At 49.3% G+C, this 60,948-nt stretch overlaps 3 protein-coding genes and 1 pseudogene across 11 annotated transcripts; 2 read left to right on the plus strand and 2 right to left on the minus strand.

Moving 5' to 3' along the window:
• Window positions 1–15,013: 15,013 nt before the first annotated feature.
• On the minus strand, window positions 15,014–49,914 carry Bcl7c (BAF chromatin remodeling complex subunit BCL7C). Of its 6 annotated transcripts, none has more exons than XR_012910615.1 (9): window positions 49,593–49,914; window positions 49,054–49,132; window positions 48,608–48,716; window positions 48,364–48,525; window positions 46,806–46,891; window positions 21,872–22,065; window positions 21,742–21,787; window positions 21,469–21,653; window positions 15,015–20,897 (listed from the first exon to the last, which is right to left on the minus strand). XR_012910615.1 is itself a non-coding variant. In XM_075972368.1 (8 exons), exons 1-8 carry the CDS (start codon window positions 49,682–49,684, stop codon window positions 21,609–21,611), a joined length of 813 nt encoding a protein of 270 aa, XP_075828483.1. In that variant the 5' UTR covers window positions 49,685–49,914; the 3' UTR covers window positions 15,014–21,608. The 6 variants fall into 6 exon arrangements, 4 of the variants coding, with proteins under 4 accessions (XP_075828483.1, XP_075828484.1, XP_075828485.1 ...); XR_012910616.1 differs by having other exon boundaries at window positions 15,598–17,043; XM_075972368.1 differs by having other exon boundaries at window positions 15,014–21,653.
• LOC142850656 (proteasome subunit alpha type-3 pseudogene) lies at window positions 27,299–28,426 on the plus strand (annotated as a pseudogene).
• A 172-nt stretch (window positions 49,915–50,086) lies between the features above and the next one.
• Ctf1 (cardiotrophin 1) lies at window positions 50,087–59,161 on the plus strand. Of its 4 annotated transcripts, XM_075972373.1 has the most exons (4): window positions 50,087–50,322; window positions 50,434–50,574; window positions 54,140–54,258; window positions 56,367–59,161. In XM_075972373.1, exons 2-4 carry the CDS (start codon window positions 50,550–50,552, stop codon window positions 56,832–56,834), a joined length of 612 nt encoding a protein of 203 aa, XP_075828488.1. In that variant the 5' UTR covers window positions 50,087–50,322; window positions 50,434–50,549; the 3' UTR covers window positions 56,835–59,161. The 4 variants fall into 4 exon arrangements, with proteins under 4 accessions (XP_075828488.1, XP_075828487.1, XP_075828489.1 ...); XM_075972372.1 differs by lacking the exons at window positions 50,087–50,322; window positions 50,434–50,574 and adding an exon at window positions 52,876–52,964; XM_075972374.1 differs by lacking the exons at window positions 50,087–50,322; window positions 50,434–50,574 and adding an exon at window positions 53,138–53,227.
• Window positions 58,170–60,136, minus strand: LOC142851335 (cardiotrophin-2). The gene is made up of 2 exons (XM_075975197.1): window positions 59,975–60,136; window positions 58,170–58,628 (listed from the first exon to the last, which is right to left on the minus strand). The coding sequence occupies exons 1-2, from the start codon at window positions 60,134–60,136 to the stop codon at window positions 58,170–58,172; spliced, it is 621 nt and encodes a 206-aa protein (XP_075831312.1).
• Between the last annotated feature and the right edge of the window lie 812 nt (window positions 60,137–60,948).

The following is a 60,948-nucleotide window of genomic DNA, read 5'->3' on the forward strand; positions in this document are numbered from 1 at the left end:
AGTAGCCTCTAAACATAAGGAAACATGTTTATTTATCAGAGAAACATGAATTAAAACCACAGTGATCCAGGTGTAGTAGCGCACACCTTTATCCCAGCACTGTGGAGTCAGGGGCAACCTGCTCTGAGTTCAAGGCCAGCCTGGTCTACAGAGCGAGGTCCAGGACAACTAGGGATACACAGAGAAACCCTGTCTTAATAAAACAAAACAAAAACAAACAAACAAAAAAATGGGTTTCAACGGCCATCAGACCCTTCTTTATTTCTGTGTTGTGTATGAGTGTGTATATTGTACATGTGTCTGCATGCATGAGTACTGGTGTTTGTCCATTCTGGAACATGCGAAGGCCAAAGGATGACATCATGTGTTCTCCATGGTTGCCTCTCCACATTAGGTTTTTAGTTGCTTTTATTTTTATGTATATGTGTCTGTCATGCGTGTGGAAGCCGGAGGGGGCCAAAAGAGTCACAGGTGGTTATGAGCCAGCGTTCCTCAGTGCTGTGAAATGAACTCAGGTCTTCAAAAAGAGCAGCAAAAGCTCTTAATCGCTGAGCCATCATCTCTCTAGCCCTGTGCTATTTTTATGCCAAGTTTATACAGTCTAGAGTCATCTGTGAGGAGGGAAACTCAGTTGACAAAATGCCTCCAGAAGATGGGGCTGTAAGCAAGCTTGTAAGACATTTTCTTAATGAGTGATTGACGGGGGAGGGCCCAGCCCATTGTGGGTGGTGCTACTCTGTTCCGGTGGTCCTGGGTTCGGTAAGAAAGCAGACTGAGCAAGCTGGGAGGAGCAAGCCAGCAAGCAACACCCTCCACAATCTCTGTCAGCTCCTGCCCTGCGTGAGTTCCTGTCCTGAGTTCCTTCAGTGATGAGCAATGCCGTGGAAGCGTAGACAAACAAACCTTCCCTCCCCAAGCGGCTCTCGGTCACGGTGTTCATGGCAGCGGTAGAAACCCTAACTAAACCAAGCCCTACCTTTCATTTCTAAGACATGACTTTTCACAGAACCTGAAGCTAGTCATCTCCTTGGGTCTGCCTGTCTACTCCAATACGGATGGGGATAAGGAGTGTGTGTTCTAGCTGACCACACTTTATGTGGGTGCCGGGATCTAAACTCAAGTCCTCAAGCCTGTGCAGCAAGCACTGTCCACTCCCAAGCCACCTCTGTAGTCTCCAGATTTGATTTTGTTTATTACATTTATTTATTTATTTATTTATTTATCTATCTAATAAATAGGGTCTCACTGTGTAGCCCTAGCTGACCTGGAACGCACTATGTAGACAGGCTGGCCGCGAACTCACAGAAACCTGCCTGCCTCCCTAATACTGGAATTAAATATGTATGCCACCACACACAGCTCCCTTTTGTGTGTGTGCGTGTGAGTCGGTTCTCTTCTACCGTATGGGTTCCATGGATGGATCTCAAATTGGCAGGCTTGGTAGAAAGCACCTTTACCTGCGGAGACAAATTGCTGCCCTCAGAACTCCATTTATTCATTTATTTATTATGTATACAATATTCTGTCTGTATGCCTGCAGGCCAGAAGAGAGCACCGGACCTCATTACAGATGGTTGTGAGCCACCATGTGGTTGCTGGGAATTGAACTCAGGACCTTTGGAAGAGTAGGCGACACTCTTAACCGCTGAGCCATTTCTCCAGACACCCCCCCCAGTATAAATTCAAATTTATACTTGAATTTATGTTAAAATTGGAAGACTTAGCAAGGCGGTCGGGGCACATGCCTTTAATCCTAGTACTCGAGGGGCAGAAGCAGGCGGATCTCTGTGAGTTTGAGGCCAGCCTGGTCTACAGAGTGAGTTCCAGGACAGCCAGGACTGTTACACAGAGAAACCCTGTCATGAAAAACCAAAAAATAAAATAAAATAAAAATTGGAAGATTTAATTTCAAAACCGAAGCACCCACATTTCCCATTCCCTTGGAGACATCAGCGATGAGAACAGTGGTCTCATGCTTGTGTGCCCAGTGGCTGAGGGCGGCTGCCCACTGTAGACACCTTCATCTGCTTGTCTGTGTCTGCCACTTCCAAGCACTTCGTGGCCTCTCAGCCGAGTGAGAGCTCTGCTTCCACTGATCATTATTATTATTTTTGGAACAGAGTCTCCATACACAGTGTGGGTGCCCATACCCTCTATGTGCTTCTTGGATTCTAGGCTTGCACCATGTCCAGCTCTAGGATTTCATATAAAATATGTTTCTCTGGAACTGTTATCTTAAACAACAGTGCACATCTGGAAGGCAGACCAAGAAGGCCATGTGAGTGAAAGACAAACGGGAGGATGTGTCCTGGTCTCTCTACTTCATTCTCATCCTTCTTGGTACCCGGTGCTGTTTCCCTTGGCCACCTGACATACAACTAGATTAGGTGCCTCACAACACTCCGTGAACCTAAGACCTACATGGCGGCACCATTGCACTGGCTTTCCTAGACAGCAGATTCTCTGCACCAAGTCCAAGGCTACTCTTACTCTCTGAAGACCTTCCTGACAGGCATGGAGGTACCGGGATAGGGCGTCATGACCAAGCCACCGTCACCTTTCCTTCCTCCAGATTCTATGCTTGTGCCTAGGGCAGAGCCTTGCTGCTATTTTTTGTTTGTTTTGTTTTGTTTTGCTTGGTTGAGACTGGGTTTCTCTGTATGACTTTGGAGCCTGTCCCGGAACCCACTCTGGTCAGGCTGGCCTCGAACTCACAGGTTCATTTGCCTTTACCTCCTGAGTGCTGGGAGTAAAGGTGTGCACCACCACCGCCCGGTACTATTTTCTTTTAATGAGATTAGAGGGCGGCTCTGAGAAGCCATGGATGGCGTTTTAATCTCATGATGTGAACCCAGAGCCAAGAAGGCTGCCATGTTGTTTGGCACATGTCCCTTTCCTGTGAGCAGCATTTCTGAGGAGAGCCCTAGAAAACCTCAGGATACTGGCCAGGAGGGCAGAGAGACCTTCCAGTTGTTGGCTGTGTGGAATTCTCCTTCTCTGCTGCTGAGAGGCCTCAGCTCGATTCCGGAGTGAGGGGCTTCTCTCTCTTATTATGTCTCCCCATTTCTTCCCTACCTCCTGTCTCATACACGTCATCTTCTTAAACGTTAAGTGGGTGATGCACCGTGGTCCACTTCACAGTGTTGTGGCCGACCTCAAGTGAACTTTGCCTTCCTTAGCTGTCTTGCTTGTCATCCTCCCTCCACGCCAGCACTGGTGTCCCCCTGTGCAAACTTATTCTGGCCATTTCATAGAACTGACAGCTTTCGCTGGGTCTTTAGATTGCATTTTCCCTACTTAAAACAAGGTTTTATTTTCTGTATATGTGGAGGGTATGCACATGCATCCGGGTGCTAGTTGGGGTTGGAGTTATAGGCTGTTGAGAGCCTCCTGATGTGGGCCCTGGGAACGGAACCTGGATCCTCTAGAAGAGCAGCGAGTACTCTTAACCACTAAGCCACCTCTCCAGCACCTCTTCACTATTTAAAAAAGCATTCACAGCTGGGCGATGGTGGCGCACGCCTTTAATCCCAGCACTTGGGAGGCAGAGGCAGGTGGATCTCTGTGAGTTCGAGACCAGCCTGGTCTACAGAGCTAGTTCCAGGACAGGCTCCAAAGCCACAGAGAAACCCTGTCTCGAGAAACCAAAAAAAAAAAAAAAAGCATTCACATAGGTTTTTATTTTATATATTTTCTGTTCTGGTTTTTCAAGACAGAGTTTCTCTGTGTATCATGTAGCTTTGGAGCCTGTCCTGGAACTCACTCTGTAGACCAGGTTGGCCTTGAACTCACAGAGATCAGCCTGCCTCTGCCTCCCGAGTGCTGGGATTAAAGGTGTGCACCACCACTGCCTGGCTTTTGTTTTATTTTATATTTTACAAACAATTTTAATTTGCCCTTCAAATGTTTATAGCTGGTGATTACTTTCTTTAGTATGTCACATGTCAAAAAAAAAAAAAAAAAAGGAAGACTGTAGCCTTGGTTAAAACACCACCATTAAAGCCACTCCGAAAGGGAGGGGACAGTTGAGCTACAAATACTCCTCCCCTGCTTCATTGTTGCTACAAAGCTTTACCAATGCTTTGTTTGTTTTACTTTTATTTAACGTATCTGTTTGCCTCCATGTACATCCGTGCACCATGTACCTGCTTGGTGCCCTTGGAGGCCAGACGGAGTGTTGGGATCCCATGGAAGTGGTGTTACACAGATGTAAACCTCCACGTGGATCCTGGGAACTGAACCTGAGTTCTCGCCATGAGCAACTAGCGCTCATAACTCCTGAGCCCTCTTTCCAGCCTCCTGGGTGCTACCTTTTGATGGCTACTGTTGTATATTTATATCTCAAAGCAATTGACTCTGTTTCATTCACGGGTTCTCCAAGGCTCCTAAAGCACCGCATACCTCCTGTCATGGTGTTCTGTGGGCGGAGGCTGCCCCCCGGACTTGGTTGGTAGACCATGAAATTGATTCCTGCTTCTAAATCTCCCTCTGCCAACTCTCGTCCTACACCCTCACAGACCACTGGATTTCTGGCCCTGGAGAGAGCTTTAAAAGCTCGTTCACGAGTGTGTGCTGAAACCCCACCTGCTCATTTCAATGTTCAGAACCTGCTTCTCGGAGACTGAGTTTCGAAGCCTTTACAAGGATTCACAGAAGGGTCGCGTTGCACCCTAGTACTGTTTTTTGAATCCTGGGCCAACAGCTTCATTTTCTAGTCAGCCCTGTAGGTTTCGCTGAAGGCGCAGGACCGACTCCCTCCCAGGTCAAGAAGACTGTGAATCCACCCTCCAAGCCGCTGCAATGATGGGCTGAAGGGCGAACCCGTGGGGCTGCTGGGGAAAAGCTGCTTCGGCTCTTTGGTTTTGAAGGCAGGCAGGTGACCAAGCAAATGGCCTGCAAATCAGTTTGGATCATAAAATGGGAGCCCATACCACCGTGCCTGGCTCTGGTTTGCATTTTATTTCTGTTTTCTCTGTAAGTCTCCCAACATGTGGGCAGGATAGGAATCCCAGGTAAATGTACTGCGAAGTAGTTGTTTCCAACTGCCTTGGACCAGTTTTCCTTCCCGGTTTTCACACATTCGCGCCCTCTATCTGCTAAGGTGCCAGACTCCTTTTCCCCTTGACTTAGTCGCCTTCAAGTTCTTTCTCCTGTGCAGAAGCGGTGAAGTACGGTAGCCACTCCCCTGTCCTCACTGGCTCACCGCAAGGGTTGCGGGCTGTCTTTCAGGTGTGCGCTGACACACCCTAACTTAGTTACCAACCTAGACTTTCCCGCCTTCCCTGCAGCTTCTAGGTACTTGAAGTTGGGTGGCTGAGTCGATGCGTGTTGCATTGCTAAGGGGCTGTATTTGCCAGACATTACAAAGAACCTTCACACATCCCATCAAGGATGCTTCACGACAAGGAAGAACTTAAAAGTGCCGTGGAGGACGCCTAGACAAACCCGGCACAGCAAGATAAAGAAACAGGAGGATGTAACTTGGTTATGGCCACAGAGGAGACGAGGGGTCGGGCGCTTCCCTACGCCTGCGGAATTGTTACGCTTCTATGACCATAAACACTCAGACTTAAAGACGTCCACGAAAAATAAGGTCTGTTGTAGGGCACGCTCCTTCGACGGCATCCAGTTAATCGAATTCCTCTATTACCAGGATCCGGAAGATCGTGGTTCCTTGTAATTTGCGGGCCTTGGTTCCCGACCTTGCTCTTCCTATTTAGCCTGAACTAGCTCCCGCCCCCCTCCCCAGACTTGTGGTCGCAGAGGCGTCCGCCCATAGAGGCTCCGCGCTCGCTGCACCAGCTGAGCGCGTCACTGGAGACGAGATTCAGGTGTTCAGACAGTGGAGGTTGCCTCCCAAGCCGGGGACCTCAGCCCTCCCGCGGTCCTCCTCTGTGCCCAGTCCCTGGGAAACAGGCCGTTGCCTGGCTTCCGGGTGTGGTTTAAGGCAGTGTGCCAACCACGGGCCATTCTGTGTTAGGTAGGGGCGGGTCGCCGCCTCCGCACCCCTCCTCCCTAACCTCTGGCAGGCTCCTGCGGTGCATGGTTAAACCTGCCTTCCTAGGCAACTTGGCTGCAACCCACCTCTTGTAGCCCACTATTTCAGAAGCCAAGGTCCATACAGACATAACAGGGCAGTCCTGTAATCTCCCAGGGTGGAGACAGGATTGTCAGTTCAAAGCCTGCTTGGGCGATTTAGCAAATTCAAATCCTGGACTCCGGAACGCCCAGCCCCCAAACAAACAAATGCCAGGTGAAACAAAATAGAAAACAAACAAAGGTAGAGGCAGCTACAGTGAAAGAACAAAACAAAAATTAAAGGAGGGTGTAAGAGCATTCCACAGGGGAAGAGGACGTGACGTTATCCACGAGAAGAGTGGGAGCCTGGCTGCCTTCATTTAACCATAGAAGCCAGTGGGGACCTCAGAGTCTGTTTTCAAGAAGGCGTAATTGCAGGGAGCACTCGGCAGGGTGAGACAGGGGGATCTCTGTGAGTTCTAGGCTGGCCTGGTCTATACAGCAAGTTCCAGAACAGCCAGAATTACATAATAGAGAGACCTTGTGTTGCTGTTGTTGTTTGGAAACAGGGTTTCTCTGTAGCTTTGGAGCCTGTCCTGTCTTGTAGAGCAGAGCAACCTTGAACTTACAGAGATCCGTCTGCCTCTGTCTCCCAAAGGGTTCCTGACCCACTGGTTGAGAACCACTGCTCCAGAGGAAGCCATTTCAAGATATGGACACAGACAGAGATTTTTCGATGGCACAGAAAATAATCCTCAGAACTGACAGGTGGAATTGCAGACATTTCCAGAAGTTTCTGTCTAACAAAAGGAAGCAGACCGAAGAGAAAGCTGCAGAATGGGAGAAGCGGTCTTCCGGCTACATCACACAGTATTAATATTGAAGAAACACGAAAACATAAAAAATTAAACATTAAAGGAGTATATCCTCCAAGTCGGGTGGCGGTGGCGCACACATTCAGTTCCAGCACTCTGGAGACAGAGGCAGGACAATCTCTGGGAGTTCAAGGCCAGCCTGATCTATGGAACAATTTCCAGGACAGTCAAGGCTACACAGAGAAACCCTGTCTTGAAAAACAAAACAAAACAAAAAAGAAGAAAAAGAAAACAAAAACCGGGGCTGGAGAGATGGCTCAGAGGTTAAGAGCATTGCCAGCTCTTCCAAAGGTCCTGAGTTCAATTCCCAGCAACCACATGGTGGCTCACAACCATCTGTAACGGTGTCTGGTGCCCTCTTCTGGCCTGCAGGCACACACACAAACAGAATACTGTATACATAATAAATAAATAAATATTTTAAAAAAACCCAAGAAGCCCAGCAATAATCACTCTTGTGGGTCCTCTGCTCCTTCTGACAGTTCTCCATTCTGAGCACTTTCAGTTGACTATGAAGCATGTTTTTCTGGGATCTTGCACATTTGGTCATCTTTTATTAGCAGGCAGGCATTCATGTGAGCGTGTGTGCACACGTGTGTGCCTGTGCGTGGGGTGAGTGTGGGAGTGCGTGTGTGAGCGTGTGTGCACACATGTGTGCCTGTGCGTGGGGTGAGTGTGGGAGTGCGTGTGTGGATCACTAGAGATCACTCTGGTGTTGTTCCTCAGGAACCATCCACTTTGTTTCTCTTTGAGGCACAGAGGGACTGAACTAGTTGGCAGACAGCCCAGAGATCCACATGTCCCGGCCTCCCCAATACCAGAATTACAAGTGGACGCCGCCATACTCGGATTTTTATTTATTTTTCTGGAAGTTGACTGCCCTTACACTTCTGTGGGAAATACTTCACCAAATGAACCATCTCTCCAGCTCAGGCACTTTTAACTCTACCTCTCTGGATATTGAGGATATCAGTTTTTTCTTTTTCCTGCCTTCCTTCCTTTCTTTCTTTCTTTTCTTTTTCTTTTTCTTTTTCTTTTTTTTGAGACAGGGTTTCTTTGTAGTTTTGGAGCCTGTGCTGTCATAGCTCACACTGTAGTGCAAACTGGTCCCAAATCCTCTGTCCTCAGATTTCAGCTTTCTCAGTACTGGGATTATAGATCCATGCTACCATTATTAATATTGCATTTGTTATTAATATTGCATTTAGTGTGTGTGTGCATGTGTGTGCGTGTGTGCATGTGTGTGCATGCGTGTGCGTGCATGTGTGTGCGTGTGTGTGCATGCATGTGTGTGTGCGCATGTATCTGCATGTGTCTGCATGTGTGTGCGTGTGTGCATGTGTGCGTTGTGTGTGTGCGTGTGTGTGTGCATGTGTGTGTGTATTCAAGCCATGCATGAATGTGGATGTTAGAGGACAATGTCTGGGAGTTGGATCTCTCCTTCCATCATGTGGGTTACAGAGTCTGAGCTCAGCTTGCCAGTCTGGGTAGCGAGCGCCTTTACCTGCTGAGCCACCCCACCCCTTATAAATACCTCTTCTTCAGATAAATCTTGCATTTAATTTATGCTGCAGCTCTGTTACTGGGAAACAGCTTGAGTCTTTCTTTAGATTTATTTATTTTATTGTACGTGTGTTTTGCCTGCACATATGTGGATCACCTACTTACCTGGTTCCCACGGAGGGCAGAAGCCTGTGATGCATTTCTTATTTTCTTTTTCACGACCAGGTTTCCTTGTGTAGCCCTGGCTAGCCCGGAAGTCATTATGTAGACCAGTCTGGTCTTTAATTCACAGAGATCCCTCTCCTCTGTCTGTAATTAACAGCATCCACCACTACACCCAGCTTGATTTTTTTAAAAAAGAGAAATTTACCAAACCCTTTTAAATGCAAAATTCCATGGTACTAAATACCCTTATAAGCCAGAAATAGGGGCAAACACTTGTAAGCCCAGTAGAGAGATCCCAAATTCAAGTCCAAACAGGACTATATAGAACAACCTGGTCTCAAAAGGTAAACATTGTAGATAAATATACATTTACAGGACCAGCACAATAGCTCAGTGGGAAAAGGCTCTTGCTGCCACGTTTGAGGGCCTGAGTTTGATCCCAAGACCTGCACTGTAGAAGATGAGAAGTGACTCATGGGAGTTGTCCTCTGACCTCCACAGTGCACCATAGCAGGACAGGCACACATTAGACGTACCGTCTGTGTGCTGTGTACTACACACATTTACAGTGTTGCACACGTTAGACGTACCGTCTGTGTGCTGTGTACTACACACATTTACAGTGTTGCACACGTTAGATGTAAGGTCTATTGCTGTGTACTACACACATTTACAGTGTTGCACACGTTAGATGTAAGGTCTATGTGCTGTGTACTACACACATTTACAGTGTTGCACACATTAGATGTACCATCTATGTGCTGTGTACTACACACATTTACAGTGTTGCACACATTAGATGTACCGTCTATGTGCTGTGTACTACACACATTTACAATGTTGCACACGTTAGATGTACCGTCTATGTGCTGTGTACTACACACATTTACAGTGTTGCACACATTAGATGTAAGGTCTATGTGCTGTGTATTACACACATTTACAGTGTTGCACACGTTAGATGTACCGTCTATGTGCTGTGTACTACACACATTTACAGTGTTGCACACATTAGATGTAAGGTCTATGTGCTGTGTATTACACACATTTACAGTGTTGCACACATTAGATGTACCGTCTGTGTGCTGTGTACTACACACATTTACAGTGTTGCACACGTTAGATGTAAGGTCTATTGCTGTGTACTACACACATTTACAGTGTTGCACACGTTAGATGTAAGGTCTATGTGCTGTGTACTACACACATTTACAATGTTGCACACGTTAGATGTAAGGTCTATGTGCCGTGTACTACACACATTTACAGTGTTGCACACGTTAGATGTAAGGTCTATTGCTGTGTACTACACACATTTACAATGTTGCACACGTTAGATGTAAGGTCTATGTGCTGTGTACTACACACATTTACAATGTTGCACACGTTAGATGTAAGGTCTATGTGCTGTGTACTACACACATTTACAGTGTTGCACACGTTAGATGTAAGGTCTATTGCTGTGTACTACACACATTTACAGTGTTGCACACGTTAGATGTAAGGTCTATTGCTGTGTATTACACACATTTACAGTGTTGCACACGTTAGATGTAAGGTCTATTGCTGTGTACTACACACATTTACAGTGTTGCACACGTTAGATGTAAGGTCTATTGCTGTGTACTACACACATTTACAATGTTGCACACGTTAGATGTAAGGTCTATGTGCTGTGTACTACACACATTTACAATGTTGCACACATTAGATGTAAGGTCTATGTGCTGTGTACTACACACATTTACAATGTTGCACACGTTAGATGTAAGGTCTATTGCTGTGTACTACACACATTTACAGTGTTGCACACGTTAGATGTAAGGTCTATGTGCTGTGTACTACACACATTTACAATGTTGCACACGTTAGATGTAAGGTCTATGTGCTGTGTACTACACACATTTACAATGTTGCACACGTTAGATGTAAGGTCTATTGCTGTGTACTACACACATTTACAATGTTGCACACGTTAGATGTAAGGTCTATGTGCTGTGTACTACACACATTTACAGTGTTGCACACGTTAGATGTAAGGTCTATTGCTGTGTACTACACACATTTACAGTGTTGCACACATTAGATGTAAGGTCTATTGCTGTGTATTACACACATTTACAGTGTTGCACACGTTAGATGTAAGGTCTATGTGCTGTGTACTACACACATTTACAATGTTGCACACGTTAGATGTAAGGTCTATGTGCTGTGTACTACACACATTTACAATGTTGCACACGTTAGATGTAAGGTCTATGTGCTGTGTACTACACACATTTACAGTGTTGCACACGTTAGATGTAAGGTCTATTGCTGTGTACTACACACATTTACAGTGTTGCACACGTTAGATGTAAGGTCTATGTGCTGTGTACTACACACATTTACAGTGTTGCACACATTAGATGTAAGGTCTATGTGCTGTGTACTACACACATTTACAATGTTGCACACATTAGATGTAAGGTCTATGTGCTGTGTACTACACACATTTACAGTGTTGCACACGTTAGATGTAAGGTCTATTGCTGTGTACTACACACATTTACAGTGTTGCACACATTAGATGTAAGGTCTATTGCTGTGTATTACACACATTTACAGTGTTGCACACGTTAGATGTAAGGTCTATGTGCTGTGTACTACACACATTTACAATGTTGCACACGTTAGATGTAAGGTCTATTGCTGTGTACTACACACATTTACAATGTTGCACACGTTAGATGTAAGGTCTATGTGCTGTGTACTACACACATTTACAGTGTTGCACACATTAGATGTAAGGTCTATTGCTGTGTATTACACACATTTACAGTGTTGCACACGTTAGATGTAAGGTCTATGTGCTGTGTACTACACACATTTACAATGTTGCACACGTTAGATGTAAGGTCTATTGCTGTGTACTACACACATTTACAATGTTGCACACGTTAGATGTAAGGTCTATGTGCTGTGTACTACACACATTTACAATGTTGCACACGTTAGATGTAAGGTCTATTGCTGTGTACTACACACATTTACAGTGTTGCACACGTTAGATGTAAGGTCTATGTGCTGTGTATTACACACATTTACAGTGTTGCACACATTAGATGTACCGTCTGTGTGCTGTGTACTACACACATTTACAGTGTTGCACACGTTAGATGTAAGGTCTATGTGCTGTGTATTACACACATTTACAGTGTTGCACACGTTAGATGTAAGGTCTATTGCTGTGTATTACACACATTTACAGTGTTGCACACGTTAGATGTAAAGTCTATGTGCTGTGTATTACACACATTTACAGTGTTGCACACGTTAGATGTACGGTCTATGTGCTGTGTATTACACACATTTACAGTGTTGCACACGTTAGATGTAAGGTCTATTGCTGTGTATTACACACATTTACAGTATTGCACACGTTAGATGTAAGGTCTATTGCTGTGTACTACACACATTTACAGTGTTGCACACGTTAGATGTAAGGTCTATTGCTGTGTACTACACACATTTACAGTGTTGCACACGTTAGATGTAAGGTCTATTGCTGTGTACTACACACATTTACAGTGTTGCACACGTTAGATGTAAGGTCTATTGCTGTGTACTACACACATTTACAGTGTTGCACACGTTAGATGAAAGGTCTATGTGCTGTGTATTACACACATTTACAGTGTTGCACACGTTAGATGAAAGGTCTATGTGCTGTGTACTACACACATTTACAATGTTGCACACGTTAGATGAAAGGTCTATGTGCTGTGTATTACACACATTTACAGTGTTGCACACGTTAGATGTAAGGTCTATTGCTGTGTATTACACACATTTACAGTGTTGCACACGTTAGATGTAAGGTCTATTGCTGTGTATTACACACATTTACAGTGTTGCACACGTTAGATGTAAGGTCTATTGCTGTGTATTACACACATTTACAATGTTGCACACGTTAGATGTAAGGTCTATTGCTGTGTATTACACACATTTACAGTGTTGCACACGTTAGATTAAGGTCTATTGCTGTGTATTACACACATTTACAGTGTTGCACACATTAGATGTAAGGTCTATGTGCTGTGTACTACACACATTTACAATGTTGCATGTGTTAGATGTACGGTCTATGTGCTGTGTACTACACATATTCACAATGTTGCCCTGACATCCTCACTGTCCATTCAGGAGCCTTTTGCTTGTTTGGGTTTTTTTTTTTCAAGCCAGGGTTTGTCTGTGTAGCCCTAGCTGTGCTAGAACTCACTCTGTAGACCAGGCTGGCCTCAAACTCACAGAAATCCACCTGCCTCTCACTCCCAAATTCTGGGATTAAAGGCATATGCCACCACTGCCTGGCTCAGGAGCCTTTTTAATAAACTCAATTCCACAGTAATTAAAACAGAACCCCCTGGAGGTTGGAAAGACGGTTCAGAGGTTAAGAGCACTCAATGCTCTTCCAGAGGTCCTGAGTTCAAGTCCCAGCACCCACATGGTGTCTCCCAACCATCTACAGTGGGATCTGGTGCCCTCTTCTGACCTACAGGCATACATGCAGGCAGAACACTGTATATACAATAAATACATAAATAAATAGACAATAAATAAATAGAAGGCATAGCCCATGGTTATGCTTCCTGCTCTATTCTGATTACTTTTGTTCTACTTTATATCTCTGAACTAGGTGTCTAATATAAGTGGAATTTATGATATTTGACTTTTTCATTTTTTCTTACTTTTTTACTTTTAAGGGTGTTTTGCCTTCGTATGTGTTTGTGTACCATCAGCACGCGGTGCCCACAGAGGCCGGGAGAGGACACCAGATCCCCTGGGACTGGACTTCAGGATGGCTGTGAGCTGCTAAGTGGGTGTGAGGAAATCAAAAACTCCCAGGTCTCTAGAGAAGTATCCAGTGCTCTTCACCTCCGAGTCGTCTCTTCAATCTTGGTGTCTCTGTGTCTGACCTATTTCCTGTAACATAATGTCGGAGTCCACCCATGCTAGATCAGAATTCTATTCTCTTTTAAGACTGAAAAAATACCCATTATATGCACACTCCTTATTCGATGAGTTAGTAGGTACACCTTTTGGCTGCCTTGAGTGACCAGCCAGTTCTGTTTTCAATCTTTCAGCCAAGTGTAGTGGTGCACACCTTTAATCCCAGCATGGGAGGCAGGGGCAGGTGGATCTCTGCGAGTTTGAGGCCAGCCTGGTCTACACAGAGAGTTCCAGAACAAGCGGGGCTACACACAGAGACCCTGTCTCAAAAAACAAGGCGAGGGGACTAAAGCTTTCTATTTCTGCTCCAGAGGCCCAAGTGTCACTACTGGGCAGTCAGGCAACGTAACAATGACCACCATGGCACCTGTTAGCCTAGTTGAGCACTCACCAGGAAGTGTTTACGGATTCACACCTATTGTCTCCGTTTCACAGAAAAGCACCTAAGTTAATAAATAGCGGAGCTGGATTTCCCTGCCCTTGTTCTTTGTCTCCAGAGCCTGAGCTCCTAACCTGACTCACAGATGTAATTAGCTTGTAATGTTTGAATGGGCAAGTGTGGGCGTTCCTGTGCTATTGTACACATGGAGAGGGCAAATAACACCTCAGATATCACTCAACTTCCGCCTTGTTTAAGGCATGCTTCTCTCTCTCTCTCTGTATATGTAGACATAGATATCCTTAGGACACAAATAAGTCAAGATTAAGAAATGTTATTTAAAAATAATTTTTAAAGATTTAGTTTTTTAAAGTTTTAGTGTACTGTATGAACTGGACATGCCGGATCCACAAAGAAGTGACTGCTGAACTTGCCTAAAGGCGAGACGATCCTTCGGGGTTCCTGCTTCATGAAAGAGTCTGCCAGTCATTCTGCAGGACACAGAAGAAAGTGACTGACAGACTGCCAATATAGACGGAACTGTCTTTGAAATTTCCTGCTTCATGGAAAAGTCTGGGCCTGTAGGCTGAAGGCTGGATGCCCCAATGTTACAGAAGAACTTTGGGTGACTGTCTAAGCAGTGAGATGTCTCTGTCATTTCTAGAGTTTTGAAGTTGCTTACAATGTACTTCCTGTTTACTTAGGTAATATTATATCCTCCTGCAGTCTTTGATGGAGTTGAAGGATAGTTAAAATATCATTTATTTTAGTGCATTTGTGTTTTGCATGTCGGATCTCCTGGAACTGGAATTATAGACAATCATGAGCATCCATGTGGTGCTGGGAATTGAGCCCGGGTCCTCTGGAAGAACAGTCAGTGCTCTTAACCACTGAGCCAGCTCTCCAGCCCCCAGGATGGATTATTTCAACAATGTTCTGTGAGTGTGGATTATCTGCCTAGTGGAGTATCATGAAACCAACACTAATCGTGTTTGAAAATATCAATGACAAATAAAGATATGGGCTTTGCTTTTTAAAAAATTCCTTATTTACTGAATAATTAAATATTTCTTTTGTAAAGCAGAAACCAGCATTCTCTTCACTCAAGGCTCAGGTCAAAAGCCACCTTCTCTGCTGACTTACCCAGATTTCTCCCACCAGAAGCAACCTTGCCTTGCGTGGATTTTCACGGCATCCAGCTTTCTCCAGTCTCTTAAATTTCTGCCATTGCTTTGAGCACTTCACAGGCAAGACTGTGGCTTCCTACGCACCAGCCTCTAAGAGGATGTTCCACGATGTTCAGCCAGACTTGGACTCATTTCCCACAGTGCGAGGGAGGACTGGGTGGCATGACCCTGGCCACAATGTTGTCAGGGAGAGAGGTGTTTGCTGGCAGACTGACCGTAAGCTGTCCGGGTTAGCATACCTGAGACAGATGACCGCCTGGACCCGACTGTAAGCTGTCCGGGCAAGTGCAGCTGAGACAGGTTTCATGATTATCATCATACACTCAGATGAACAAGGCCATGCTCAGGCACGGGGACATCTGAGGTATGAGAACCCTCAGCGGCAACAAAGAGCTGGTTTAGAAAGCTGGAAACAGCACCGCAGCCTCCCGAATCATCTTTCCAACTGGCAGATCCAGATCAATCACCCTGCCACATCAGTGGCAGGCACAGTGTGTGAGAGCACATCAGTAGCCTGGCATTCCAGGCCCGTGGGAGGGACTCCTGCCACACACCTTGGTACCCCTCACAGAGGAACACCTCAACAGCCCCAGAATCCTTAGTTCCTTGACTAGTTCACTTTGACACGGCACTTAGGGTGGGATGAGACACAAATTGAATTCTGCCAGGTCATTATTTCATTGAAGTCGGGATAAAATGATAGGGTTTTGGGGTTTTGTTTTATGTGTATGGGTGTTTTGCGTTCAAGTACGTCTGTGCAGGGTGCTATGCCCTCCAAGACCAGAAGAGGGCATCAGATCCCCTGGAACTGGAGTTACAGGAGGTTGTGAGTTGCCATGTAGGTTCTGAGAATGGACCTGGGTTCTCTCAAAAAGAAACCAGTGCTCTTAGCCACTAAGTCAACTCTCCAGCCCTAAAGACAAATTTTGAAAAATTATATTGCTAGCTGAGCGTGGTAGCACATGCCTTTAAACCCAACAATCGAGAGGCAGAGGCAAGTGGATCTTTGTGATTTCGAGGCCAGCCTGGTCTACAAAGTGAGTTCCAGGTCAGTCAGAGCTACATAGTGAGACCCTGTCTTGAAAAAAAATGTAGACCAGGCTGTGGTGGTGCATGCCTTTAATCCCAGCTCTTGGGAGGCAGAGGCGGGCAGATCTCTGTGAGTTTGAGGCCAGCCAAAGCTACACACAGAGAAATCCTGCCACGAAACTGCCCCCCCACCCCGCCAGAGAGGGAGAGAGAGAGAGAGAAATGTAGTTTGCATGCCTTTGATTCCAGCACATGGGAGACAGGCATTAGTTCAAGTTTACATAACAAGCTCAAGGACATCCAGGGCTACAGAGAGACACTCACTCAAAAAAAATTTTTTTGAATATCACCAGAGGAACAGATAGATGTTGTGTGCCTTCACTAAGACGCTGAGGAAGGACAATCACTTACACATTCTCCCAACCATGAATGCATAGCACATACACAGTAACAAAGAAACAGCAGACAGACCCAAAAGGAGAAATTGTCTATTCAAACAAAGGAAAGAAAGTCTATGCCACATTAAAAGATACAAGCAAGAAACCACAACGTATGCTCCACAGCGTTCGTAGACTTGATTTTGTCCTAGAGGGGAGACGCTAATAAAGGTGACTAGAGAGAGCCACTAAAGAACAAGGAGAGCTTGAGCCACCGTCTGCGCAGTGAGAAGTTCAGGGAAGCGAGCGAGGCGTTAGCAAACAGCCACTGTATTGTGAGTGTGAACAGACATGATGTATGTAACTTACTCTCCGAGTTCAGACTACAAGGTACGAGGACACAGTACAGGTAGACGCCGGGGATAAGTCAAGCCGAACGAAACGCTTACACTGGGGAGTTCGCCATCAAAGTATGCAGACTTCGTTTGTACCGCTCTCGTGACTTTCCGGGAATTCTGAAATTGTTTCCAAATCAAACTTTAACACCAACACGGTCTGTAAGGTCTATGACATCATCCCCACTGAGGCTCAGTCCAGCCACAAGGACAGCATTGCTGCTTCCCAACACAGCAAGCGCTTCCTCCCTTTGAGGGTCTATTATTGCCTTTACATAGAACTCCCTTCTCCATACTGCGGGCCCACATTGGCGTTGTCTTGACACACCCCACCCCTCTGTCCTAGGCTTTCACAGTACCCTGAACTCTCCACGTACGTCACAGGTTACAGGGTGTGCACTGTGTTTGTTTTTGAGACAGAGGCTTATGCAGCCCAGGCTGGCCTCTAATTTGATAAGTATCCAAAGTTAACCTTGAACTCCTGATCCTCCTACCTCTACCTCCCAAAGGGCTGGCATTATAGGCGTGTGCCACCATGCCAGGCTCAGAGTTGGTATTCATGGAGAACTGGATGTCAGTCTATCTTCCCCAGTTGCCTGGAGGCTCCCTGAAGCCAGGGTTTGGGTCTGTTCTGCTCACGAGTGTATCTCCTGCACCAGCTACTGAAGCTGGCACAGCTGTGGGCACCGAGTAACCAGCTAGATGATGAGAGGGCAAATCCCACTCTCTAAGTTCAGCTCCAAGCTATTGGCAACTCTCAGCCCTGCCCTTAACCCTTAGTCCCAAGAGTTTGATCAAGAGGCGCTGACGTTGAAGGAGCCCTGAATTGACTGCCCACTTGCCAAGTCAGCTTGAAACTGAAGGGCTGGGGTTAAAGAATGGGAACTCACGAGGGACGTGTGGAGGGAATGACACTGAGTGAGCTGGGAGCCTAGATGCCCACAAGGCAAGGAGCTGAGTGCAACTGTGTTCGGAGAGGCAGTCTGGTGAATGAGAGCACCCTCATGGTTTGTTAAAGTCTAAGGGTGGCACCCGGAGGATCCTGACATACAGGGAAACGAGGAAGAGGAGTAAGAGCAAGAGCAGGGTTTGCTGCTAGGCCAGGAGGGGAGGGCGCTTAGACACGGCACTAACTCCTTCCTTGCTCGGGATCAGCGGTGTGATGCTGGTGGGTGCAGGAAGCTCAGTGCCGGTGAAAGGCCTGGATCCTGTCCTGATAGAGCATGCGCGAGCATGGCACTCCCATCTCTAATCTGAGGGTTTACTGTGTGAAGCTACTACCAGGATCGTGGGACGTCGTCTTCAGAGGGCCCTCGGAACTGCTTTGGTCTGCACTCTGCACTCGCGGGAGGAGGCTGCTGGTTTCCAGCCAATGGAAACAGTTCCTTAATGTGCACCCAGCCACCTCTCACCGATTCCCACACGGTCCTTTCTGCAATTTCGAGTCCTATTTAAAAACACACTGTGGATGCGTCCACAGAACACTGTTCTTCGGTCAAAACCTTTAACCAAGAAGAGGATCTTTGTTTGGTTGGTTTTGGTTTGTTTGTTTGCTTATATTTTTCCTGAGGTGCTAGATATGAAATCTATGTCCCTTGCTCACACTGGGCAAACACTTTTCTCCTTTAGCCCCTCAGCTAGCATCCTTCTTAAAACTGAACCTGTTTTCTCCCTGTCCCCAAGGGTTACGACATACGCACTGGACTGCCCACTTGACTGGAGCAACCCTCACCAGAGGGAGGGCATGCGCACCTGTCTCTGGCTGCCATAGTGGCCCCTCCCCTTCAGCCCGGCCACACCGTCTGGCCAGAAGCATGCCCGTCCCTCTCCTTGGGCATTCTGTTGATATCTGGCATAACTTCCTATCTCCCCATCTCCAGAGGGAAGACTGGCAAGTTACTGTCACCTCATAGCTTAGACAGCATCCTCAGCATTCTCTGCCGCCCTTCATCCTCACAACCGGCCCTGTGAGGTAGATACAGTGGGTAACGACTACCCTGGCCCACGTGGATCAAGCATGTACAGCCTACGCAGTTCATACATGATCTCACTTAAACTTACCACAGCCCTATGAAATAGATCCGCGTCCCCATTTTACAGAAGGGAAAAATCCAGTGGTTAGAACTTGCCCCAAATCAAAGAGGTAGGAAGCCCTGAAGCTAGGGTTTAAACAGCAGCCTGCCCGACCCTAAAGCCATGCTGGTAACCTTTCCACAATGTTACCTTACAAAATCAAGAATATTACTTCCTAGATATGAGTCTACCCACTAAACTGAAGCTGGGCAGTAAGTAGTTCAGCCAAGGCCTCACAGCCGGGGACAGGCGGAGCTGGGGTGCTCCACTCCATGGAGTTTCGAAGCCTGGGCTTCATAAGGACCAGCACACTTGCTCATCATGGCTGCCCAGCCCACAGGACTGTTTCTGTTCAGAATTCCTTGTTGACACTCTTTGGGAAACCTGGGAGGGGTTGTTTTTTGTTTTGCTTTGTTTTAATCTCAAAACCAATCAGTAAATAAATTGAGGGAAAAAGAGAACATATTGTAACTAGCTGTCCTCTAACAACCAACGCTCAGCAGCCCAGAGGAGTCCTGGCTGGGAGGAACCACTGTATCAGGTCAAAGAGCAGGAACGGGAAACACTAACACAGGGAGTTTAGGCGGCTATCCTCCGAATCTGGGACCCCGTAACTGGGAGTTGCCGCTGCCCGGTCCACTCTTCTGTGACCCTGCTCCTGATAATGACTCTCACAAGTAAGATAAACATGAATGTGTTCACATGCATAGGACGGTTTCTGCAAATCCTAAGATGCTCTGAGAAATTATATATTTGTAACTAAGCTTTTGTATCGCAATTTCAACTCATGATTGTGGCGTACTATGAATCTAACTGGATCTGTAAACATCTTGTTATTCAGGTACTACCCAGTGCCACACACTGGCAGTTTCCACCTTTAGAGTATTTAAGGCTTAGAGCTCTTTTTTGTTTGTTTGTTTGTTTTTGAGACAGGGTTTCTCTGTGTAGCCCTCGCTGTCCTGGAACTAGCTCTGTAGACCAGGTTGGCCTCAAACTCAGAAAGACCCGCCTGCCTCTGCCTTCCTCTGCTGAGGACTAAAGTCGTGAGCCCCCACCATGGCCAGCAAGCTCTTTTAAACTGCTACTGACTGCGAGCATCTTAGTCTTTAAAGTACAGAGAGTTCGAAAAAAAATACAAAGGATGATTTTTCTGGATCTCCCCAGAATTCCTAGTTTTCATTTCTAATTCCTGAAAATTAGTATCTGTGGGAAATTTGAAAACTTCTGCCCCACTGGAAATTCAGAAGACTTAACTAATAAATCTTTACTTCTTGAAGTTCCCCAGTCACTCAGTAAGCTAGTGACTTCTGGAAGCCTCCACACAGGAGTGGGGCCTGGGATGATCTTCCTGCAGCATTAGGACTCTAAAGGGGTCACCCAGGGACCCAGGGGCTGAGCTGGAATCTCAGGCCTTACCATACATTTCTATAGCATCTCCATTATGGAAACAAAATTCTTTCCTCCCACAGGGCATCTGCTCTTTTTATTATTTTAAAAAAATGTCCTGAGTTGGGTGTAGTGTTATGCACCTTGAATCCCAGCACTCAGGAGGCAGAGGCAGGAGGATCTCTGTGAGTTCAAGGCTGGCAAAGGCTGCAGAGTGAGATAGAAAAAATAAATAAATAAAAAACATTTCTTTAAACGTTAAAAGTCCTATAGAATTTCCACTGAGAAAAACGGGTGCTCCATAAATGAATGCCTTAACCTCACAGCTTCAGCCCCACAGCAAGCCCAGCGTGAAAAGTGGTGTACCAGCAGGGCCTGGGGGTCCCAGCGTGAGAAGTGGTGTACCAGCAGGGCCTGGGGGCAGGCAGGGAGCTGTCGGAATGCTGGTTCTGCCACAGGCAGGCTGTGTGACTTAGGGCAAGCTCTTCAACCGCCTGGCTATGTAGCTTCCGTATCTGTAAAATGTAAACGTAACAGGATCTATGACACTGGAATATTGTACTAAATAATTCCCACAACTGCAGTCTGTAGTAGAGGAAGCCCTCAGCAAGTGGGAGCCATTTCCTGGCACGGCAGGCCCACTGCGTTGTTAAGTCAGGAGGCGAGAGGTTGATAGAAGCCCTTGGAGCCACTCAGATGGCTCGTTTGTCATGGGTTTCTCAAAACGGGTTGTTTCCAGGTAGGTTTGGCAGGCTCAGGGCTGGACCATAAGTTTCCATCCATCCCTGGACTTGGGTCCTCCAGCAGGAGGTGGTGGCCTGGTCTGAGAGGTCACTAGATCGCTCATGTGTGCCCCTTGCCTGACAGGCAAGGTTGGCATGTGTCTTCTTGAGCCCAAGGTTAATCGGCAGGCCTAGCGTCCACAGGCCTATGAGGGAGGGGAGGCTGCCGGGTGCTTGCCGGAGCGGTATGTCTATGCACAGGTAATGCTCCCACACAAGCATGAATTTGGACACCATTCGCAGATTCTGCAAACTAGCACCTAGCACCTACTGCCCAATGCTTCAGACACTGCTGGCTGCTCACCAGGGTAGATCCTGTGGTTCCAAAGGTCGAATGTGCCACCTTGGGGGCCATGCCTGGCCCTCTGGCGGATGACGGCCCTGGTGCTTGAAGAGGTGGCCAAGTTGACCCGGGGTCCATCCTTTTGTATACTCAAGTTGCATCTAGGCATCACCCAGCGGCGTCCTTAGGCGCTCCTTGTCTGTGACCTGCCCCAAGCCCCACAGTTTGGGACCCATAACAAGCAAGATGGATCCAGATTTAGGGTTAGGGACAGGCGGAGGGCTGGCTGCCTACCTCCAAGTATGCACAGCAGGCATCCACCTCTGAAGCTCTCTCCACCCTGAAGCGGTGCAAGGAGGTGAGTGGATCCTGGGGCAGCTAAAGAAGACCTAAGGGCCTCACCTTGCGGGATGGGCCCGCTCACCTCCCCTTCCCCTGTGGGATCGTCCTGGGTGCCCTCTGGGCCTTGCTCCCACCTCCTGGAGCTCTGGTGTCTGGCACTGTGGAAGCAGACCGGACGTTTGTCCGGAGTCCTCTCCTGGGCAGAAGCCTCCTGAGGGGCTCTGTTTTCAAGCCTTTCTCTTGGAGGGCTCTCCTTGTTATCCTCACTCCAGAGTCCTGCAAGGAGAGAAGAAAACACCGATAGTCGCTCTTCTCCTTACCCTGCACAAAGCCGGAAAGACAATAGGAGAACAAACAGAGAAAGCAGAGAGAGAATACAGCTAGAGCCTGTGTTTGTGTGTGCATGTTCGTGTGTGTGCATGTTTGTGTGTGCACATGTTCACATGTGTGTGCGCATGTTCGTGTGTGTGCATGTTCGTGTGTGTGTGAGCATGTTTATGTATGCAGGCGCATGAGGAAGCCAAGGTGGACCCTTGGGTGTCTTCCTCAATCATCCTACACCTTTTTTTTTTTTTTTTTGGTTTTTCGAGACAGGGTTTCTCTGTAGCTTTGGTGCCTGTCCTGGAACTAGCTCTTCTAGACCAGGCTGGCCTCGAACTCACAGAGATCCACCTGCCTCTGCCTCCCGAGTGCTGGGATTAAAGGCATGCGCCACCACTGCCCGGCCCCTACACCTTATTTTGAAACAGGATCTCTCATTGAACCTGCAGCCCCCAGACTGGGTTAGTCTGGCTCCAGTAAGTCCCTGGCTCCACCTGTCCCCACCTCCTCAGCACTTACATACAAACTTGCACCAACAGTCTGGCTTTTTAAAATAAAAAGCCAGGCATGGTTGTGCATGCCTGTAATCAGTACTTATGGCGCAGAGGCAGGTAGATCTCTGTGAATTCAAGGCCAGCCTGGTCTACAGAGTGAGTTCCAGAACAGCCAAGCTACACTGAGAGTTCCTGTCTCAAAAGTAAAGCAAACATAATAATAATTAAAAAAAATCTCACTTATTTGTTTTGTGTGAATGGAGAGGAGTGAAGGCACGTGTGTGAAAATTGGAGGACAATGAGATGAAGGGTGTCTCCTCTCACCACAAGAATCCCAGGCCACCCTACCAACTAAACCTAAGTTCTGTATTCTGACAGAAGACAGAAGTGGAAGGACAGCCTGGTTAGAGAGGTGAAGGAGCGGTTTCTGCAATCAGACACTCTGGGCTGAGTCTTAGACCCGGCACTTCTCGCTCTGCAGTCCTGGACAGCGGCACACATTTGTCCAGTCTCAGCTTGCTCAGCCGTAAGACAGGAGGAATGGAAGCAGCTGCAGGGTGGAGGGAGAGTCCACAGATCTTCGGGAAGGCAGAGAGCGGTTACCTTAAAACATTTTCCACCCGTCAACCTTGGCTGTCCTGTTCCCTCCCCTCAACCAACACCACTAATACTATCTATTAGAAGTCAGCAGGAGCCGAGAGCGGGTAGCTGATTCAGTTCCTTGAGACAGAAAAAATACAGACAGTGGCTTTGTCCCAGGGGACAGCGCTCTCTGGATGGGGGCACATCCTCAGAATGCTGCAACACTAAGGAGGCTCTCCTGCCCCAGACCTTGATAGACCTGAGGTACAGACAAGTACAGAAAAAGAAAATATGGAGGAAGACCCAGCACAGAACACATCTGTTACAGTCTCTAGAGACCTCCGCCGGCTCCTCAGTTGGTGTGCCCCCATCCAGAGAGCTCTGTCCCCTGGGACAAAGCCACTGTCTAAGAACCACTGCAAAGAGAGTTTAAAGGTGTAATTAAGGTGTCTTTTTAAATCCTGGCATCAAATTTCTACATCAGGTGTCACGGAGGTGCAGAGGGTCACCTCCCTGCTGCCCAGCTTACATTGGCCAAAAGCTGCTATGCAGGCTGCCGAGGGGTAAACGCTGCCAAGTCTCACCCAGCGCTGAACCCTGCAGGCTACAGTGCCATCCCGCCTAGCAGTGTGTGCCCACTGGCACCATTGTGGCGTGACTGCAGTGGTAACTGAGCATGTTCTGATCGGCCATTAGGCCTGCTCTGCAGGAGCGGTTCCAAGCTAGGGCGATCACAGGCGCTGGGGATGGGGTGCACCTGCTGTTGTTTTGCTAAATAAATGGATTTGCCATTGCATCTTACAAACTGCACTGTAAATACTTATGTTTATACCCAGACATTTCTGATGCTCTCTTGCTCTAAACTTTGGTCATAGAAGCTTATGTTTGTAGTAGTGGTAATGGTTAAGGCAGAGACAATTGGTCAGAGTACAGAGTATAAATTCCTGTGAGTGAGCAGCTGAGAATAAATCACTTGTATCAATTTCCATCAAACCTCAAGAACCACTGTGGTGGAGGGGGGGTAAACGCAAGCACTCCCTGATGGAAGAAGACCTAGGAAATGCGGGCATCTGCACATGGCATGGATGATGCACACCTGAACGCACACCAGCTGTAGTTACCTGCACAAGATCAAGCCAATAAAATCCCAGCATGGTGCCAGGGGGCGGGGCATACTCCAGCATGGTGCCAGTGGGTGGGGCGTGCTCCAGCATGGTGCCAGTGGGTGGGGCGTGCTCCAGCATGGTGCTGGGGGTGGGGCGTGCTCCAGCATGGTGCCAGTGGGTGGGGCGTGCTCCAGCATGGTGCCAGTGGGTGGGGTGTGCTCCAGCATGGTGCCAGGGAGTGGGGTGTGCTCCAGCATGGTGCCAGTGGGTGGGGCGTGCTCCAGCATGGTGCCGGGGGAAGGGCGTGCTTCAGTATGGTGCCAGGGGGCGGGGCATACTCCAGCATGGTGCCAGGGGGCGGGGCATACTCCAGCATGGTGCCGGGGGTGGGGCGTGCTCCAGCATGGTGCTGGGGGTGGGGCGTGCTCCAGCATGGTGCCAGTGGGTGGGGCGTGCTCCAGCATGGTGCCAGTGGGTGGGGCGTGCTCCAGCATGGTGCCAGTGGGTGGGGCGTGCTCCAGCATGGTGCCAGTGGGTGGGGCGTGCTCCAGCATGGTGCCGGGGGTGGGGCGTGCTCCAGCATGGTGCCAGTGGGTGGGGCGTGCTCCAGCATGGTGCGGGGGGGGGGGGGGAAGGGCGTGCTCCAGCATGGTGCTGGGGGTGGGGCGTGCTCCAGCATGGTGCCAGGGGGCGGGGTGTGCTCCAGCATGGTGCCGGGGGTGGGGTGTGCTCCAGCATGGTGCCGGGGGTGGGGCGTGCTCCAGCATGGTGCCAGTGGGTGGGGCGTGCTCCAGCATGGTGCTGGGGGTGGGGCGTGCTCCAGCATGGTGCCGGGGGTGGGGTGTGCTCCAGCATGGTGCCAGGGGGCGGGGTGTGCTCCAGCATGGTGCCGGGGGTGGGGCGTGCTTCAGTATGGTGCCAGGGGGCGGGGCATACTCCAGCATGGTGCCAGGGGGCGGGGCATACTCCAGCATGGTGCCAGGGGGCGGGGTGTGCTCCAGCATGGTGCCGGGGGTGGGGTGTGCTCCAGCATGGTGCCGGGGGTGGGGCGTGCTCCAGAATGGTGCCAGGGGGTGGGGCGTGCTCCAGAATGGTGCCAGGGGGTAGGGCGTGCTCCAGCATGGTGCCGGGGGTGGGGTGTGCTCCAGCATGGTGCCAGGGGGTGGGGCGTGCTTCAGTACGGTGCCAGGGGGCGGGAGCACACACCTTTAATCCCAGAGGGAGGCAGAGGTAGGTGAGGTGGATCTCTGAGCTCCGGGCCAGCCTGGACTACAGAGTGAGTTCCAGGACAGCCAGGGCTACAGAAACTCTGTCTCAAAACCCAGTAAATAAAAAGATAAGTACAATTCCAGCATGGCTGGGAGAGGTGGACAAACGATTGGCAGTTCATGGCTGTTAAGGGACAGTCATTCTCTCAGGACATGGCTGCCCGTAGGCGTTCATGCCTCAGTGGATGGTCACACCCATGTGTATGGGCAGCACCACCTGAACTCGGGGTCGTTAGTAAGAAAATAAATAAATAAACATGAAGTTGGAGGGTTATGGGTGGGACACAAGGAGGAGCTGGGGGATTGGTGGTGGGTGGGTGTGACTTATGACCGATACACACTGCATATTTGCATGAAACGGGCATATCCCTTGAGCTCAGGACTTGGGTGCCGACTTAAGCAACATAACAAGACCCTGCCTCAAAAACCAAACAACTGAGGCTAGAGAGATGGCTCAGAAGTTAAGAATATTTTCTTCAGAAACTTGAAGACCAGAGAATGCAATTTTCAAAGGATACACACACACACACACACACACACACACACAAGCCTGCCTCTGCTTCTGAAGCACTGGGATTAAAGGTGTGCACTCTAGGGGCTGGAGAGATGACTCAGTGAGTGGTTAGGAGCACTGACAGATCTTCCAGAGGACCTGGGTTCAATTCTTAGCACCCACAGGGCAACTCAACTCACAGCTGTCTATAACTCCAGTTCCAGGGGACCCAACACCCTCACCTAGAAACACATGAGGGCAAACCACCAGCGCACATAAAAACAAACAAGCAAGCAACAAATAAAAGCCTAGCTTCTGGCTGTCCAGTAAACAGCGAGAGAAAACACATGCGCTGCTTCACACAGCAGCTCAGCTGGAGAGAACACAGCTGCCACAGTCCTAAGACTCCCTGTTGTGCAGAGGGAAGTCCCAAGGCCTCCTCCTGACTGCTGAGGAAACCATGGCAGCTAGGAGGGAGGAATGACACTTCTTCATACCTATCTTGCCTTCATTTCTCCCCTAAAAGGGGATTCTAATTCCATTCTGCCTTGTTTTCCCAAGTTCCAAGGTTTGCTAGGGGAGACCTGTGAGAAACAGATGGTTAAATCATTCATTACCTCTAACAGGGCTGGGGGTGCAGGAAGGGGGTGGTTAGGACTCCTTTAGCCTTCCACCAAAACAACAAGCCAACACCGACTCTCAACACAAGCAGCATCGGGGAAGCCAGCTAAGTTGCTCTCTTTCTGGGACATGGAGGGGAGCTGCATATGCTGGCTGACCCACAGAAAGTGCTCCTTATCCCCGAAGCCCCATGGGCGAGGCTGCTCTTGGTCCTGCAGTAGGATAATGTCTGCAAATCTGTTCAGTTCTCACTGTCGGGGACTGAACAGAACCTTCCCCTCAGACTCACATGTTGAAGTCCTAACTCCTAGTATTTCAGATAATTTGGATATAGGGTCTTTAATAATTGACAACTGAATTAAAAAGTCTTTAGGGCCAACTTTAATCCTACATGATTGCTAAGGAAATCTGCACACAGAGCATGCCAAGGAAGACCGTGGGAAGATGTGAGAAAACAGCTAAGGAGAGAGCCTCTGAAGAAACCAACCTGCTCAGACCTTTCTTAGACGTCTAGTCTTGAGAGCTGTGCAGGGCACTTCAGTCGGAAGCCCTCTGAGGCCTCTGGGTTGGCACCGTGAGCTCCAATGGTACTAGGTATAGCTGGCTGGCCTCTACGCTCTCCCGATGGTTTCAGTTGAGTATGGCATGAAGGCCATTGGACTCAGTACAGCTATGAGCAGCATAAGTAAAGAGAGCATTGCCTTGGGGTAGAAAAGCTAGTCCTTTCCAAACTCCATGGATGAGGCTCCAATAAACGACTTTCTAATGCTAACCAACATGTTGGAATTATATATAAATAGGTTTGTTGGCAGATATTCATTTGTTAGCAGACATAACAAGAGAAAACACTGCCAACTTTAGATCTAACTTTGGCTGTTAGAATCCTCTAGAACATCTCACAGACGGAACAACCAGCCATACAGGCTTGTACATGCTACAGTGTTCTTAGACCTTTGGGCAAGTTCCATGTTGGGGGTCTTACAGCTCTATATGGTTGACCCCTCCAGTGTTTCATATGGTTATTGGGGCTGTGCCATTGGCAAAGGCAGGCAAGCTGCAAAGATGGCGTTCAAAGGCTTCAGCTGAAAGAAACGACCTGCCTTGACGGAGCGCAAGAAGTTGCAGGGGTGACTGACATCACAGGGGTGAGGTTAAAGACAAAGCTCTTGAACGAGAGCTCCGCTGGGCTGGTGAGATAACTAAAGGAATGTTATGGGATACTGTATCATACTGGTGATTGTGACTGTGTTGCTGATTTACCTTACCTGCCTGAAATACCTAATTGGTTTAATAAGAGCTGAATGGCCAATAGCTAGGCATGAGAGCAGAGGCGGGACTTCTGGGCAGAGATAGGAATTCTGGGATGGAGAGAGGCAGAAACGCCAGCAGGAGCCAGCAGGACACAGAGGAAGTCAGACGTACAATATGGAGGAGAGGTAACGAGCCACACAGCAGAATGTAGATGACTAAAAACAGGTTAATTTAAGTTATAAGAGCCAGTTGGGGAACAGCCTAAGCTAAAGGCCGAGCATTCATAACTAACAAAAAGTCTCTGTGTCGTTATATGGGAGCTGGTGGTCCCAAAAGAAAGTCTGACAACAAAGGAAGACATACATCGCCTCTAAAGCTGTAGGGAAGGAGGCAGAGAAACGTGCTAAAGAATCTGTGACGGAAGATGAAGGAGGTGATGGCATCTTCAGCATCTACCTTTACCCTTCTGTGGCCGCCCCTCATAACGGTTTCGTACCATGAATTACACATCCCCGCTAACCAATTTATGAAATGTTTGTCTTATAAACAACAACAAAAATAAGTTTCTGCTATAGAAGTCACTAAACTGTGTGTGGTACTTTGTCCTAACAGCCCTACCAGAGTGAGATGTTAGTCCGCCGGAAAGGACAAGACTGTCCTGAGCCACCTGCCTGTGTTGAAGCAACCTCATTTCCTATTCTGGCTACTAAGAAGCAATAATGTGAGGAAAAAAATAAAAGTCAGGGCCAGAGAGATGGCTCAGTGGGCAAAGGTGCTTGCCACTAAGCCTATGGACCTGAGTTCAATCCTGGGACCCACACAGTGGACGGAGAGAAACACCTCCCTTAAGCTGTCCTCTGATCTTCATACAACGATGTGGTAAACACACACGCACACAATCGTAATATTTTTTTTAAAAAAATGTAACAGACTTTAGTGGTTGAGTTTTTGATGCTGTGACAAAATTCCTGAGAAAAACAACTTAAAAGAAGAAAAGCTTAGCTGGGCGGTGGTGTCACAGTCCCTTAATGCCACCACTGAGGAGGCAGAGGCAGGGGGATCTCTGAGTTCGAGGCCAGCCTGGCCTACAGAGCGAGTTCCACTACAGCCAGGGCTACACAGAGAAATGCTGTCTTAATGAAGATGAGGATGAGGAGGAAGAAACAACGTTTATTGTCTCACAGTCCACAGTCACTGTCACTATTGTTTCTGGATTTGTCTTGAGTCAGAGTGTCATGGAAGGGTACACGGTACGGAGGCACAGACCTGCTAACCTCATCTCACGGTGGGCAGGGAACAGAAAAGAAAACCTCTGACGGTCAGTGACACGGCCTTCCAGCTGGACCCACACCAGAGTCCACTCCAAAGTGGGGCGCGTCTCCAGGCCTCTCCTGCCATCAGCTTTGCCACACTCGCCACCAGGTTGGACTGAAACCGTGAGCAGGGACAATGCCTCCCTAAGCTGCTTCTGTCGGTACTGTTTCAGCGACCAGCAACAAGGAAGTAGCAAAAGACCAAGCTGATCTCAGGGCAGTAATGGCTCCAGCTGACATTAAGTTAAAGGCTATCATTATAAAATGGGCTTGGGGTGGGTGCTGCAGAGATGGCTCAGTGGTTAAGAGCTCTTACTCCTATTCCAGAGGACCTGGGTTTGGTTCCCAGCTCCTATCTAGTGGCTCACAACTGCCTGCAACTCCAATTCCAAGAGACTAAGACGCTCTTCTGGCCACCAAAGGCACAAGGCACACACATAACGACAAAAAGTTCATATACATAAAATGAAATACATGGATATTTTTAAAGGAGAGAGCATTGAAGAGATGGCTCAGCAGTTAGAAGCACTGGCTGCTCTTTCAGGGGAACTGAGTTCCATTCCCAACACCCACATGGTCACTCACAACCATCTGTAACTCTAACTCCAGGGAGCCTGGCCCCTTCTTCTCATCTCCACAAGAAAGTGGTACACAGACATACATGCAGACACAACAGTCATATACATAAAATCAAACAATAATTTTAAAAACTCTTGAATTGGTAACATAGAATCAATCTCAGCACTGGGGAGGCAGAGGCAGGAGGATCTCTGTGAGTTCGAGTACAGCATGGTCTACAAAGTGAATTCCAGACCAACCAGAGATACATAGTGAGACTCTGTCTCAAAAATAAATAAATAAATGAATAAGTCTTTTGACTCTGAGATGAGTCCTTCCATTGGCCTGTCTAGAGGCAAGCACTGTCGTTTGCACAGACACTGAGTCTCAACGGGCCAGGTCACAAGTGCGGTCACAGAACAGCACGGACTGCAGCGTGGGCTTGTTTCGGAGCATTGACAAGTTCTGGTCCCTATGGGTAACTTCACTGGTGATATCCAGTATGTTACCTCTGATAGACAAATAGGCCTCCGAGAATCAGGTCTTTTTTTTAGGGGGAGTAACCGTGTGAGATGTAGCTTGACTCTGACATTAGAGGGCTCATGTTCACAAATATGAAACTGCCTAATCCACAAGTATGAGCCCTGGGATTCTGCAGGGCACAGGTTTTCCTTTTGTAACCAAGGACGGCTTGAAACCCTTCTTTTGATTGATATACCTTGTATGGAAAAAAGGGTCAGGACGCTGGCTTCATACCAAATACCAAGAGCCATACTGAGTTGCTCCAAGAAAGATGTACTGATATGGCAGCTGCAATCGGTGTCATCACCTGATAGAGTTCGTGGTCATCTTTAATTATTCTCCCGAATCCGAGTAACTTCTCTCTGGACCAGACTGATGCATAGATGACAATACGCTCACATTAATTAATCTGTTTTCCTCGGAGACATAAAGTTTCCAAGCCTTTTACTGAAGCCTCCCTTGCTCCCACATTGGCTCTCAGTCTGTGGTTCACTTTGTTGCTCTTCTTCCAGCACCTTCTTTAAGACTGATCATGGGCTCAGAGCACATGAAGCTTGGTCAGCAGAGGGCGCTGGAGGAACACGGTAAGAGGAAGGCTCTGCTCCGCCTGGTTCTGGTCCTGCTGAGCTTTCGTTTCTCTTGTCTTTGGTTGCAGTTTGGCTGGGCCTGTAGATGGGGACATCCTGGTGGTCCCCTTCCTTACATGGATGTCAGGAACAAAGAGAGCCCCCCCTTACCATGCCTCTTCTCCCAACATCTAAAACCCAGACCGTATCCCGCATTTGCAAGCACAGATTTCCGACGCTTGGACATCTCGGCACACACCGCACCTTGACCTGATGCTGCTTTCTCTAGCGCTGAGCTATGGCACAGCAGTCTTTCTCCAGCGCTCGGTTTCCATAGCAACTGTCTCATAAGCACTGGACCGCCTGTGTGTCTTGCAGCTTCTCCCAGTCTTGTGTCTCACTGAGAATGTGTGGCCGGTGCCTGAGTCCTGTACTGACATGTCTTTCAAAAGTCTTTGATCCCTTCCAGCAGGGCTGGGAAAGACACGCAGGCATTCCTCAAGCAGGTCACATGGGATGTCAGTCTGACTTTGTTAGAGCCCAGCACAGCACGCTTGCCACAGCCCTCGGTTCCAGGAGCTCCACCTGACACTGAAGACGACATTCCACTGCTGAGGAACGTGAGTGACTAAGCTGTCGCATTCTTTCAAGTAAATCTGAGTCCTAACTCAGCTTCAGGGGTGGTGGTCAATCCTGATATCTGGAACTTTTTTTGTGGCTAAATCATTCAAATCATTTATTTATAATTCTTTTGTTTGTTTGAGGCAAGGTCTCACTATTACAGCCCAGATTGGCCTTGAACTTGTGATTTTCCTGCCTCAGTGTTCCAAATGCTGAGAATGTAACTGCTTGCCATGACACCCCAAAATATTCTGTATGCTAAACTTTCCCGTCGCAGTTCTGCTTCCTGACTGTCTTAGTTAGGGTTCCTAGTGCTGTGCAGAGACAGCATGACCATGGCAATTCTTACAAAGGAAAATATTTAATTGGGGTGGCTCCCTTACAGTTTCAGAGGTTCTGTCTGCTAGGGAGTATGGCAGCATCCAGGCAGACGTGATGCCGGAGTAGCTGAGAGTCCTACGTCTTGTAGGCAACAGGAAGTCAACTGAAACACTGGGTTGTATCCTGAGCATAGGACACCTCAAAGCCCGCCCCCACAGCAACACACTTCCTCCAACAAGACCACACCCACTCCAACAAAGCCACACCTCCCAAGAGAGCCACTCCTTATGAAATTATGGTGACCAATTATATTCAAGCCTCCACACTGATTAAACCCTATTCTAACTGATACTGGCAATGGTCATAAAAAACAAACCTGGGGCCGGGCGGTGGTGGCGCCCGCCTTTAATCCCAGCATTTGGGAGGCAGAGACAGGTGGATCTCTGTAAGTTAAAGGCCAGCCTGGTCTACGTAGCAAGTTCCAAGACAGGCTCCAAAGCTACAGAGAAACCCTGTCTCAAAAGAAAAAAAAAAGAAGAAGAGATGGGGACCCATTTGGTCACTTTGAGCTTGCACAGGGCTAAATTCTTTGCCAATAGAAAATGACACACCAGGAATACCAGCTGATCAAGCCGTGACCTACATTAGCTGGGAATTTTGCAGGTGATAAAGGATATTATGTTGGTGAGATTACCCTGGACTGTCCAAGTGATCCCCGTGAAGCCCAAGGGTCTCTGAAATCAGAGTTATTTCTGGCTGGGATCAGAGGAGACATGACTTTGGAAAGGCAGATACAGATGGTGAAGGAACCATGAGCCAAGGAGTCTACACAAGCCAGAAAGGGCAAGGACAGATTTCCCTTTAAGATCTCCAGAAAGGAATACACACAGACATGACCACACCAACAGAAACCAGGGTGGAACATCTGACCTACAGAGCTGTAACGTGATAAATCTGTTTTTATTTGTTTGACCCTCCTGTCTCACTGCCCAGAGCGAGAGCTGTGACTGCAAGCATGGGTCACCAGCAGCCGCCATCCGTGCTGTGATAAGCCACTAAATATATGACAGCTTATCACATCAACACGAAATGAATATAACTGGAAAAGGTGATTGTTTGCTTTGTTTTGAGACAGAGTTTCTTTGTGTGGCCCTGGAACTCACTTTGTAGGCTGAATTCTAATTCAGAGATCCTCCTGCCTCTGCCTCCCAAGTGCTGGGATTAAAGGCGTGTGCCAGGTCCCAGCTCTCTTTCTTACAGCCTCTATTTTACCTTTCTTTCTTCTCAGCTTCCAGGTCTCACTTTTTAACAAAATGTCTTAGATATTATTTTACATGTATGGATGCTTTCCTACATGTATGTATATGCACCACATGTGTACTGGGTGCCTTCAGAGGCCAACTCCCTGGGACTTGAGTTACAGAAGGTTGTGAGCCTTCATGTGGGTCTAGGAACTGAACCCAGGTCCTCTGCAGGACGAGCAAGTGCTCGGCACCACTGAGCCATCTCTCCAGATCCCCTGCCACACCTCATCTTGCAATCGTGACAGCGTTTTCACTGCCTGTGGCAGCTGACAGTCACAGGGAAACTGCAAATCCAACCCCTGCAGTGACCTGGTGCTGACCTTCCGAGTCCGTTGCTGTTCTGGGGTTAGTCTGTTTAGCTGGTTTTGAGATAGGGTTTTGTGTAGCCCACCCTGGCTAAAGGTAGTGTTTCAGCAGACACAGTGCACACCTGTGTCCCAGCTTTAGGGAAGCCAACACAGGAGGATGACTGTGCCGGACTCTGAGGCCGTCCTTGGTAACATAACAAGGCCAAGAGAAAGCGGCCAGAGCAGGAAAAAACTCTGTACCTGCCATCTGCAGATCCCTGCTGACAACACCTAGTGTTTGCTATCCTTTGAGACATGGTTTCTCTGTGTTGCTTTGGAGCCTGTCCTGGAACTCGCTCTGTAGACCAGGCTGGCCTCGAACACACAAAGATCTGCTTGCCTCTGCCTCGTAAGTGCTGGGATTAAGGGTGTATGCCACCACTACCCAGTGAGCTTTACAGTTTTTAAATAATTTATTTAATTTTTTTTATGCGCACTGGTGTGAGAGTGTCAGACACCCTGGACCTGGGGTTACAGACAGTTGTGAGCTGCCATATAGGAGCAGGGAATTGATATTGGGTCCTCTGGAAGAGCAGCCAGTGCTCTTAGCTGCTAAGCCATGTCTCCAGTCCTGAGATTTAAAGATTTTTAAAGTGTGTGTGTGTGTGTGTGTGTGTGTGTGTGTGTGAGAGAGAGAGAGAGAGAGAGAGAGAGAGAGAGAGAGAGAGAGAGAGAGAGAGAGAGAGAAGGAGAGAGCCAGGAACTGGACTCTGGCATTAGGCTTGTGCGGCAGCTGCTTCTGCCAAATGAGCCATCTTCATCAGCTCTGTATTTATTTTTTGAGACATGGTCTCCGTATGTAGCCTAGGATAGTCTCAAACTAGTGATCCTCTTACCATATATGGGCATGGCAGGGAGGATCTTCTTTCTACCTCAGAGCTTGGAGGAAAGAGAGCAGAACCCTGGAGCTCTCTGGTGACCAACCTAACAAGACTGAGGAGTTCTGGGTCCAGTGGACGCCCTGTCTCAAAAAATAACCCGGAGAGGCATATGAAGAGCGATACACCACACACCACACGCACGCAAGCGTGCATTCTCTCTCACGCACACACAAACACTTTCTCTCTGTCTCTCTCTCACACACACTTTCTCTCCCTGTCTCTCTCTCGCATACTCTATCTCTGTCTCTGTCTGTCTGTCTCTCTCTCTCTTTCACACACACACACACACACACACACACACACACACACACTCACTCACACACACAGGGACCAGATAACAGTAGCTACTACTATGGGTGTAGCTCACAGGCAGGGTGCTAGCTTGCTTAGCATGTCTGAGGTCCTGGGTTCCATCCTGAGCACCGAGGGCAGAGGGCAGCTGGGGCAGGGGATGTAGCTCAGGTGGCCCTGGGTTCCATCCCCAGCACCACTGAAACCAGGATCCTGAGACATCCTGAAATTCCAGCACTAGGAAGGAGGGGAAGAGTCTGTGGGAAGGAGGGGAAGAGTCTGTGGGAAGGAGGGGAAGAAGAAAGCAGGGAAAAAGGAAGTGGAGGAGGGAAGGAGCTGACCCAGTCTCCAGAGCAGAGTTAGGAATCCAGGGCTGTGCTTAACAACTCTGCCTCAGTTCATTGGGCAAGGGAGTGGGAAAACACCACTCCACAAGCCAAACTAACTTTCTCAGGCCCACGTCCTGGACAACAGAAGGGTTATTAGAGGATCAGGTACCTGAACTGAACACCAGCTGTCCTCACCCAGCACAGCCTGGAAAACCAGGGCCCAGCAGGGCCTCAGATGCTGCCCAGGGCCACAGCGGTGGTTTAGGGAGCCAGTATGGGTGTGTGTGTGTGTGTGTGTGTGTGTGTGTGTGTCTGATCTGTACCAGTCAAGCTGCAGGGAAACCAAGGCCGACTGGGGTGAGCTCGCTCTGTAGGAGCAGCTGCTCACCCTCTGCTCGGGCAGCTGGGCCACACCTGCCTATGTTTTCTGGTTCTGTAAAAGCTGAGCAGAAAACTGAGCCAGTCCCTCCCTCTATATGCTCAACCCCTCCGAGGAGAGGCAGTCGATGGTTGGTTGATGAATCCATGAGCATCTTCCACCCACTCCTTCCCAAGTTCTTAAAATTCATGAAAACTCCGACCAGACTTATTGCAGATTTTACAACATGTTTGATTTTACTATTTCATTTCCTAAATAAACTCCCTCGAGTGGGCATACCAGTGCAAGAAATTCAAATATAGCAGTAAACGCAACGATGAAACAGCGAGGGACTGGATTAGAATCCCAGAGTTGTGGGTGACTGGGTCCGGAGGATGGTTAGTCCAATGTAGCCTGGACTACACAGCAAGAGCCTGCCTCATGACAACTGAGTCACAGATCCTCAGGCCTGGAACTTGACTCACAGTATTCCTGACGAAATTCATGCAGATGACCCCAAAATTGAGGAAAAGAACATTGGCTCATTGGCTCCACATTTTATTTGGGTAGCTAAGATCTAGACAGGCAGTGTGACTTGTCTGAGAAGTACAAGTCAATCTAAATCTAAGAACAACCTCACCCCTGCTCTGCATCCCTATCCCATACCACTCAGGTCTGTTCTACCCACGGGAGCAGAGACAGACAACCTCAAAGTCCACAAATCCACAAGTCCACCGCCAAGGGTGAGGGACGGAAAGGTTATTGTGCTGTCTCTCTTCCGTGGGGACGTAGGGGTCACCAGTCAGTAACACCCCTGCCTTCACAGCCTTACAGACACCCTGCTAACTGATGGCAGGCTTCTGCCAGTTGAAGAGTGTACGTTTAAGGACAAGTCTGACCTGGCCAAGTAACCACAAGATGAAGAACTACTAAACCGTGATGAGCGGGATGGCCCTCGGCTAACACTCCATGATCACCTGATCTCTACGGAGAGCCTCCGAGAGGACAAAGATGGACACAACAGTAACAGCTTGAGTGCACATATGTAGAGAGACAAACTCATATCTGAGGCCTAAAACTTGCTATGAAGCCAAGAATGACCACCCTGCCTGGCTTACATGATGTACGTCCGGGGATTGAACTCAGGGCTCCACGCATGTCAGGCGAACGCTGTTAGCCGGGCTACATCTCTATTGCCTCTAACCCTGACGTCACAGGGGAAATGTAACCTGAGAACAAGGACTTCGCCAGTGAAGAAGATGGGCTCGGTCTTGTCTGTTTATCCTTAACACATGCATCCCTGGCCATCTCCTCTGATGAAACGTGGCTGTCACCCACGTTGTGCCCCAAAGGGCAGATGTGGCCTTCTACTGACAGAGGAAGGAAGAGACCCAACCACGTGGGGAAGTACAGTGGCCTGCTCAGGATCTGACTTGGTTGGGAGGTCAAGGAACCACCCAGTAGGAGGTGCGACCCCAAGGCCTGAAAGGTAAGTGTTTGCTGGAAGCGGGGGCTTGGAAGAGCTTTCCAGCCAGAGGCATGGCGGGGGCTCAGTGACAGAAGCCCAGGCAGCTTTAATGCTTGTTTTTTTTTTATTTTTTTTTTAAATTGTGTTCACACACCCCATGCTGGCCTCAAACTCACTGTACAGCTGAGGATAACTCTGAACACCTGACCTTTCTATTGAGATTATAGCTCAGCTTCAGTGTTAAAAGTTAGGAAGAAGCCGGGTGCTGGTGGCGCACGCCTTTAATCCCAGCACTCGGGAGGCAGAGGCAGACGGATCTCTGTGAGTTCGAGGCCAGGCTGGTCTACAGAGCTAGTTCCAGGACAGACTCAAAAGCCGCAGAAAGTTAGGAAGAAGTGCTAGGTGGTGGCGCATGCCTTTAATCCCAGCACTTGGGAGGCAGAGGCAGGTGGATCTCTGTGAGTTCAAGGCCTGGTCTACAGAACTGGTTCCAGAACAGCCAGGGCTACACAGAATCCCTGTCTCGAAAAAAACAACAAAACAAAACGAAAGTTAGGTAGAAAATTCCAGGGAGAGGGGCAAGAGAAGTGGGCAGGAGCCACATGCACAGGTCCTTGTCTGCTGTGCTGAAGAACTTCGTGGATGAGCTCTATAGGTAAAGACATCCGGCATGGTGCCGAAAGGACTGGAGGACACAGCGGCACAGTGCCCGAGGGACCGGAGGAACGGCATTGCGGTGCCCGAGGGAGTGGAGGGCAGTGGCAGCACGGGGCCCAAGGGACCGGAGGACACGGCAGCATGGGGCCTGAGGGACTGGAAGACAGCTGTTACCAGAACTGAGTGAGAGGTGAGGCAGATGGGCCAGCAGCCTGAGGCCACACAAGGGACCAACACTAAAGGGGAAGAATTAAGAGCCCCAAACTTCATCCACATAGGAGTAGCCAGTATCCCTGGGCTCTTAGTGATAAAGCCTTCTGGGAAGCACACTCTATGTTTCAGAATTCCTTCTTTCAAGGGCAGTCAGGAGTCCAGATTTTTAATTGTTGTCAACACAGTCAAGATTATATAAATGAATCAAATCCTATATTCATAGGTCTAAAAGTCAAAGCACTTTAGTATTGCTTTGGGAGCTTTCAGAACACAAGTCCCAGGCATGGAACCATGAAGGTGTCCAGATGGAGTAGTAGTAGACCACTCTGAGGTTTAATAAACATCGATTAAACTGGCAAAATGGCTCAGTAGATAAAGGCATCACCTCTAAGCCAGAATTTTTCCCCTGTGGGTCACAACCTCTTTAGGGGTCGTAGAACCCTTTCAAAGGGATTGCCTAAGACCACCAGAAAATATAGATATTTATATTATGATTCATAACAGTAGGAAAATTACAGTTATGAAATAGCAACAAAAATCATTTTATGGTTGGGGTTACCACAGCACAAACTGCATTAAAGGGTGGCGGCCTTAGGAAGGTGGAGAACACTGCACTAAGCCCAAGAACCTGAGTGCTATCCCCAGAACCCCCAAAAGCTGTCGCCTGATCTCTACCTGCATACTGTGGCATTGCACACACAGACACACGCACACATGCGCACACACACACACACACACACACACACACACACTATTAAACGCAGGGATGGTGATGTCTCAGCAAGTGGTGCTTGCCACCAAACCTGATGACCTGAGTTCCGCCCTGGGTACCCATGAGGTGGAAGGAGAAAACCGTCTCCTTCAGGCTGCCCCCTGACCTCCATAGTATACCGTCCTGGGTACCCCATGTCCAGACTGTCCCCTGACCTCCACGGTGTACCGTCCTGGGTACCCCATGTCCAGGCTGTCACCTGACCTCCATGGTGTACCGTCCTGGGTACCCCATGTCCAGGCTGTCCCCTGACCTCCATGGTGTACCGTCCTGGGCACACACATGTCCAGGCTGTCCCCTGACCTCCATGGTGTACCGTCCTGGGCACACACATGTCCAGACTGTCCCCTGACCTCCATGGTGTACTGTCCTGGGCACACACATGTCCAGGCTGCCCCCTGACCTCCATGGTGTACCGTCCTGGGTACCCCATGTCCAGGCTGTCCCCTGACCTCCATGGTGTACCATCCTGGGTCCCCATGTCCAGGCTGTCCCCTGACCTCCATGGTGTACCGTCCTGGGTACCCCATGTCCAGGCTGTCCCCTGACCTCCATGGTGTACCATCCTGGGCACACACATGTCCAGGCTGTCCCCTGACCTCCACGGTGTACCGTCCTGGGTACACACATGTCCAGGCTGTCCCCTGACCTCCATGGTGTACTGTCCTGGGTACCCCATGTCCAGGCTGTCCCCTGACCTCCACGGTGTACCGTCCTGGGTACCCCATGTCCAGGCTGTCCCCTGACCTCCACGGTGTACCGTCCTGGGCACACACATGTCCAGGCTGCCCCCTGACCTCCACGGTGTACCGTCCTGGGCACACACATGTCCAGGCTGCCCCCTGACCTCCACTGGCGTCCACAGCATATGTGCACGTAGCAGCGCGTGCACAATACATAAATGTAGAGTCCACATCAACTGTAATAACAATCTGCTAACACCCCCCAGTCTGAGTGCTAGACATATGCTCACCCTGCCATGAGGCTGGCCTCGCATGAACTCGCTTCCCATGTTCTCTTCTCCTCCCTTCAGCTCCAGAGACCCCGACCTCGCTGCCAGGCACATCCTCGCTCAGGGTGGTCATTCTGGCCATCCCCTCTGCCCACGACACTATTTCCACAGACCTTCACAAGCTTTAGAGCCTCATCTCCGAGGTCTTCTTCAAACATTGCCCCAGCGGTGCCCCTTCTGACCTCTCTATTTAAAACTACAACTGCTTCTTTCTCCTCTCTCTCTTTCTGCATAAGCTTTCTAAAGTACCCCTACAAGCCACACACAATACTCCAATCAGCCACAAGCAGCACATATACCTGTCCCACAAGACTGTATCACCTGAAGACACAGATTTCTTACTTTGTGTTCACAGACTCTACAATGTCACACAGCAACGAAAATGCCCAAGATGCACTTGTCCAGATGCCTCCTCTTCCTTAGGGGATGATGCATGTCTCTCTGACTTCCTACCAGGCCCTGCAATGCCCTGGGAAGGCTCCCTGAAGGCAGGGTTCTTTCCTTCTTGTTAGAGTTACACAGCTGAGACATCCAGCCACATGGGATCCCAACTACTGGATCCCTGGACCTTTCTGTCCAGTCTCTGGAGAACTGACTAACACGGCCTGTGGAACGGGGCGGTTGGTCCGGAACAACAGAAGGATGAATGTTTTAAGTATCTGGAAGAAGCTTTCCAGTTTGCTGAGTTACGGAAGCCTCTGCTAGAAGCATGAAGAACAGTAAAAACCCATTTATGGACTCTTTGACAAATTATTGGTACAAATGCATTGATTATCCTGACTCACCTGATTGTGAAAAGAAGGGAATTTAGTGACTCTCTATGTAAAACTTGGACAGTTTGGGGAAAAATGGAAAATAATGGCGCTGGTTGGTTGTTCCTAGCAACTCCAGATAAACTAACAAAGGAAAAGGATGAGCTCCTTGATAAAACTGATAAGCTTCTTAGAATCTCAGGATAAGCTGATAAAGAAAAACAACAAACTCCGTGATAAAATTGACAGGCTTCTCCAGAAGCCCATAAACACCCTGAAGGTTCCCTGTGTGTCCTGGAAGACAGTCTGCTCCCCAGAAGCCACAGAGCTCACATTGCAGAAAACCACGACAAAGCCCCCATTGTAAGACTAGTGGATTACAGCGGAAATGCAAGCCCAAGCCGCTGGAGGGTCAGTGGTCATAGTCAGGATATCAGCTGGTAAAGAATGGGATCCTGTAACTCTCGGGGAGGTGTGTGAGAGGCCCCACTGAGGCTGAAAGCCTTGAACCTTCAGATTCTCAAGGGTTTGCTCTCACCTGAAGAAGGCTGTCCACCCTCAGCAGACGCAACCCCGCCCCCACCCCCTCCCAGAAACACTGCCTTTTCTGCCTTTGCCCCAGCATATCCATCCTTCATTGTCAGCTAAGCCAGCAGCGACTTTCCCTAAAACAAATGCCAGGCAAGAGAACACTGATGTCCCCCAGGAGCCACTAATAATATGACTGAAGACCTATGACTTAAGGTCAGGCAGTCTCCTCGATGGGAGCTGGGAAGTGTAGTCCATGGAGAGATGAGCTGCACTACTAAAGAGCCTGGGGAGTCTGCTAATCCACTCAAGCAGTAGTCTGGGGAACACGTGTGGGAAAATAGTGGAAGGCACATAAAACTGGATTTCTGGGGTGAGTGGGCAGAGAGATGGTTCAGTAGTTAAGACCACTGACGGCTCATCGAGAGGACCCAAATTTGATTCCCAGAATCCACATGGCAGCTCACAACTGTAACTCACACATGTGGTACACAGATTAGATAGCTAGATGACAGATATATATAGAGATAGATAGATAGATATAGATATAGATAGATATGTATGTATATGCATATGGGGGGCAAAACACCAATATACATAAAATAAATTAAAAAAAACTGGATCAGGCTGAGTTTATTGATACGGGATGGCTGAGTGGAAATTCTAGGTTTAATATGGAAGTTCGCACAGTTATAAATGACGGTGCACACCTTTAATCCCACAACTCAGGAGGCAGAGGAAGGTGGATCTCTGAGTTTGAGGCCAGCCTTGTCTGTAGAGTGACTTTCCAGACAATCAGGGCTACCCAGAGAAACCCCATCTCAAGAAACAAAATAAAACTAACAAAACAAAAGGTATTTTGGTAGTTCAAATAAGAATGGTCTCCATGGGCTCATGCATCTGAACGCTTAGCCCCCAGCTAACTGGTAAACTGTCTGAGATTAGGAGGGGTGGCCTTATTGGAGGAGGGGTGCCACCGGGGATGAGCTTGAAGGTTTGCCCACCACATCACACTCTATGTCCCCCACCTGCCCGAGGACCAGGATGTAGTAGCTCTCAGTTACTTCTCCAGCACCATGCTCCCAGCTGGGGTGAGAATGGACTAGCCCTCTGAAATAGTAAGCGAGACTCCAGTTAAATGCTTTCTTTTCTAAGAGTTGCCTTGGTCACGGAGTCCCCTCACAGCAATGGAACGGTGTCTAAACTGCCTTCACATGTATTCATCCCATCAGTTCTGCTCCTCTAGAGAACCCTGACTAATAAAGCTACATCATAACAGGATGGAGACTTAGGACATGCTGGCTCAGGAAAGGGGACTAGGGATGGGGACATTGATGGGCACAGGAAATGAAAGGACAGGTGGATAAGAAAATGAAACAAAGGCCCACGGGACATTTGGGGGTTGTGTGGTGCCCACGTAGATAACTGCATCCATGGAAAGACTGAGAAAGCTTGGGAAAGAATAAAGCATGTTTTCTTGGTAGCAGCAATTTCTCGGGTCTGCTCTGCTTGCTAGAGGCAAGCAAGCACTCTCATCTAAGAGACACTTCCTGACTCAGCTTTAGCTGCAAAACCTTGCAGCTCTTTAAAGAGGTCCTGCCAAGAAACACTTAAATAGTGTTGATAAAAATCGGACTGCATGCTTTTTGGTTTTCAGCTGTAGCAGGAAAAAAGCTGCACCGTTTTAAAATGCCAGCTTTCTGGGCTGTCCTGCCAGGGCAAACTCTGACTCTTTCAAGCAGGCGGTCCTGACTACGGAGCTTTTCAGTGTTGCTTAACACTGTTGCATCTTGCTTGCTGGCAAGGACCTTGAAATGCCATAGAGTTGTGGCAATAAAACGTGGCTACAGTCAGTACCCCAGCCATGAGGCTGAAATCTTGAAAAGCTAAGGAATGGGCTGGATCTAGCCGTAAAAGCCACAGCTTTAATCCTCTCCTTAAAGACTCACATAGAAAAAGAGAGATACACAGTAAAGAGAAATCCAAAGGGGGGGGGGAACACTTCTAAATGTTTTACAGTGTGTTAAAAATATATGCAGGCTTAAAAGAAAAAAAGGTTAAAGTTCTTAAAAATAAAGAAAGAGAGTAGTTGGGTATAGTGGTACACACCTTTAATCCCAAAGCTTGGGAGGCAGAGGCAGACAGACCTCTGTAAACTCAAGGTGTGGTGGCAGACACCTTTAATCCCAGCACTGGGGAAGCAGAGACAGGTGGATCTCTGAGTTCAAGGACAGCCTGGTCTACAGAGGAAATTCCAGGACAATTATACACAGAGAAACTGTCTCAAAAAGCCAAAGTTCAAAGTAAAAATAAAAGAAATAGAGGTTAAAGTAAAGCCACATAAAGATGGAAAATACACAGAGAGAGTCTGGATACTGTATGCTATTATGCTCTCTTTGAATTGTTTGAATGCTGAGGAAGGAGCAACAGCTGCTAAAAGATATTTGCTTATAAATGCTGCTGAATTAATCCAAGATAAGTATTTTAAAAATACCTTGGCTTCAAAATTGAAGTCAAAAGGTATGTTACTTTGGAGAAAAGGATTTGCTTTTGTTTCCACAGAAAATGAGAGGCTGTGGATTTATTCTGAGATAAGAAAAATCTAGTTTGATCAAGGAGGACCAACTGAGAAATCTCCGGTAGGAACAGATGGCCCAGATGTCTGAGCCAATCCAGAACAGATTCAAGACTGCTGCCTGAGATGATCAAGACTCACAGGATACTTCAGTCAGGACTTAATTATAACTCTAAATTTTCTTTAGATCCCCATAAGATTATCAGCACCCCCAACCAGCAGGAAGTAGCCTGGAAAACTACGCCCACATTCCCAGCACCCACATGGCAGCTAGAAACTTTAACTCCAGTTTTAGGGTATCTGCCAGCCACTTCCAGTCACCTCAGGCGCTGCACACACTCAGTGATGGACATGCTTAGGCATACATGCTGGCAACACACCCACACACATAAAATTAAGAAACTGAAAACAGACAGTGAAATTCAATCCCAGAACTTGAACTTTACAAGGCACTTTACAGTTTTGTAGAGCATTTACATGACTTCATAGTGTCACCTCGGGAAATAGAGATGACTCACAAACCCAGAAAATTGTTGATTCTACCTCATCTTGATTATTGACCGCCCAGAGATGTCCATCCTAAGCCCCAGCATCCGTGACCTTACACGACAATGGGAGAGATGTCCATCTTAAGCCCCAGCATGTGAGCATATGACTTTACATGACAATGGGATTTTCAGATGGACTAAGTTCCAAGATGGGAGGCTGACCCTGTATACCTGGGAAGGCCAGCATGATCGTAGGGGCCACATGAGTAGCAGGAGGGCCAGAGAAAGTGATGCAATGACAGAAGCAGAAAGGCAGAATGGTTAGGTGGGGTGGAAGAGAGAACAATGCCACAGTCTGAATCCATTCCTGAATCCAAGTAGCTTCTAGGAGCTGCAAAAACCAAATTTTCCTGGAGAGCCTACTAGGCTCCCGACTCTGACCCGGCCACACTGACCTTGGACTTCTGACCTTCAGACTGATGACACTGTAAATCCCTGGTTTTCTGTTTCTACAGCAATAGGAACGCACACAATTGCAACCCCGCTGCAGCCTCCTAGCCTGTCCAGGCTTCACTATCACTGAAGCAGACAGTGACATTTTTAAAAGATTCTATCCTAAACCTCAATCTCTCCTTTTATTAAAAACTAAAACAGGGCTACCTCACATGATCCTGCTTCTCTGACAAGTACAGACTGAGGAGTGCTTGTTTGGTTGAAGTTTCTCATGGTGCGCTGACCAGGGATGGGGTGGGGGTGGGGGGGCTGCAGCCTAGTCATTACCCCGTTTGTCCAGTGAACAAAGTAAGAGTCGGAGAATAGAGACCTAGAGGCACATAGACAATGACGGAGGAACTTGTAGGCAGAAACTGCTTTTTTGTTTCCTGACTTCTCAGACCCAAATAATCACACAGAAACTATATTAATTACAACACTATTCGGCCAATAGCTTAGGTGTCTTTCTAGCTAGCGCTTATACCTTAAATTAATCCATTTCTATTATTATATATTTTACCATGAGGCTTGTGATTTGTTACCTCTTGTTTCTTGGGCAGCTACATGAGGTCTCCCTGACTCTACCTTCTTTCTATTTCTCTGTTTGGATTTTCTGCTTGACTTTGCTCTGCTAAGCCATTGGCCAAAATGACTTTATTCATTAACTAATAGTAATAAAACATATTCACAGCATACAGAGGGGAATATTCCCACATCATTTCCCCTTTTCTGTCTAAATAAAAAAGAAAGTTAACTTTAACATAGTAAAATAATATATATACAAAACAGTTATCAAGCAAGAATTATAATTATAATATTTAGTGTATTTACATTTGGCAAATTAAGAAAAATGTTCTATTATCTATCCTATCTTTGTGAATCTAAAGTTTTTTATCTAATTTATCTTTTATCATAACTAAGAAAAACTATAACTATCCATCTTCAACTCTTCAAAGACCCCAGAAGAACATAATGTTACTTAAGTAAAGAGGAAGTACATTGTAAGAACTTCCAAAACCCTAGAATTAACAGAGACATCTCGCTGCCTGGACAGTCAGGAACTCAGAATCCTCCTGCCTCAGCTTCCTGATTACAAGTGTAAGCCACCATGCCCAGCCCTATCATCTACTCTGAAGCATTTGCTAGGCTTATTGTATTCCCAGTGAAAAACTGGGCGTGGCTGGGAACCTACTTCAGTTCTTGAGAGGCCTGCAGCCTAAAGGACAGAAACACAGACTCACGGTCCCCAACAGCCAGATAAATGCTAAGACAAAGAGCAGGAAGCTTAAAGGGCTATGGAAACTCAAAGGAGACGATGTTGATGGAGCCTAGAACCAGGGAAGGCATCTAAGAGGAGGTGACAATTGCACAAGAGACGAGAGAACTCAGCACAGAAGTTTGGCCCTAGAGTTTCCCATGGGAGGGAAGGTTCCCTAGAGACAGGATGCTGTAGCTTCCTGAGGGCAGGGAAAAAGCTGGGTCCTCCCAGGCCTCTCCACCCCTCTAGGCCTGTGCTCCTATAAGTGAAATGGGAGATGCAATATCTGCTGGGCCGGGGAGGGAAAAGTTGGTAAGGAAGGGCAAGGTGGGAGAGCAAGGGAGGTGAGGTCCTGGCTCACGCCCTCCCCGCTTACATAATCGTGGTGTGATACAGGTCATCTCAGAGCCTTGGTGAAACCACCTGAGGAACAGAGCATGAGCCAAAACTGTCTCCAAAGACCCTCCCCAGCCGGGACAGGGAAATGACATGACACGAAATTACAAAAGGGTCTTTATTTAGAAAAAGCCAAAGGGGCCCTGGGAGCAACGGGACAGGAGGCAGGCAGCTTCTCAGGGGTCAGGGGCATTTGGACAGATGCGCTTGAGTGGGGGGGCGCCCTCCGAGTCCTCTGTGTCACCCTGGGCTGCCTCAGGGACAGGTGGCACTGGCTCAAAGACAGGGTAAGCTTCGGGGGCCTGAAGAGGAAGGGCGGACAGGTATGAGCTCCACTCTAACCCAGAAGTACAGCCTCCTAGCCTCTGCCTTTTCCACTCTATTCCCCTGGGGACCCAGAGTCTGGCCCAGGACCAAGTGAACAAAAATGATGGCAACGCTATTTGGGGGAAAGAATTTGATTTTTTCTGGGAAGGGAATCAGGTAGTCCTTGTAGGGAAAAGCAAACCTGACAGCTCAGGACGTGTGTCTGTGTGATGTGGGGGCCCAGGCTCTCCGTGCACACTTAGAAGGTGAAGCAGCGCCAAGCTGCACCCTGAGCCTAGATTTTTGGTTTTTAATCTGTGGAGGAACACCAAGGTCATCGCAGGCTTCCAGAGCTCTTAAATCAGCCATGATTCAGCCCTCAGGATAGTGTCTCTAAAACACTCCTCTTTTTACCCAAGAATTCAACCTCAGCTAAGACTTTCAGTGGGTTCTAGGTCCATATCTCCCTCCTGGACCCTAGAATGCAGACTCCCTGTGCCCCCAGAACCCCATTCCCCACCAGGTCAAAGTCCAGTCTCTGGCCTCGCTCACCTCAGCTTCCAGCAATTCTGGAACAGGCTCCTCCTTGGTCAGCTTCGGGGGGTCATCAGTACCGCCTGCGGGTGTGTCCCCTGGGTCTGGAATGCGAAATGAACAGATACCTCCTGAGCAGCGGCTCTGCGCCAGGATAACAGACCAGACCGGGGGGCAGAAGAAACGGGCAGGTACCAATCACACAACACAACACTGTGGGAGCCAGAGGAGGGCACCAAGATGCCAAGAGGGGGGAGATTCAGGTTGGGTTTTGTTATAGTTGGGAGTGAGCCAGGAGACAAGCAGAGAGAGGGAACAGAATTTAGGCAGAGGGAAACACATGCTTGGTGACCACAGATTCTATGTTGTACTAAACCCACATCCTGACCTTAGGCAAGCTATTTCTCTGAACCTCAATGGAATCATCTGCAGAATGGGAACAGTGACAGTAATACAAGAGACTGCAGTGAGGGTCAAAGGAAGCCTTTAGCACATAGTATGTGCGCTGGCTAGAATCTTCATTCATGCATTCACTCATTCACCCACTCATTGTGGGAATAGAAATGGGGCTCGGGGCCTCAGCCATGCCAGACAAGCTCTCTGCCACGGAGCTGGATTCTCTACCCTATCATCTTACATGAACAGAGGTTTCCGGAACAATCTACACACAATCCTGAGACTCAACCATGCCATGGTATTCGTGGCGAGGGAACAGTTCCTGTGGCCACAGTTTGTTAAGGCCCCAGAGTCCAACTAAAGAACCAGAGGCCCGGCGGAGCCACTGAAGGATCTGAAGCAGGAAAAGAATCTCTCGGAATATGTGCTTTAGGAAAAGCCATCCGCAGCTGCGTGGCGGCCACTAGGGACAGGGACGGAGGCCAGAGCAGGCACAAGTGAGCAATGAGAAGACAGGACCAGAGACGCAGAAATCAGCCACACCTGGGAAGCAGTACTGACCAGACAGGGGCCGACTATACGAAGACAGAGAAGCTGAAGAGGGCTCAGGCCCAGGGTGTTGGCTCACTGGCTCTGTAAGTCTGGATGATGGGCTCCTCGTGCATAAAGAGGAATCATAATAGGATCATCGCTCCCAGAAAGTAACAGTGGAGATTAAATGAGAAACCGAAAAGCAAGCGTTGACGTGCTCAGAACACCTAGCAGGGAAGGGGCTTTGTTAGCCGGTACTCTACTGCTACTAATCGCTCTGACTGTCAGAGTTATTTATACTCCGAACAAGTATTTACTGAACGTCTATTATGTATCCACTGGTGTTCTGATGTCACAGGAATGGACAACATCAGTATGGCTGGCGCGAGATGATAACAGGAAAGACAATAAGCAAGCAAAGAAATAAATCTGCGTAAAAATTGCAGACGGTGATACGCTACCTACAAAGACAGACTCAGCCAGAGGACTGGACAGCAGCTGGATGTAATTTCTGCCAGGGACAGGAGAGGTTCTCCCCACCCTCAGGGGGAGCAGGACCAGGGAGAGAGGACATTGACATAGGTACAAGGACAAGATGGTGGGTTCAACTTTCAAGAAGGGAGGGCTCCTAAGAGCCACCTGGTCCTACCTCTCTCTTGGCCCAGCTGTGGGGGCTGAGTATCTTCTGCAATCGCTTCTGGGGGTCCAGTGGGTGACCCAGGGCGGCTGGGCTGGGGAGTCCCCTCAGGGCTGGGCTCTGTGCCTTTCTGCAGTGAACCTTCTGAATGGAAACTCTGGTTGCTGTTCTCATCTGCGGAAGCAAAAGCCAAGTTGGTTGGCCAGAGGGCCTCCCAGTAGCTTCCTTCCCTCCTCATTCCAGAATCTGCACATACCGTTGAGATCCAGCAGGATGAGGGGGCCACCCGCCCTGGGACTGGTGCCCCTGCCGCGTCTCTCCCGGCCACGGGATCGCTCTGCCCCGCCTCCTGCCCGCCGCCGCTCCTGAGGGTTAGAGGGGTAAGGTCAGAGCCAGCTGTCTGGTGTGCACTTACAAATCCCCTCAATACAAATAAAGAAACCTAGCCTTAGAGAAGCAAGAGGCGCTGTCTCAGGTTATGTAGGCTGAGTTAGGTCTTGAACTTGGAGAGGGTGGGGGCGTGTGTGTGTGTGTGTGTGTGTGTGTGTGTGTGTGTGTGCATGCGTGCGCTAATAATCGTTACCATCTGCCTGAGCTCCACACTGGAGTCTCCAAGCCAACTGAAGGTGGAGGCCAAGGTGGGGATGGAAATTGTCTGAGGTTGCACAGATGCAAAGCTTGTTGGGGGTTGGGCTTGCTCACCTCCTCCTGGGGATCCACCACAGGCACCCACTTGAAGATTCGAAGGGAAGTGTCACCCACAGTCACCCAGCGCTTCTCCCTGTGGGAGGGGAGGAGACTGGGTTAGGGAGAACACCATAGAGCAGGGGGTCAGGGAGATGTGCTAGGGTAAGGGAAGCTTCGCTAACGTCACAGAAGCAGAAAGTGCCCTGTAAAAGACCAGGGCACAGACGGATATAACTTGGAGCTGCGGTTTTGCAGACACCTGGGGCACTCAGCAGGGCGCCACCAAGGCCTGGCAAGGGACTCTGGCAATGAAGACCCGGGGCCGAGCTTGCAAGAGTGTCAAAGCTTCAGGGGGCGGGGCATAGATGAGGGCTCCCGCTCTGGGAAAGCACCACTCCGGACCACGCTTTGTAGACCTCTGGGAATTGCCGGGGAGGGGGGGGGGGCAGGCGATTCTGAGCACAGCTGGTGGGCGGGGGCAGCTGGCCAGGAAAGGGCGGACGCGTTTGGAGGAGGTGGCTCGGCTGTGTCCCTGGCCCAGGGGCAGCGCTCACCATCTCCGGACCTTCTCGATGGTCGCCATCACCTTCTTGATGTCATCTTTGGCCCGGCTCCGGGTCTCGGCCCGCACGGTCCGGCCGGCCATGCTGGCGGGGCTGGGGCCGGGACTGAGCCCGTGGTGGGACGGCCTGCGGTCCGGCGATCTCAGGCTGCGCGCCAGGCCCCGGCGCCGCTCTTTCGGCCTGCCGGCCCTCCGGGAGTTGGCCGCGCCCTCCCTCGCTCCCCAACGCCTCCGCGCGTCCCCGCCTGGCTTCCTGCGACCGCGCCCCGCCCCGGCCCGTCCCCGGAGCGGCCCGGGCGGCGCGGGCGGCTAGAGCCCCGGCCTGGAAGCCCGGCCAGCCCCGCCCCGGCCCGGGCCCGCCCCTCGGGGCGCACGGACGCACAGCGCCCTCTGCCAGCGGCGGAGAGGGAGAACCGGGGGGCAGCTGTGCGGCTGGACGCGCGCGGCCCGAGCGAGGCGGTGCGTTCCGGCCACGTGGGCACAGGGGTGCGCGAGAGGGACTGTCCTGGTGTGCGTCCGCGGCTGGTGGGCGTCCCTGAAATGCTGTGTGCGCGCGCGTCTGCCCTCTCCAGGCTGCTGGATTCTACGCTGCCCAACTTCACTTGTTCATCCATTCATTCAAGTCTCATGGACAGTGCCAAGTGCGTGCCAGACTTTCGAGTGGGGAGCGGGCCTCCTCAGCCAGAATGGCGGAAGTGAAAAAGACAGACCGTGTAGATGAGGTAGCAGAACTACTTGGCATTCCTTGAATCAGGGAACGTACTTGGTAGAGATACTTTGGGAAACTGGCAGTTTTCCAGTAAAGCTAAACTTATGCCAACCCGGTCTCCCAGCAATTCCAGTCCCAAGCTGTCAACGCCCAACCGAAGAAAAATGTGTGCTGTCTAGTTTTTTTGTCTCTTCGACACAAACTAGGGTCATTTGGGATGAGGGAACCTTGATTGAGAAAATGCCTCCTTTATGCTGCCCTGGAGGTAAGTTTGTGGGGCATATTCTTGATTAATAATTGATGTGGGAGAGCCCAGACCACTGTGGGCAGTGGCCACCCCTGAGCAGATGGGTCTTGGGTACTCTAGGAAAGCAGGCTGAGCAAGCCTTGGGGAATGAGCCAGGGTAAGTAGCGTTACATCCTGGCCTCTGCTTCAGTTCCTTCCTCCAGGTTCCTGCTTTGAGTTCCTGCCCTGACTTCCCTTCATGATGAACTGGCTGTAACGGTAAGCTGAAATAAAGCCTTTCCTCCCTAAATTGCTTTTGATTGTTTGATTTATCAAAGCAATAGAAATCGCAACAGGACAAAATGCTCCTGTATGAACACCAAGACCCAGATACTGGAAAGTTTGTAGCTCTTTTCACAATCTGGGAGCAACTCCTCAATAGAATGGAATGAAAAACCAGTTATAACCTGCTTACACTGTGGTCACAGACACAACAACCAGAATGACAAAGCCCTGCTATGCCCAACAGTGGGGATGCCTTAAATAAAAGAAGCCAGATGTGGCAGCGTGCTTTAGCTAATTCTACCTTCTAAGTTCAGACAGGACCCTGGTTTAGCTCCCACGTTGCACTGTATAAACATAGCTCCAGGGAATTCAATGCCCTCGTCTGGCTTCCCCCAGCCGCTGCGCTCAGATGCACATATGCACCCAACACACCCAACATACACATAAATGAGAAGGAACGAAGATAAATGCATCTCGGTTGATTTGATTTGACGCTGACCCATCAATAGATAGGGCCACCTGCATACTTGTGTGGTCACGCCCACCATGTCCTACAGCATTTCTGGAACCAAACTGTCAGTGATAAAATCTCAGCTCTGTCACACCCACCTGCATGACCTTGGGCAAATCGTTTGTCCTTATCCCTTCTACAACAGGGAAATAAGTTAACGTGTATATACATAGCATCTAGGGCAGTGTCTGGCACATGGTGAATACCCAATAAATACTGCTGGGTAGCGTGTGGCTGTGGCCACTGCGGACAGTCTGGCTTCCAATGTACCTGGAGTGCACTCCAGGAGCGAATGCCTTGTTCTGATGGCTTGCTGATGCTAACGTCCTCACACAGGCCTTTTCAGGCCTTTTGCTCCAAAACTCCATTATCTGACGCCTGAAACCTAATGTGGGTCCTCTCTGTGCCAGAGCCCAAGACAGAGTAGGTGCTTGGCACCAATTGTAGAGACAAGTGTGTGCAAGGCTTTCCATATCTCCCCCAGGGTGACGAGCTGCTGTTTGGGTGTGACCTGTCTGAAACCTGTGCTCACCTGTTTGAGAGGCTGCATTCCACTGCCTAGATACACACACATAAGTGTGTGTGTGTGTGTGTGTGTGTGTGTGTGAGAGAGAGAGAGAGAGAGAGAGAGAGAGAGAGAGAGAGAGAGTGTGTCTGGGTCCAGATGCCTAAACACACATGCATGTGAGTGTGAATCTGGGTTGGGGTGCTTAACATAGAAATGTGTGTTTGTGCGAGCGTGTGTGTGTGTGTGTGTGTGTGTGTGTGTGTGAGAGAGAGAGAGAGAGAGAGAGAGAGAGAGAGAGAGAGAAAGAGAGAGAGAGAGTCTGGGTCCGGATGCCTAAACACATACACGTGTCTGTAAGAGAGAGAGTGTGTGTGTGTCTGGGTCCAGATGTGTGGGTGTGTCTGGGTCCAGATGCCTAAACACACATGCATGTATGTGTGAATCTGGGTCGGGATGCCTAAACATTGCGTGTGAGTGTGTGTGTGTGTGTGTGTGTGTGTGTGTGTGTGTGTGTGTGAGTGTGAGTGTAGGGGGTCTATAACAGTAAGGTGAGGGGAAGACCTGTCTTACTCACGATTAGAGTGACAGAGAAGGTAGAAGGCATCTAAGACAAAAAGCTAGGCCGGGAGGGGGGTCATGCCTTAGGTGCGCCCTAATCTAGACAGGCCTACCCTGGCTTCTCTCTCTGTCTTGGCCCAGGGGGAGTACCTGCCTTGGTTCCTCTCCTGCCAGTCCTGCAGCTTTCCCAGCTTCCTCTCAAAGCAGCCCTTTTTGTCAAGCTCTGCCTCAGGTCAGAGCCTGAGTCTCCTCCTCCCAGCAAGACACAAGAGCTGCCTTAAAGGCCCAAGTGCCCATTCGCTGTGCCAACACCTGCCTTCCCACTCTGGCCCCTTCCCAGTCTAAGCCTCACAAGCGGGTTACTGAGCTCAGAGCCAAGGAATCTTGCCTGAGAGTAGTGGTAGGAAGGAAATGTTTGGGGTCTGAGCTATGATTGGCCGAGCCCGAGCCACGCCCCTAACCCTTTCCCCCCTTTTTCCCCCTCCCCTCCTCCCCTCCTGTAGGGGTGTGTTGAGGGATACCGGGATCAGCCAGGGGCCAACATGAGCCAGAGGGAGGGAAGTTTGGGTAAGGGGCTGAGCTACTGAATCCTGGGTCCCTAACGAGAATACGAGTGAGGGGGGTCGAAAGCCTGGGTTTGGATTCCTGTCAACACCGAGTCTGGGAGGGGAAAGACCTGGGCGGGGGGAGGGGTCGGGGGAGGGAGGAGACGCCGGTGTCAGGTAACCGGCGGGTGAGTTGGGAGAAAGGGCAGGAGCAAGGGTTTAGAGGAGGCCTGGAGTTGAAGCTTCAGGGTCTTGGGTTCAGGGGTTAGAGCACCGACTATATGGGTGAGTACACCCTGAAGAAGGGCTGGGGTCGGGCTGGGGCCGGATAACAGTGCCTATCAGAGTATTAGGAGAGAATCAAAGCTAGAGGATTGGAGGGAGAAGCTAGTTAAGGAAGCTTCATAACTCCTACGGAGGATCTATGAGTGACAGGAAGAGAGCAAAGTACGGGCTTCTGAGAGCTTGGCCCGCTGTGGAAACTCAGACGGAAGGGATTGTCGGGTCGGGACTACATTCCCCAGCATGCATTAGAATTCATGTGGTGTGATCTTGGGAAATGTAGTCGTCTTCATTTGGCACCGCTCTCAGGTTTGTGCCAGCGACAGGTCAGACTGTTGTTGAGTTGATACATTGATGCTGTTGAACCTAGCCCTTCGCCTAGGAAGAGAATAGGTCTTCGGTTTCTCTATCTGTAGAGCAGGCCGGGAAAACGTGTTTCGAGGTGAAGTTCTGTGCTTCAGTGATGCTGACTGAATTCAACCAACAGTTGGAGAAATCCAAAGATATATGAACTTTGTCCTTAAAGGGTCTCGGGATAGCATTGGTGGTATAAGATAAGCATAGATGCCCTCTAAGGAGTTTCGGAATAAGGCAGATTCACACGGATAAAAGAAGCTACCTTGGAAGTATGAACAAATTACCTAAAGTGGAAGAAGAAACTGATTTGAGGTAGTGAGAACCTGAAGGAGGCAGATTATGAATTTGTTCTTAATAGCATTTCTGCAGTGATTTGGAGACAGGAGAGACAATTCACATAGAGAAACTACTTGGGGCCTGGTTTTCCCTCCATTGGGATGGGACATAGCCACAGAGCAGAACCTCTGGGTTTGGAAAGAGCCAGTTTAGGAAAGATAATTAAGGAGTGGGATTGGGTTGTGCTCATAACCCCTCATCCTCCCCCCTCATTCCCACCAGAAGATTCCCAGGATGACTCCCCAATCTCCTTCCTTCCCCATTTGGAGGCCAAGATCCGCCAGACACACAACCTTGCACGCCTCCTCACCAAATACTCAGAACAACTGCTGGAGGAATACGTGAGTAGGGACTGGGCTGTGGAGTGGGGAACACACACCTCCAGCTGCTGGAGGAACACGTGAGTAGGGAATGGGGTGTGGGGTGGGGAGCACACACCTCCAGCTGCTGGAGGAACACGTGAGTAGGGACTGGGGTGTGGGGTGGGGAGCACACACCTCCAGCTGCTGGAGGAACACGTGAGTAGGGACTGGGGTGTGGGGTGGGGAACACACACCTCCAGCTGCTGGAGGAACACGTGAGTAGGGACTGGGGTGTGGGGTGGGGAGCACACACCTCCAGCTGCTGGAGGAATAGGTGAGTAGGGACTGGGGTGTGGAGTGGGGGAGCATGCCCCACAGAGGTCTTCACCCATTTCTTCCACCTCATCCCTAGCAGTGGCAATCAGAGTTTCTGAGGGGAACATTAACTATCTTCGGGCCACACAGTAAAGTGGAGGACCCCACCAGTAGCCAGTAATACTGAGCCTCCTGGAGGCTCCATCCTTGGTGCTGGAAATCAGAACCAGTGTGAGGAACCAGAGGGAACTCTGGGAGTCAGGAAACCTAGATCTGAGCTCAGTACGCTCTTGAGGTCTCAACTCTTTGCACTGTCAGATGAAGCAGCTGAACAGTGTGAACTATGACCATTTCCACCTGGGACATTCAGAGAAGCCAAAAAGGGGTTTCAGTCAGGGGCAAAAATTCTACCCATGAAGGGACTTTCCAGAGCAAAAGGGGCCCACCAACATAAAAAAGACTCTTCTAGATTACCAGGTGTAGCGGGAAAGGCTGGTGTTTTGATTCAGACTGTAGGGTTGCTACCTGAAAACCTTGGGATATAACGGTAAACCTTAAAGAGGAATCTAACACTGGCAGTTGGAGGATTCAGCCAGCTTTGTAGGCAGACCAAACTCCATCTCTGCTGCTTCTCAGGGAACCTACTGCCAATCATGGCTTGTGCTCCACCCATTTTTAAACTATATTCATTTGTTTTGTGTGCATGTGTGTGGGCACCCAAGGGTCATGGCGTGTATATGAAAGTCAGACGACAACTGAGGGACTTGGTTTTCTCTTTTACTATGTGGGTCCTAGGATCAAACTCAGGTTGTCAGACTGGCAACCATCTCAGTGGGCCGCGGTTTTCTTATTTACAAAGCCATCTTCGTCATTATCACCCATTTCTAGGAAGACACTGTATTCAAAGCAGCAACCACAAGGCCTGCATCCGAGGCAAGATATTTGCAAAGAATAAATATTATTGTTAGAGCATTTGACAAATTACAAATCCCCTTTGTCTTTCATTTGGTGGCAATCGAGTAGGGAAGAGGAAGTGAATTTGACTTGGTCCCTGCACTGTTTCTGTGGTCTTCGAGATAGAAAGACAGAACAGGGAGCATTCTTTACTCTCACAGACGAGAAGGCTGAAGCCAAAAGAAGGCAATGGTCTTGCTAGTAAGCTGCAGATAGGAGTTAAACCTACGGCTGGGACTGGAGATACGGTTTAACTGGTAAAGGGGCTTGCCAGGCAATTGGGTGACCAGAGTTTGATCCCCAGAACCAACATAAAGGTGGCAGAAAACTGACTCTATGAAGTTGTCCTTGACGGTCACCTGTGCAGTGTGGTGCCATCCTCCCAGCACACCATGGGCATACGCCAGCCCTTGGGAGGCAGAGGCGGGTTGATCTCTGTGAATTTGAAGCCAGCCTAGCCAGCAAAAGCTATAGTGAGACCCTGTCTCAAAATAAACAAGGAAAGCTAGGTGTGGTGGTGCACACCTTTAATCCCAGCACTCGAGAGGCTGGCATATCTCAGCGAGTTCGAGGCCAGCCTGGTCTAAAGAGTGAGTTCCGGGATACTACATAGTGAGACTCTTTTCTCAAAAGTATTCCCCGAAAAAAGTAATTTTAAAAAAATATTTATTGAGTTCTTCCTGGGTTCTAACGCTTAACTCTTATTAGCTGTTAGAGAAACAAAGACCGTGTAATTTCTTAGTTTAATCTCAAACACATTAGGATCAATCATTTGCAAGAAACTAAGGCCTCAGGAGAGGGGAGGAGGGCTGTTAGGAGTGGACGAGCCGCCAACAAGGTCCCAGGAGCCCGGCTGACCGGTGGCCATATCTCCACAGGTACAGCAGCAGGGAGACCCCTTTGGGCTGCCGGGCTTCTCACCACCGCGGATTTCCCTGGCCGGCCTGAGCGGCCCGGCGCCGAGCCACGCGGGGCTACCGCTGTCCGAGCGGCTGCGTCTGGACGCGGCCGCCTTGGGTGCGCTCCCCGCGCTGTTGGATGCTGTGCGCCGCCACCAGGCGGAGCTGAACCCGCGTGCCCCGCGCCTGCTGCGGAGCTTGGAGGACGCGGCGCGCCAGGCTCGCGCCCTGGGAGCCGCGCTGGAGACGGTGTTGGCCGCTCTGGGCGCAGCAGCCCGCGGGCCCGGAGCTGAGCCCGCCGCCACCACCACCCTTTCCACCGCCAACGGCGCTCCGGGCGTCTTCTCAGCCAAGCTGCTTGGGCTCCACGTGTGCGGCCTCTATGGCGAGTGGGTGAGCCGCACCGAGGGCGACCTGAGCCAGCTGGTGCCTGGAGGCGTCGCCTGAGAGTTAGTACTCTTACAAGCTTACTCTGTCCCACCTCTTTGGCTTCCAATTCTTTCTCTCCATCTGTGTCACTGTGTTCTTGCCCTGTCCCCGTTTTTCTGCAGTATTGTGGTCTCTTTCTCTTTGGATCTTGTATCCTCAGGGAGCTTCGTGCCTACCAGTTTCTCTTTTTTTACTCTTTTTCTCCCGTCTTGAATTTTTTTTCTTCAAGAGGTTTCTGTTTCTCGTTCTGTCTCTTGCTGTTTGTTTGTTTGTTTGTTTTTGAAACAGGGTCTTACTAGGTAGCCGTGGATGTCCTGAAGAAGCTCACTTAGAACTGAGATCCACCTGCCTCTGACTCCCAGTTTCTCCATCTGTCTCCCCACGGTCCATATGATTATGTGTAACACGGAGGTGACACTTTCTATCCCTTTAGTTCCTTTGTCCTTTCCTAACCAGAAAGAAGTGCAAGACCACCTACCCTCAGGACCATCTATCTCCCTGGTGCCTCTCTCCTCCCACCAGATCCTTTAGAGCCTCACCCCTCCCCCTTCAATGCCCTTCCTTTTCTTACCTCCACATCCCGTTCCCAGGGGCCCCCAGCCCTAGCCTGGTCTATGGAAAGGGAAAGTCAAAAGCATCTTAAGAGAGTTTTATTTGAGAATAAATTAATATTTGTAAATAAATGTTTAACAATAAAACCACAGTTTAATGAAACACAGTTGTTGCATATGAGGAGTGAGAGCTGAGGAGAATAGGATCTCTAGCGTACAGGAGGTGGGTTCCACCCGCCCACAGTCCTGACCACGAAGTAGGTGTCCTCAGCAGGAAGAGCCCTGGTGACTGTGGCTGGGCATTGGGCCTCCATCCACTGGACAATTCAACAGAAGCTGCCAATGGAGAGGCAGAGTGGGAACCAGAACTCTAGCAAAAAGAGGCCTGTGTTCAGAAAGGTCATGTTCTCACCTGGGAGTTGAGGTAGACAGAGACAGGAAGCAAGCCCCAGGACTTCCTCAAATACAGGAAGAGCAAAGTCAGGGCAGGGCAAGCCCAGGGGGGAGACCAGCTGTCCTCTCCCCAGGGTGGGAAGTGAAGCCTCTTCAGAAGGGCTCTTCTTTCCAACCAGGTAGTAGGACTATCAACACTCTGTTTGTTGATCCATCAGATGGGTCCATGGAGTCCTGCCCAGATCCGGAAGGGAGTTGCTAGGACCTGGCAGGGAGACCCAGGCCATAAGGAGTGGAGGCTTGGCTTCCAGAAAATAGTTCAAATGTTTGGCTCAGGGGTGCTGACTGCTAAGTGAGATGTGATATGTTCTCCATCTCGGAATGAGTCCTCTGAGAGAAGGCCGACCTTCTACGCTGGGTACTTAGCCTTGAGTAGAGCCAAGTCCCTCACAGCCCGATCCGTCCAGTGACCATATTCCCGGGTCACTATGTAGCCTCGACATTTCCTCTCAAAGGCCGAGGCCCCAAAAGGGACAAGTCCCAGAGTATCCTCTTCTGGGGGGATGGGCAGCCCCAGGGCAGTCATGATAGCAGCCATGTTGCCCAGTAGGCCTTGGGCCCTGAGTCTTGCTGCTCCTAGCTGAGCCAGCAGAATGGGACTGCCAGGATTTAAATCACTCTGGTCGTCCCCCACAAGCTGGAGGTGCTGGGTCAAGGCCAGGAAGGCTCCCTGGGCTTGCCTCAGCCGCTCTGCATCATCCATAGCGTGCCAAATCTTGAAGGAGACTGCAGCCGGTGGCAGACTACTGAGCTGGAGTTCCGGGGCTGAAAAGCCAGGGTCACTGAAGGGGCTGCCCTGGTACTGGAGCTGCATGAGAGACAGACAAATAGAAGGGAAGTGACTGAAGGAGTTTCTGGGGGGACATCTTCCCTCTGAGGCTGGCATTTCCCCAGAGAAGCCACCACCCACCGCCCTTTGGGAGCTGCAAGGGTAAGCAAGCGCACTGCGGGCTCCATTACGTCCTCTGTGCACCAACGGTGCCTCACTGAACCGCAAGAACCCATAGCTCCACAAGGCAGTACTGTACAGTGGTAGGAAATAATACACATAAGTGTCTGACCTGCAATAAGGGGAGAACCACATACTGATATAGGAATACCAGTGAGCAATATGACTGTATGTTCAGCCCAAGCACATTATTAAAATGTAACAGCTGATGTTTCATGTTTCTCTTTCTTTTGTCTTCTTCTTCTTCTTTTTTTCTTTGTGGGGTTTGTTTGTTTGTTCTTTGTTTTTTTGAGACAGGGTTTCTCTGTAGCTTTGGAGTCTGTCCTGGAACTCACTCTGTAGACCAGGCTGGCCTTGAACTCACAGAGATCCACCTGCCTCTGCCTCCCAAATGCTGCGATTAAATGCTTGCACCACCACTGCCTGGCTCTTTATTTTTTAAATAGTATTTCATTGTCTAGCTGTGTGTAGGCTGGCCTCAAACTCACAGAGTTCTACCTGCCTCTTTTCCCCTGTTGCTGGTCTGGAAGATATGAGCCAACATGCCCAACCTAGAGCCTGGATTTTGTAATCACATTGATGTAAAGGAAAACCGTAGTGGGAGAGTTGTGAACTCCAGGGTCAGGGCCAGACAGTTGTGTGAGTTAGGAAGGGACAGGCTCAGATAAGGCCAACGGGATCCCTGTCCCTGCTGCTGAGAATGGAAATCAGCACACATGGGTCAAGCAAACCAACATCCAAGACTCAGCAAGCTGCCAGTTCTACGTCTAGACAGTAAGTGTGCAGGTGGGAGCTTCTAGTAAGGAGTTCCGCAGACCTGGTCCCAGACCCTGGCTTTGTGCTCACTAGCTCAGTACTTGAAGGCATATTACCTACCTCTCTACAGCTCCACCTTCTCACCTGCAAAAGGGATTCTAGCTCCACCTCTCAGAGAAGTTTGAAGAGTCCAGGAACCAATGGGATGGAGCAAACCCAGGGCAAGAGGTGGCTCCAGGACAGCACACGTGAAGTGAACACGGGTTCGATTCCCGGCACCCACATGGCAGCCTACAACTTCCCTTGGCCCCAGTTTTAGGAGATCTGATGCCCTCTTTTGGTTTCCTCAGGCTCACAGAGGGGGTTGGGTCTCCTGGACCTGCTCTGCTTGCCCTGTCCAGGCCAGCACCTCCTCCCCCAGACCCCTGCCTGTGCCCAGTGTCACTCACATAGGTCTGCAGCAGTGTTGATGTGTTCTTCTGCATGTAGAGAGCCAGGCTATACGCTTGACTGATGGGCTCTGATGGGGAGATGGGGGCTGCAGGACTGAGGGATGGCAACAGGCTCAGGAGGCAGAGGGGAGCTGGTACAGAACACAAGAGAGTCCACATTGAGTCCCTGGTCCCCTCATCAGGCATTCATTCCAACAGTGTCTTTGAGGAGGACAGCCTTTGTGGACTGATGTCTTGTCTATTTAAGTCCGAGCAAAGTTACCTGGTTGGCAGATTGTTTCATGCCCAGAACTCACCTTTAAGACAAGGTCTCACTGTATAACCCTGGCTGTTCTAGAGTTCACTATGTAGACCAGGCTGGCTTCAAATTCATAGAAATCCACCTGCCTCTGCTTCCCTAGTGTTGGGATTATAGGCCTGTACCACCATATGCAGTTGTGGCAGTGTTTCTTACCTGAATGCTCGTTAGAAATGTTCCCTTTATAAAAACCCATCCAGGCCAGGCGGTGGTGGTGCACGCCTTTAACCTTGGGAGGCAGAGGCAGGCGGATCTCTGTGAGTTAGAGGCCAGCCTGGTCTACAAGAGCTAGTTCCAGAACAGGCTCCAAAGCTACACAGAGAATCCTTGTCTTGAAAAAACAAAAACAAAACAAACAAACAAAAAAAAATCCAGCTGTACTAGGCCACCTACAAGTACAATGTATATCTTTCTGTACATTCATTATTTTTAGTAAAATTTTTTGAAACAGTCCAGAGAGTATGGCTCAGCAGTTAAGAGCACTGGCTGCTCTCCCAAAAGACCCAAGTTCAAGTCCCAGCACCCACATGGTGGCCTACAGCTTTTAGCTCCAGTTCCAGGAGATCCAATGCCTTCTTTCGGGCACTAAAAACAATAAAACTAAAAACAGCAGCAACAACAAACTTTGAAAAAAAAATCAAAAGATGTCCCCAGAATCTAACTGCCTCACTCC

The sequence above is a fragment of the Microtus pennsylvanicus genome, chromosome 5 (genome assembly GCF_037038515.1).
Source record: "Microtus pennsylvanicus isolate mMicPen1 chromosome 5, mMicPen1.hap1, whole genome shotgun sequence".
Classification (NCBI taxonomy): Eukaryota; Metazoa; Chordata; class Mammalia; order Rodentia; family Cricetidae; genus Microtus; species Microtus pennsylvanicus.

Excerpts from the sequence above, each read along its gene's own strand:
- Bcl7c (XM_075972368.1), bottom strand. The coding sequence starts at position 49,684 with ATGGCCGGCCGGACCGTGCGGGCCGAGACCCGGAGCCGGGCCAAAGAT. Across the intron at positions 49,133-49,592 it reads ATCGAGAAGGTCCGGAGATG|GGAGAAGCGCTGGGTGACTG; the intron begins GTGAGCGCTGCC and ends CCCCTCCCACAG. Across the intron at positions 48,717-49,053 it reads TGGTGGATCCCCAGGAGGAG|GAGCGGCGGCGGGCAGGAGG; the intron begins GTGAGCAAGCCC and ends TCTAACCCTCAG.
- LOC142851335 (XM_075975197.1), bottom strand. The coding sequence starts at position 60,136 with ATGTGGACTCTCTTGTGTTCTGTACCAGCTCCCCTCTGCCTCCTGAGC. Across the intron at positions 58,629-59,974 it reads CAACACTGCTGCAGACCTAT|CTCCAGTACCAGGGCAGCCC; the intron begins GTGAGTGACACT and ends TCTCTCATGCAG.
- Ctf1 (XM_075972373.1), top strand. The coding sequence starts at position 50,550 with ATGCCTCCTTTATGCTGCCCTGGAG. Across the intron at positions 50,575-54,139 it reads TCCTTTATGCTGCCCTGGAG|AAGATTCCCAGGATGACTCC; the intron begins GTAAGTTTGTGG and ends CATTCCCACCAG. Across the intron at positions 54,259-56,366 it reads AACAACTGCTGGAGGAATAC|GTACAGCAGCAGGGAGACCC; the intron begins GTGAGTAGGGAC and ends ATATCTCCACAG.